The sequence below is a fragment of the Salvelinus sp. IW2-2015 genome, linkage group LG10 (genome assembly GCF_002910315.2).
Source record: "Salvelinus sp. IW2-2015 linkage group LG10, ASM291031v2, whole genome shotgun sequence".
Lineage (NCBI taxonomy): Eukaryota > Metazoa > Chordata > Actinopteri > Salmoniformes > Salmonidae > Salvelinus > Salvelinus sp. IW2-2015.
In genome coordinates this window covers 18,182,048-18,254,136 of record NC_036850.1, presented here as the reverse complement: position 1 = coordinate 18,254,136, position 72,089 = coordinate 18,182,048, and the positions used below count along the sequence as shown (strand labels likewise).

General features: G+C 41.6%; 3 protein-coding genes and 1 long non-coding RNA gene across 6 annotated transcripts; 1 reads left to right on the top strand and 3 right to left on the bottom strand.

The window, feature by feature from the left end:
• Positions 1–3,337: 3,337 nt before the first annotated feature.
• On the bottom strand, positions 3,338–19,726 carry LOC111969449 (uncharacterized). The gene is made up of 3 exons (XR_002877984.2): positions 19,483–19,726; positions 6,376–6,483; positions 3,338–3,804 (listed from the first exon to the last, which is right to left on the bottom strand). It is a non-coding gene; the product is annotated as an uncharacterized lncRNA (long non-coding RNA).
• A 630-nt stretch (positions 19,727–20,356) lies between these two features.
• On the top strand, positions 20,357–23,978 carry foxf1 (forkhead box F1). Its single transcript, XM_023995608.2, has 2 exons — positions 20,357–21,730; positions 23,580–23,978. Exons 1-2 carry the CDS (start codon positions 20,758–20,760, stop codon positions 23,741–23,743), a joined length of 1,137 nt encoding a protein of 378 aa, XP_023851376.1. The 5' UTR covers positions 20,357–20,757; the 3' UTR covers positions 23,744–23,978.
• Positions 23,979–27,437: 3,459 nt separating this feature from the next.
• On the bottom strand, positions 27,438–40,090 carry LOC111969447 (methenyltetrahydrofolate synthase domain-containing protein). 2 transcript variants are annotated; one of them, XM_023995606.2, is made up of 8 exons: positions 39,885–40,090; positions 39,628–39,731; positions 31,624–31,737; positions 31,358–31,471; positions 30,218–30,308; positions 29,999–30,111; positions 29,741–29,866; positions 27,438–28,737 (listed from the first exon to the last, which is right to left on the bottom strand). In XM_023995606.2, the coding sequence occupies exons 1-8, from the start codon at positions 39,910–39,912 to the stop codon at positions 27,823–27,825; spliced, it is 1,605 nt and encodes a 534-aa protein (XP_023851374.1). In that variant the 5' UTR covers positions 39,913–40,090; the 3' UTR covers positions 27,438–27,822. The 2 variants fall into 2 exon arrangements, with proteins under 2 accessions (XP_023851374.1, XP_023851375.1); XM_023995607.2 differs by lacking the exon at positions 31,624–31,737 and adding an exon at positions 31,794–31,907 and having other exon boundaries at positions 39,885–40,054.
• A 924-nt stretch (positions 40,091–41,014) lies between these two features.
• Positions 41,015–67,369, bottom strand: LOC111969446 (fatty acyl-CoA hydrolase precursor, medium chain). 2 transcript variants are annotated; one of them, XM_023995602.2, is made up of 14 exons: positions 66,879–67,369; positions 50,289–50,394; positions 49,635–49,839; positions 49,329–49,467; positions 49,101–49,234; positions 48,814–48,967; positions 48,600–48,704; positions 48,318–48,422; positions 48,011–48,151; positions 47,824–47,904; positions 44,779–44,926; positions 44,436–44,585; positions 44,094–44,166; positions 41,015–42,095 (listed from the first exon to the last, which is right to left on the bottom strand). In XM_023995602.2, the coding sequence occupies exons 2-14, from the start codon at positions 50,386–50,388 to the stop codon at positions 41,912–41,914; spliced, it is 1,719 nt and encodes a 572-aa protein (XP_023851370.1). In that variant the 5' UTR covers positions 50,389–50,394; positions 66,879–67,369; the 3' UTR covers positions 41,015–41,911. The 2 variants fall into 2 exon arrangements, with proteins under 2 accessions (XP_023851370.1, XP_023851372.1); XM_023995604.3 differs by lacking the exon at positions 66,879–67,369 and adding an exon at positions 59,333–60,044.
• Between the last annotated feature and the right edge of the window lie 4,720 nt (positions 67,370–72,089).

Genomic DNA, 72,089 nt, shown 5'->3' with positions numbered 1-72,089 from the left:
ACCACCCATACTGGAGATTCACTTCAACAAGGTCTTTCATCAGGCTTCATCAGATCAGCTCTCAACATTCATCCACACAAGACTATGTGAGAGGTGTAGACTGTTATGTATGGCTGTGTTGTTGTTGTGGTATTTTAACTAGCTGTCATTAACTGGGTTCTAACACAGACAGCACAAAGCAACTGGAGCCTTCTGTATTTCTACATCCTTGAGCGTTAGTAGGCTACTATTTATTCAGTATTAGAGGCCAGAATGATAAATTAAGCAAAAAGGGAACTCCACTCATATCTGATTCGAGATAYCGGCCTGAAGGGGCTCCTGTGTTTATCCCAACTCTAATTATTTCTCCTGATGCTAAAACGTTTTCTAATGAAGCGTATCCACTTAACCAAGACGAGCAAACAGTTCAGGTCTCCACTATAGACCTTGTTCAGGTTCTATTTTCCCCCTACACGCTACAAAACCAATAAATGTCCAAATCCTGCCATAATAAATAACTACAGTGTAAACACTGATCCGCTCTACGTTCTCCTCTCCTGAGGAGAAATTCACCAGAAGCAGACGTTTAAAGTGTGTTTGAATTCCTGTGCTTTCCGTGACCTTTTTGGACTGCGAAAAAAMGWGTTATACCAAGGTAGTYGAATCCAACCCCTCACTGATCACATGTCCTGAGATGTTRGCAGCCACAGGTCGTTTATGATCATCGTACATCACACTGCATTAATGTGGGAACAGGATGCACAGCCAAGTCTTCATACTGTTTAAAAGGAGGGAAGGGTTTGTAGTTCTACTCCGTTCAGTAAGATACGTATTAGGGACTATAGGCTGCAGATGTCTACTGGTGTGAGAGGGCAGAAGGTCAATACCTTAGACAGGTCCTAGTGGTAATAGAGTTAAWGTAAACATGGGACCACCAGAATGTTTCATTAGTGTTGAATTTATTCCAGCCTATGTTTATCTTATAGCCCAAACACATTTGCYGAAAGACAGGGAATTTATCGTCAGATCCCTAAGTGTCTCTTTCCCCCAGTTAGACAAAAATACTAGAGAACGAGGAGGAAGCCAGGGACCACTGACGTGCAATTCATTAAATTAGACACGTAAACAAATACACACTTTGCACGCACACACAACCAGGGAAAAGCCCATGGTGGTATTTTAAAACATATGCATGTACTGTATGTTGTCTTATTCACATATTTTCAGTTATTTTGTTTTGCTTGTTCGGAGTTCACAAAATACAAACCTAAATTGAAATGAACAATAATTTTTGTTCAAATGAGTAATTACCTGTAAATTATTCACTTTATTTAGTACACAGTGTACATTAAAAAAAGGCCAGTACTTTTCTAAGGAGGGAATGCATTAATGACGTTATCTACAATTCCGTATCACCAAATCTCTTTTTATGAAACCAACTCCTAGTCTGCCTGCCCACCTGCACTCTTCCCCACCTGTGGTACTTCAACATATCACTCATTATAGTGGTTCGGAATTAGCAAGAATATTCTTTACCTCTTATCCCAGATGTTCATCCTCAACACCCTCCTCTCTCATTGGCTCGTTAAAAGCCATGTGTAGCCGTGCTTAAGCAGTGTGTTGCACCTACACCGARGATCCTACATGAAACATCTGCCACTTGACTGATTCCTGAATCAAATCGGCCATAGCAACAGAATGAGCTGGGGCTTTTAAAAGAGCCATTTTGTCCTAATACATGGCCCATTGCCAAATGGCCAATCATCAAATGAACCCTGCCTCCAGAAGAGAAACCTGGCAGGGACCTCCTGAATAGTGCCACAGTGCTCTCTCTGCTTTCTCACTYTCTCCAGTCAGGACACACTCAGCATGTCCGCTGTGGCACCACTGTGTTTACCTCTGGGGTATACAGACAGATGCAGGCCAGCCGGACAGGCAGAGCTTCAGGCCATAGCTGCCAACCTGGGTGAGAACAGGAGACCCAGGCTGCTGCCTCACAGAATTTGGAGGGGGTTTTCCTACATAATATGTTGTAAACATTCCCTTGGGGGAAATAAAGTTGTAAGATTTCTAAGATAGAAGATTAAAATAGGCTTGGGCTTCGTTTTAAGAAATGACTAGTGAAATAAAGAGCTACCATTATGGGGGAGTATTCCATGTTGTTACTGTATGGATATAATATGTCATCGTYGTTGCATTTGTCTTCTCTCACAGAGACCCAAGTGTAGCCATAAACTCAGTGSTGGACAGACACACAGATTCTCCTGGTCACTAAGGTCCACTGTGGAAAAGAATACAAATATAAACACACTGTCTCACACACATTCAAAAAACACAAAACTATGTTTTTTTACAGGACTCAAAAAATAAACACTTATCCCAAGTCTTTAATTATAATGAACTGTGGTGAGCCTGATTACTTAATAATATGGTGATAAACACAACTATCAATCAAACCGCCTGACAGTCCTTAGAATTCAGGAGAGACTGTCCAAAATAAGAGCTGCTGACTCTCTCATTGTGGCTGTGTGTGTATGTGTGTGTGTGTGTGTGTGTGTGTGTGTGTGTGTGTGTGTGTGTGTGTGTGTGTGTGTGTGTGTGTGTGTGTTGTGTGTGTGTGTGTGTGTGTGTGTGTGTGTGTGTGTGTGTGTGTGGTGTGTGTGTTGTGTGTGTGTGGTGTAGTGTGGGAGAGAGAGAGAGAGAGGTGGAGACACTGGTCAGTGATGATGTTCTCCTCTCCAATATAAGGATGAAAGAAAGTAACAGAGGATGAATTGTCAGCTCGGAGCACATATTTATTTACAGAGTAAAACTAACAAGGGCACATGCTCAAAAACAACAATTGTGCAATCACACAAGCCCACGGTGTGGAAGGCTACAGCATGATGGTAGGCCAGGACATTGTATTTTAATCACAGGCGTTGGCCACAGTTGCATACTCATTTCAGTTTCAACAGTTTCAAGAGCTCAATGTAAGTTCAAGATTAAAACAATGTATTTGGGAGTGCAGAGATTTCTCCTTCAAAGCATATTGCAAGGCATCTTCCAGATATAATCTATATCTTGGAGTCAGAAATATATTGCAATAAATTATTATTAAATAGAAAAATCACATACACATAATTTATGATTGTTGCATGAGACAAAGGAAAATACTAAATCTCTCCAAATTTCATTGGGCATAGCAAAAAAACAAAAATGCCTGCAACAAACAACAGAAAATGATGACAAAAACAATACATGTTCGGTCTATTAGCAACATATTACACAGTGATAGCAAAAATAAGTTGTATCCACATACTGCAGTACATGGATCATTTCACTCAATGAGTTGGGGTACGGATCAGACTTCAATTACAGAATTACACTATTAATCTCATACCTTATATTTTCATACAGTACGCTATATTGTAGACTTACTCCCTGTTTTGGCTGATCTGTAGCTAGTCTCCCTACAGTAGTGAATAGGTTAAATAAACCCAGTGTAACGGTACAAGAGGCCAGTCACAGTGAGATGAATCAGGGCTCTGCTCTAATACRGCTGCTATTCTCTCTCACTTTGCCACTTTTAGAAGACCGTGCCTAATTTCCTTCCTTGCGTGACTCCAGAAGGTAAACACACTGCTGGAGTGACTCATTGCGATTTCTCACGTCGATGACCTGATACAAACACAGGCCGGGGTCAGGGGTCAACTAGGAGGATTATGAGACGTTACAAGGTACAGTATGCCCCCCCCCAAGTCGTGTTCTGGGCCCTGACACCCTCTGTTCTCCGAGGAATTCACGGCTTCCTGTGGCCAAACCCGCACGCCTGCCCACTCCAGCCTACAGAGAGATAGAGAGGAAAACAGAACATTAGAAAAAAATTGACATTTGAGGTGATGGATCACCCTCTTCGCCAGGCCACTGTTCGGTGAAACAGAAAGAATGCTGTCCTGATGAGCATGTATCTCTTTTCTGCCCAGAGCCCCGGGGCCTGCCGAGAGAGAGGGAGCAGCCGGAGGCGAGGTAAGGCGTCTCTGGGCTCGGGTTCGACCGTCTGCGTGGTGTAAATGAGCTTCATCCTGTTTCATGTAGTGGTGAATTGATTTACGAGTAGTGAAAAGCCTGTTTACCACCGCCTGCCAAGTTGCCTTTTCGGGCGATTGGCACTTTTGTAAAAAAGGGATCTGGGAGAAAGGCCTGATCAGCACTTTGCCCTCTGCTAAGCCCAGTGTTAGAGGGAGAGGAGGTGGAGATGGTAGTGGAGGGGTTGTAGTGTTGGGGGGGGGGGGGGGGGGGCAACTTCCCTTCAAAGGCCTCTATCTGAAAAAGGGCCAAACACAATCTAGCATCAATCTCTGTGCTGTCACCCTGCACTCTGCTGCCTTTCCAGCACCATTGTTATAGAGCAGACCAACGGAAAGAGGCCGGGAGCAGGTGGAAATAAAAAGCCCTTTGACGACTGGAGGGGAAAGATTCCTCCTGAGATCCTCACGACATTTACACAAGCCCCAGGGAGCAGGGACTGGCTGTCCACGCCAGTCTGGATACACACACACCGATTCATAGGTCTGGACAAACACACACACACACACTGACAGATATACTTGTACTGTCCAATTTCAGCCGCAAAWCCTGTCTGCTTCACACTTTTCAACACCGTCTGGTCTACTGCTCTCAACCAAAGTATTCATCACTGTTACCGTTGCAGGGTGTTGCTTAGTATCACGTGTTACTAAGCAAAGTTATATTTCAGACCTTCAGTTAACTGGATATACTCAGAATCATTCTGACATGCCTGTGCTGTGGCAAAAGTATTCACTACATTGTCTTTGCTGTGGTGAGAAGGTACAGTCTTTTAGAATGTATTTAGGATACCCCACACTGCTGCACAGATTCTTGCAGGTTTTCAGTAGCAGTGGTCTAGGAACTCCCAGTCTTCCACGTGGTCTCAGTGACCTCTCTGGAGACCTTGACAGTATATACTGTTTATTCCTCACAGATACAGTGGAAGGCACTTTGTTGTGGGCAGAAATTAGAGACTGTGAAGTCCTCTTCATGAAAGTCGTGGTATAACACACTCAGACACTCATCCAAACCCAGCCAGCCAGCCAGCCAGCCAGCCAGCCAGCCAGTCCAGACTGCATTACTTCACTCAGGGGAAAATAAAGATGTATGTTTTAGCAGAATGTGCCTCTCCCCCTGACTCCCCTTTTCTGCCTCCAACCTCATCCCTCTCTCATCCCAATGCTTCCCTCTCACCTCACCCCTCTGTCTTTCTTGCGTATCCACCTCTCTTCTGTTCCAGCTTCACCCTCCTCTCCTCTCCCCTAGCACATCCCTCTCCTCCAATCGGGATCATGGGCTCAGGCCTGGCGGGATCCCCYTCACATGATGCCAGTGAAGTGTGATGCTTCGCTGGGACCCCCCTCTGTTCAGGAAATGCTCTTGGCCTTTTTCCCCACCCTAGCCTTCCGCTGTGTTACCATTCCAAAGCATTCCTGACTGATTCCGACCACTGCTGGGCTATGGGTTCCCACAGACAAGGAGGATCTGCTCCCCAACTCAAACAGTGGAGTGGAGGCAGGGGTATCATGTTGTGGGCTGCCAAGCCTGTTTATGGRAGAATAGCYAGGCCTAAGCTRCWCAATAGGCAATTACCATCCCCACTTAGCCCACACCCCACAAACCACCTCCCCATAGTTTCAATTTGTGGTTTGTATGTAGGTMGGTTCTGCTCTCWGGGCGGATTAAATATAGCCGGGGACCGTTTCAGAGGAACACCGTAAGGGACTGACTTGGATTRGGYACTTGCATTGCAGAACGACGTCTCCTATTGTTGTGCACTGTTGGGAATTCTTAATAGCTTTTTCCAAAGCGGCTCGCCACAGGAAAATCCCCCTTCAGAATGGGAGAGAGAGAGATGGTGGGCTGTGAGTGAACATGCATATAAACATGCTTACGCTCCAATCAAAGTCCCATCAGCAACTATCAAAGCCTCTGTAACTAACCTGTATCAGAGCTGGCTGTGGCCTGACTTCCCTCCCTCTCTCTGTTATGTCCTACTCTGACCATTTCTTCTGGTTGAGTTCTCCCTGTTGATATATTCCCTGGCATCTGTAACAAACTGCCCTGGACTGGCCCTGTGTTGTGTGTGAGGCTGAGGGAAGGGGGACACCAAAGGAGGTTGCGCACACACAGTGACATTACCCATTCACTCTCTGCCCTGTGTGGGGCAGGCTGGGAGGCCTCCAGCAGCAATATAGTATAGAGCAGAGTAGAAGCATGCAGTGTAGAACAGTGCAGGACTAAGCAGGGCGGTGGTGAGAGGGGAACATGGTCATCTCATAGCGGTTTCTCTGGTTTTCCGCTGGAGGAGAGATTACAGCCATACTCAATCTTTTCGATCCGTACCTCTCAATTATCATTAGCACTGTCTGACAGACGCAATCCCCCGGTGGAGGTCTGGTTGTCATAGGAACTGTTGCCATCACTGGAAGACCTTCTCTCCCTCACAGAGGGCTGAAATGGGAAAAAGAAGAGTTGTGTTGGTTATATGAGCAAACTTTCATTAAACTGTACATGATATAGATATGATAAGAAGCAGGGTTGTGAATTATTAAAAGAAACAATAACATGACCGTATGGGAAAATGAAAAGGAACACCTGATCATTGAGTAGGTCTATTGCAATTCAATCCATATTTCAAATGTATTGAAAGTCCATTTAATTTCAAGCTTTTATCAGGAGTTAGGTTGTATAATTTGCTTTCATTTAAATTAACTAGTATAGGATAAGGGACGCTTGATAAATCCCAGTGTCGTTTCATACAGTCGAACTGTTCCGTGGTTCATCAAAGACATTAAAGAAAGGTGTCTATTACAGTAGCTTGAGGGCTATTGAAGATTATTATAATTTAGTTCAATGACTTGATGTGCTTTTAGACTGATTTTAAATGATCAAAATGGTCTGTTATAGTGGATGAGTCAGAAGAGATGCAGCTCTGGTTGAAAACATGGGCATCAATAGGGGGGTATAGCTGAGAGGTAATCAGACATTAGGCAGCACTCTGGTTCGGTTCAGCGCTATTTAGCTCTAGGAATGGCACACTAAGTTAATAATAGTGTGCAGAAAATAATAAATGCCTTGTCAGATGTCTCACTGTTAAACGATCTTGATTAAAGCATGCAGCTACTGTCCTGACTTGGCAATATTGTAAGGCAGACATAAGTAGAAAATAAACATTTGAAAAAATATATATGAAAAACGTTAAACATCTAGAGGGACTATTGTACTTTAATTACTTAAGCGACTATATCAGGTATAGTTTACAGATCGAGAAACTGGAGATAAACAAGAGTTGACAAAAGCACTTGAAAATAAGTGCAATAATATACAAAACCCTGCCACAATGGAAACAAAATCCACAATCACAAAAACGAAACGTTTCTGGTGTTTTTCTTTATCACAATGAGCTTCAAAAAGTCTCAAATTATAAAAGAATAAGGACTAAAAGAATAAGGACTAAATTGTTGTTTTAGTGACCATCTTCTTCCTTATGACGATTACAAATTAGTTTAGTCTTCTTTTGTCCTATAAACATGCTGTCAGTCAGTGGCTAAAACGTCAATCGCAGATATTTGACATGTTGGAACATTTTCCTTCTCGCAATGACCACATTTGGACAGTTTTGAGTTTGTAAAACTTCTGGAACTGACAACTCTTCAACACTCGTGTCCTTCAGTCATGTCAAATAATGTTGTGGTAGTGTAAACCGAGCTTGTGTGATCACAAAATAAGACAGAAGGAATWTTACATATGCCTTTATTCATATTTTTATTCCATGAAAGCCGTATTTCCCTCTGAAAATACGGCTGTCAAAAATGATTCAAAGTTCAGAGAACATGAGGACTATGTTACGAATAAAATACGCAGTTGAAGCCTATTGAGAGGAATAAGTGGAGCGGTTTACGGATTGACAATACCTCAGGGACGGTTGGGTGAGGGTTGTTGTTTGGTTGGCGCGCCAAACTTTCCTGGGAAGCCCGGGGTTCTCACACAGCATAATCGCTGCGCGCACAAAATGACTCATCTCGTGTATTTGGGGTTTGCGGGTTCTCTATATTTAAGGATAACAATACAGAGTTTATTGTAGCTTAACGAGCATAAAAACGAAATAATTTGCCAGTCTCAAATGAACCAAAACTTTAAGGATATAAACAAACTGTGCAACTGAGTTCCAGGGGCTATGTAYAGAACGCATAGGGTGGTATATATTCATGTAGCCTATTTTTAAATGTAAGAGTTCTTGTTTTGGTTTTGGTTTCTGGGTGATAATTAATCGAAAGCCYGCTAATATTCTCTCTCATATTGATAATCATACGAATTGGCCTACCTAACTCACTCACACAAAACATAGGCTATAAACAAATACAGTTCACATGATTAGCTATCAATGTCGTGCAGAACAAACAAAATGTCAACCAGCTATAAAATAAAAAATAAAAAAATAAAGATGATGAACTTTTCAGGTTAACCTGCATTGAATAGGAATTATTTTGTTTGATAAAATGTAATATGACAATGCATATTTAATTATTGCATTATAAATAGTTAGTTATCCAAGAGACACTTCAGGTGAATGCAGCTGAAACTGCGAAATATACCTTGATAAGGGAAATGTCAGCACTGAACAGCGCATGAGGGCGAACGAGTGTCCAAAGCGAAATCCAAAATCCAATGTCTCTCAATCATCAACAACAAATTACCATGCCAACAGAATATAAGGCCTACAAATATTGAATGAATGTATTTTCCATCTCTCGAATAATGCAGTTTCAATTACATTTTGACTTCTAAAACGGGTCACACATTCTCCATTTCATGCGTCTGATCATAAAAACAATCACTTGCATTTACTGATCAGTTAATTAAAGGCCCATTATTCCAAGTTAATTATAATTCATGTCAGTAGCCTCATTCAATGGTTCAAATAAATTGACAAATAGAGCTTTCATATAAATCTGTAAATGCAAGATTTTTCAATAGGAGAATTTGCCCACACACCGAACACACAACACAGTGCAACATGAGATTCCTGTTTTAGTTCGAGACATGAATGATCAATGGACATGTCACACGCTGTAGTAGGCCACCATGGAGAATCATCGTCTTGGACTCTTTTTGCATGTTAAGCCTTCTAAACAAAGAGATGGAGAGCAAGGCGAGGTGATAGGAATATGACTGAAGTGTGTCAGATACCAGATGAATATGTGCCCAAGAGCGGAAACTGACCATTGAACTGAAAGGGTCTGTTGTGTGCCATGTGCTTATTGGCTCCCTAATTCTAAATCAGAAAAAGGTGTAGGGCCTTCTATCAACCAATCCCCATCTGGATGAACCAGTAACATCTTACTGTGGGATGCATTGCAAATAAAATAGGTCCTGCTCATAGGCTAAACGGCAAGCGTATCAGCAACGATATCTGAATACCTTTATCACCGACAACTTCACTAAGATAATGCTATGGAATTAACAGAAAGCTGGAATGGCCTGAAACATCCCACTGGCCACACCACGTTATTTCAAAGTGGAAATGTGGGTAATTTATCGTTGAGATGTTGATCAATGAGATTTCAAACATTATTCGCCCAAAAAGACAGGCAGAAGTTTGTTGATTTCCCAATGTGTTATCACTATGCTTTAACCTATCTAAAAGCACAACCACATTCTAAACGTCAAAACAATGTATGATTTTTTTTATTTTAGTTGCCATCTAAATGTCGAGAGTTTGGGGCTATAAGGTTATATGTTCAGTAATATGACTCAGAGATAGAGATAGATAGATAGAGTTCTGAAACCTCATTGGTTTGAATGGTGTCAGCAATATTTTTTTTATCTAGTATTCTTTTGAACTTGACATGCATTGGGGGTATTTAAAGTACTCTATAGGTAGAGAACATTGAACAGAACAAGGCTATGACAATAATTACATTTAGACAAAAATGCAGATAGAACCTTATAGTCCCAAGCTCTCCATGTGTTATCATTGCACTTTCAACCATTTAAAAGCACAACAATTCAAATGGGAATACAATGTCATTTTTATATTTATACAACTGCTTAAATCGTTATCATTGTGCTTCATCTAATAGCACAACAGAATGACCTGGATTGTATTTGTATTACATTAAAAGTGCATAGTGCAAGTGATCAATGCTGTTTGAGATTTTTCACAGATATTTATATTGTGAAGTTCTCCACAGAGCTGGGATCTTGAACATGCTATGAACATGCACTCTTTCTATGATGACATAATGAGACTTTTAGAGTTACAGTAACCTCAACATGTGGCCATGGATGTGTTACTCATTTTAAGGTTGAATAAAAACTGTTAAATTAGTTTGTAAGATGGCCTTCATTTTAGGCTATTTACTATCTTACACAAGTCATATTGAATTGTATTAGGTTGGCAAGCAACCAAATATCAACATTTATAGGAGACATATCTAATGCTGGGATAGCTTCAATTGAGCCACTGGCTTAATCATATTCTTTCACTTTTATTTTAGTTGGAGATGTGAATTCAACATATTTGTTAAGTTAATATACTATTTACTATATTGCAAAAGTGATATTGAATTGTGTTCGGTTGTCAACACAACCAAATTACATTTGAAGGAGATGTATATTTTGTGCCACTGACTTAGTCTGACTAATTCCAGTTTTTCTACAAATTAATAATTTATATGTTGGATTCATGTCTCCATCTCTACCAAAAATCTAAGTTAAAGAATATAACTAAATCAAATCCAACTTTAAATGCACTTTAAAACAGTTTGATTTGATTTACTCCTATTCTTTAACTTAGATTTTTGGTTGAAATGGAGAAGTGAATCCAACATATTCATTATTAACTTGAAGATTAAATTTGACATCAACCAAAGCTTGAAATCCTAGGCCTATGTATTGTCTATTTTTAGTTGAACCCTGTGTTGAATTGAAACAATAGCTGTTGATGGCTTCACAAATGCTATATAGGCCTAAATAGTCTCATTGATGATGTAAGACTTATAGAGAGAGTATGGTTACATTTCATTTGCTCTAATTACACATCAGAATGACTTCAATAGCAACAGTTTATATATTTAGTTAAGATATCTCTCAATAGTCATTATCACTATAGCACATTGGTAGTAGTCAGTGGAAAATATCAAAGCTAAGCTGGGCTTGGTTAAAACACTGGATGGGAGATCTAATAGATAGCTGTAGACAGATCAACTCTCCTGTAGGAGGTGCTGCCCAGCCTATTGTTTTATGTTTTTTCTGATAGTGGATATAATGTTGAAGATCTGATGTTGTTCCAAAAGGTACAAATTCAACATAGACAAACCTTGTTGAAAATTGGTTACCATTATGACAATTATAGTAACCTGGTACACCCTGTAAATAGCCTCGTTATTGTTATGTTATTGTGTTACTTTTAATTATTTTTTACTTTACTTTATTTAGTACATATTTTCTTAACTCTTCATGAACTGGTTGGTTAAGGGCTTGTAAGTAAGCATTTCACAGTAAGGTCTACACTTGTTGTATTTGGGGCATGTGACAAATAAAGTTCGATTTTTTATTTGATTTGAATTATGTGGTTGAAATTTCACTTTCAAATCAACTGTTTATGTTCATGACTTTTTGCAAATCCAATGTATTTTCCAGGTCGATTCAACGTCACAATATGTTGACAAATTACTTTGAAACAAAGTTGACTCAACCAGTTTGTGCCCAGTGGGATATGGTGWATTCGTTTTCTTCATGGTAGATGTGTGTGCGTCCTGTTTTAGCCTATATACCGTGGGTAGTGTCCTCGGTATAGTGGAAAACTGAAGTTACAGCACCAAAAGGACTCCCGTCTCCCTCGCCTTTACGCACACCGGCGCGCGCCTTGGAGGTCCAGCAGCGAGATCTTGCCAAGTAAATTAAAAAGTCGTAGAACGCGATTCTATAGTTCTGTTGATTGCATGAAAGGGTGGGGCCCCTCAACTATACCGTTCAGATCAATGTAGCGGCCCAATGAGCGCAATCAGCGGTCTGCTAGCAATCCAGTCCTTTCTCATTCACATAAACACCACTTGAACAAAAATATACACGGCCACCTACCGCGCCAGAGAAAGTGATGAGGGGGGTGCACACACCTCGACATTATACTGTTTTCAATTATAACGACAACGCTAGATAGCCTAAGCGACGCATGAGACAGAGATATCTAGTTTCAGACCATTGGAAATGGAAATCTGCAGTAATGTATATACTGATGATGCATTGTTCCGAAAATAGCCACGAGTGTAAAAGGGAATCAACATTGTTTGTGTTCTTGGGACAATGACAGGTGAAATGTCGCCCAAAATTGCTTAAAATTCAACTTTACATTCATGTGTATATTTTATATTGTGCTTTGTCCATGAAAGTAAATCAGAATATTACTGAAAGGACAAATTGTTGTTGATATTACAACGATTTTCTTAAATGTGGCTAGTCATAAAACAAAAGGAAAAAAACAAATTATGCATACCTTTGTTGATTTCGTTGTTGGATTTCAAATTGTACATTAACAAATAGGCTACACATGTGGCCACGGAAAGTATGAATGAGTATTTTCATTGTAATGTATCAAGATATCTGCACTCGTTCTTGAAAAACGAAATACTTATAGGCCTTGGCCAAATGATGCATTGTATAATGATTGTTTTAAAAGGCATGTGCTGGGAACAAAGACAACATTTTCAATTGTTGAACTGTTTTCCATAAAGTGCATTACAGCAACATAATGTGCATGTTATATGTACCCTCCACGTATCCTGCTGGTATTGTACACTGGATGCTTCTGTACGTAATTAGGCTACATAACGGCATTACCTGACTGAGCGCATGTGCATATTTTTCCTCTCTTTGTTACCATGTTTCCCTTTAACTACTCATTAAGAAATATATCACATGTAAATATTGGACAAAAGTATATATACCCATAGGCCTACATATTTGGCAATATGGATAGCCAGGTTTAAAACATGTATTTGCCTTGGCATTCTCACCTGACGCCCTGAGTTACATAACATGCACAATATGTGTTTTATTACAAATATGCGTATTATTTCATGTAAGATATAATATGTTGGTTTCAGGATTTCAGAATACAATTTTACCAAACTATTACTTCCATTGTTGTTCAAATTGAGATCTTGTATTCATTTAATAACCTTTATTTACTCAGAACCATTTTGAGAATGATATATCTACATTTAGCAGCGGCTACAGAAAGAATTCACACCTTCCCTTTTTCCACATTTTGTTGTGTTACAGACTGAATTTAAATTGATTAAATCGAGATTTTTGGTTTGTTACTGGCGTATACACACAATACCCCATAACATCAAAGTGGAATTATGTTTTTGGACATTTTTTTTAAATTATCCAAACATGAAAATGTAATGTCTTGAGTCTAAGTATTCAACCCCTTTGTTATGGCAAGCCTAAATAAGTTCAACAGTAAAAATGTGCTTAACAAGTCACATAAGTTGCATGGACTCTGTGTGCAATAATAGTGTTTAACATGATTTTGACTACCTCATCGCTGCACCCCACAGATACAAATATCTATAAGGCCCCTCAGACGAGCAGTGAATTTCAAACACAGATTCAACCACAAAGACCAGGGAGGTTTTCCATTGACTTACAAAGAAGGGCACCTATTGGTAGATGGGTAAAAATATATGGTGAAGTTAATAATTACACGTTGAATGGTGTATTAATACACCCAGTCACTACAAAGATACAGGTGTCCTTTCTAACTCAGTTGCCGGAGAGGAAGGAAACCAGTCAGGGATTTCACCATGAGGCCAATGGGGATTTTAAAACAGTTACAGAGTTTAATGTCTGTGACAGGAGAAAACTGAGGATGGATCAACAACATTGTAGCTACTCTACAATATTAACCTAATTGACAGAGTGAAAAGAAGGAAGTCTGTACAGAATAAAAATATTCCAAAACATGCACCCTGTTTGACACAAGGCACTAAAGTAATACTGCAAAAAATGTGGCTAAGCAATTAACTTTATGTCTGGAATACAGTGTTATGTTCAGGGAAAATCCAATACAACACATTACTGAGTACCACTCTCCATATTTGCAAGCATATTGGTGGCAGAATCATGGTATGGTTGTCATTGTTAAGGACTGGGCAGTTTTTCAGGATAACAAAAGAAACGGAATGGAGCTAAGCACAGGACAATAACCTAAATCACAAGGCCAAATCTACACTGGAGTTGCTTACCAAGACAGTGAATGTTCCTAAGTGGCCAAGTTACAGTTTTGACATAGGGTTTTTCTTTATTTTTTACTATTTTCTACGTTGTCAAATAATAGTAAAAGTTTAGACACACCTACTCTTTCAAGGGTTTTTCTTTATTTTACTACTTTTCTACATTGTAGAATAATAAAAGACATCAAAACGATGAAATAACACCTATGGAATCATGTAGTAACAAATAAAAATATATTTTATATTTGAGATTCTTCAAAGTAGCCACCCTTTGCCTTGATGACAGCTTTGCACACTCTTGGCATTCTCTCAACCAGCTTCATGAGGTAGTCACCTGGAATGCATTTCAATTAACAGATGTGCCTTGTTAAAAGTTAATTTGTGGAATTTTGTTCCTTCTTAATGCGTTTGAGCCAATCAGTTGTGTTGTGACAAGGTAGGGGTGGTATACAGAAGATTTCCTTATTTGGTAAAAGACCAAGTCCATATTATGGCAAGAACAGCTCAAATAAGCAAAGAGAAATTACACTCCATCATTACTTTAAGACAAGGTCAGTCAATTTGGAACACTTCAAGAACTTTGTGCAGATGCAAAAACCATCAAGCGCTATGATGAAACTGGCTCTCACGAGGACCGCCACAGGAAAGGAAGATCCAGAGTTAACTCTGCTGCAGAGGATAAATACACTAGAGTTAACTGCACCTCAGATTGCAGCCCAAATAAATGCTTCACAGAGTTCAAGTAACAGACACATCTCAACATCAACTGTTCAGAGGAGACTGTGTGAATCAGGCCTTCATGGTCGAATTGCTGAAAAGAAACCACTACTAAAGGAAAGTGATGGAGTGCTGCATCAGATGACCTGGCCTCCACACTCACCCAACCTCAACCCAATTGAGATGGTTTGGGATGAGTTGGACAGCAGAGTGAAGGAAAAGCAGCCAACAAGTGCTCAGCATATGTGGGAACTCCTTCAAGACTGTTGAAAAAGCATTCCAGGTAAAGCTGTTTGAGAGAATGCCAAGAGTGTGCAAAGCTGTCATCAAGGCAAAGGGTGGCTACTTTGAAGAATCTAAAATATATTTTGTTATATTTAACACTTTTTGGGGGTACTACATGACTCCATATGTGTTATTTCATAGTTTTGATGTCTTCACTATTACTCTACAATGTAGAAAATAGTACAAATAAAGAAAAACCCTTGAATGAGTAGGTGTCCAAAATTTTGACTGGTACTGTATATAAATATTTGTTTTTACAAATGTTTGAATTTTTCTTCCACTTTGACAGAGTATTTTGTGTAGATCGTTGACAAAAAATGACAATTACATACATTTTTATCTAACTTCGTAACAAAATGTGGAAAAAGTCAAGGGGTGTGAATACTTTCTGTAATGACATTTGCATAGTACTAGCATTATGGGCTTTACAATAGGTTATTTTGTGTGATCACGTTGGTTAATTGACCAAGATGCAAGAGCCCATAGCCCGGCCCAGAAATGGGTCAAATAAGAGAAAGGTCAGAACTGCAAAGCGTAATTGATATTCTGCAGTAAATCATTGAATAATAATATTTAGGCATGGCACAACTATACCCTAATATTTTTTTTCAACATTATCCTATATTTAGCATCAAAACAAATGCATCTCTTGACTTTTAGAAAATGCTTTAATAAGTAAACAAGCATAATTCCAAATCATGCACTCAAGGTTCTCTTCTAAAATCCTGAGGCGTGCAAAGAAGCGACTTCAAGTGCATCCAGATCCAATGAACTTGCGGCTCTAAGGTGCAGCTATACATTTGATCGATCAATTGTCACAAAGCTCTCCAAACAACTCTGCTGCAGCCTTTTGGTGACCCTCCCCATCTCCACTCCAACACTAAAGCTGTAACACACTGATTTCTCAGTGTCGAGACCGTCATTTCAGTTTCTAAACAAACTCAGGACTAATTTTGTTTATCAATTATATATTCCCAAATGGCCTATAAGACTAATTACAACAGTAGTTTGTTAAACGTCCAGTAGCCTATACAGTTTTTTTTTTTTTTTTAATGACCCCTTCATCAATAACAATTAATTTCTGTTCTGGAGTCTCGTTTTCCCATCACCAAGTTTTCTGAATGGTTATGGCAGCTGCAAAAAAAACAAAAAATAAAGTTTAAATAAATAATCTTTATATCTAAAAATATTTTTATCAGATTTGGCACAGTGGTTGTGTTGGGTAAAACAGTATGTGACATGCTGAGGTTTCTCTCTTATAGCATTGTCGAGGAATCACCTCACAGTCACATTAACTACAGACAGTAGCAGTTCTAATGTATAACTGGGTGAGTCTTGGACAAGCTATGATAGGCTATATGATATAAAGTAAGTAGGCTAATTCAAGGTTTAGGCTGAATTACAATCTCCCTAGCAGTGACTGCAAGATAAATAGACTCCGAGTGTATCACCGTACGATGCACAGCTTCAGCAGTGTGCCGATCACCGTTGATTGAAATGTCCAGGCACAGAGTGCTGTAGTTGTACAACAAAAGTTGCTCAAATAAAGGCCATGTGTTTAAATGTGTGTTTGGGTAGGTGTATGCTTACAAGACGGGGAAAGACGATCTTGGGATGGTATATCCTCGTCTTCGCTGAGAACTGTTGCAAAGGGGATATCTAATGTATCTAATCTATATTCATGGTCATTTCAACATACAGACAAAAACTCAATACCACTCTCAACAATATAATGCATCATTACGTCCATGTAAAAGAAAAAAGAAAATAGGCCTTTGGGTCAAATTTCGTCGATTGGATAACAATAAGACCATTTGGAGAGGCTRTCTGTTGAGACAAAAACGCATACTGCTGGGCTGGCCGAATGATGTGGAATTCCTCCACCTAAGTGGTCGAACATTCCTGAGGATGCAACGCTGTCAAATATTTCATTSGAGGACGTCATGGAAAAAGTACATGAAATAAACTAGGAGGGGCAAGTGGGAAGTGGTGACCTCGGATTGCCGTAAAATGACGACAAACACAATCCTGCAACAGTGACATTACCAGAGTAAATCTATACCATTGGAGTTAACCCTTTCCTCAATATGTCCATGTAAGATTTAGGCTGCCTAACATGGGTAAGGCGGTAAAGCATGTTAACTAAGAAACATATATTCCATAGAAGATAAATATGGGCAATGTGACTTCAGCCAATGTTAATTATGCAATGCACTATGTAAATAAATCAATAGAATTTAGAGGACACCATAACTTAACCATAACTCGTTTAAAACCACGRAGTAACAATAATTTGACTGACGGAAAATCGTCTATAATATCAACTGAGAGTCCAGAGGGACCATTAATAATTATGCGTAGCTGTCAACGGCTTTTTGCGGAGGGGTTTAACAACTCGCCAGTCATCGGCGCGTCCCACTTCAAAGATCAATGGAGCAACTCGCGTCCCACTAGTTTGGGTAAACATTTAGGGATCAATTAGCCGTGGACATTAGTTTTTCAAAGTGCATGTCAAAGARGAGTGGCGGGGTTAAAGTGTATAAGAGGGCCATTCGGCGTGGGACGGGCACGACGTGTTGAAACAAGGCGTGATTCTCAGAATGAAGTCATCAACGTAATTAAATGCAGGGGGAAAGAGAGAATGCAAGCGCGCCTGCCCCCTCTCTCTGCGCGCTGGGTGGTCCGCTCCCCTGATAAATGCGTGGGCCTCATTCCAAGCGAGCGCCCTGTGTAGGGACCGGTTAAAACAATACTACTACCTATATACATTTCTTTACTTAGGTTTCAAACTCAGCCGCAACAGCAAATCCCACCATTGTAACTCTCGCATGCCCCGTGTAGTTGACAACGGAGATTTGTATATTTTCTTATTTGCTTTACCCTTTGGCAAAAACGTCACAAAGGAGCCAAGCCAACAACGGCATTTACGGGGTTTTGTTGCAACACAGGCTGTCCTTCAAATACATGTAGGTCTATACAGCTTCAGAACATCATCTTGCGGTTTAATAAATAAATCATGTCATTTTGATGTGGCCTTAGTTTTCGAAGTTTGATAAAAATGAGTAGGCCTAAATAGCCTACAATATCCTCCTGTAGACGCATATTTGTAGGACCACTACATTTATTTGTAGAATATAATTCCAAAGACATACAAAATCTTAGTCAAGAAAAAACAGTAGCCAGTATAGACTACTTTTATGACACCCAAAATGTATTATATTTTGTATTTACAATTTGACAAAGTATCTGTGACTGATTTGCGTTGTTGCATATCCAATATGGGCATTAATTACAGGATTGCAAAAGCATATAATAAAATTGTCTAACAACCCGGCAAACCAAAACAGCAGAACCACCGCGAGCCAGCCCGGAGAGTGAACCCGCGCACCAGGAGCGCCTGAGTGAGGGTTGGGGGGTTGAGGGGCTGAAGGCTTGTGCGCTCTCCGGGGAACAATGAACAGTCTACTGTCAACAGATTTAGTCTATGGACCGGCGGCTCTCCACTACACACATACATATATCCTAGCGGTTCAAGGCTTAAATTAATAACTAGAAACTGGTTACATTTAGAATGGTGGAAGAGGTGCAATGAAGCGCTTGAAAACCTAATGTAAAAAGTGCTGCTCAAAAACAATACATTTTCTAAATGTAGCCTAATTACTTATTTTCTTATTCTAATTTTCCAAACGATAAGCCTGAAAAGTATGAGCCTAAGACAGTTCTTTGTTAATAAGGAATGCGCTTCGACCTTTTCAAAAAGGAAAATAAAGTAGACCTATGTGCTACATCGCTTAACTTTGTAACTCAGATGATATTTGTTACTATTTTTCTGTGACACTATAGTCTGGTTAGGCTGCCCACCACATTACAATCAAATTGTATCTTTATTTAAATAGGCAAGTCAGTTAAGAAAAAAAACGTATTTTCAATGACGCCTAGGAACAGTGGCTGGTTCAGGGTTAGAACAAGATTTTTACCTTGTCAGCTCCGGGATTCGATCTTGCAACCTTTCAACAAGTCCAACGCTCTAACCACTAGGCTACCTGTCGAAATGACTAATGAGACCATCATATGGCGTCCTATCTAATTCGCACTTCTAACTGCACAACAGGTCTAGTAAATCTTGATTGGAACTAAATTGAGAAGAAGTCCCGCAGCCATATCGCTGTCTTGTTTTAACTGACAAAAGTTMAAAGTGACTTACCTTGATTCGAGCACCATTCTGAGGAGAGAGTGTTTGGTGGGCGTCGATCTAAAGTCCTCAGCCGAGTTTCAGTGCTCAGTGTTCGGCTAGGCTCAGAGCGCTCTTCCCCTCAGTTCTCCTGTGTGAACATAATAATTATACATGATTGAAATCCCTTTCTGCATTTACGTTGAAGAGTCCTATCCATACACAAGGAGCTGTCTAAAACGGACATAATGCATCAGATTGAGTATGAGCTGATCTAGCGGGGCTTTTTGCTTGATTTTTTATTTAAAGAAGGCCAGGGAAAATGTTTACATTTTGCWGTATAAACATCCTGCCCATGTTCCTGTCTATCGTTTAAAGAAATCAGCTGCGTGGTCTTGAAGAGGCATTTTCTTTCAAATAAGCGTATTTTAAGCAACATTTTAAACATACTTCACACTTTAATAYGTCAAAGTCAGTGAAATGTGCTATGGTGAGGTTGGCCTGCTGTATCTGWCAAGTGGAAAACCAGTTTTATATATCACGGTAGTTGTGCATACAAGCTTACTAAAAACATACATTTTCAAAAACACTGTTTGGAAGAAATATTGTCGTTGCGAAAATAAAGACTATTCAACGTTGCAAAGTTCAAGCATAGGCCTCTGTAGCCTGTTGTATTAGGCTACCATTTACATTCTGAAAACAGATATTCTAGTWGGCTATGTCCTATATTTGAAAATAAGTCCTGTTTCACGCCATTCAATTAAAAAAAATGATAATTTTCTGTTCAATAAAATGTCATTTTGAGTGTTAAGAAAGACCCACTTCACTGATTCTGAGTTGGAAAAAAACTGCTCCCAGACAAACTAAAGCCAGGCAGATGTGTGTGAGTGGGAGGGGACTGGGCGGGCCCGGTGCGCCAATGACGTCCTGATGGTCAAGKGCTCGAGCTAGCAAGGCGCTGATGGCAACGGATAAGTAAAAGGCGAGCTCCTCCGGACGCACGAGAACACACCGACTGAAGTTGAAGTAGCTCCCGTTTCTCCACGATTTCAATTTGGACAATCGCTACGGATTTCAGGGTTCACATTGGCTAAGGAATTTAGGCACCAAAAGGAAGAGCGCAACAACGCACGGTTTACAGAAATTCAGCTTTGCATTTGACCGTGCGTAGTTCCACAGCATCGAGATTATTGGTAACCATCTTAAACTTTTCTTTGATTATTTATACGAAGTTTCTAGTACTACTTCAAAACGAGGACGTGGATATTTTTGTCAAACTTTTTTGCCATTGCGCTGATAGTCTAACTAATGACGGCAGAGGTCCAGCAGCCCCCAGCGCAGACTCCTGCCCAGAGCAGCCCGATGTCTGCCCCAGAGAAGCCCCACGGACAGACCACTGTGATGGAGACCGCCTCCTCCACCACCAAAACCAAAAAGACCAACGCGGGGATCCGCCGCCCAGAGAAYCCCCCCTACTCTTACATTGCGCTGATAGTCATGGCTATCCAGAGCTCTCCCACCAAACGCCTGACGCTCAGTGAAATTTACCAGTTCCTACAGAGCCGCTTCCCGTTTTTCAGAGGCTCTTACCAAGGATGGAAGAATTCCGTGCGTCACAACTTGTCCCTGAATGAGTGCTTCATAAAGCTGCCCAAGGGGCTCGGYCGGCCCGGGAAGGGCCACTACTGGACTATCGACCCAGCCAGTGAGTTCATGTTCGAGGAGGGATCCTTCCGCAGGAGGCCGCGGGGCTTCAGGCGTAAATGCCAGGCGRTGAAGCCCATGTACAGCATGATGAACGGCCTGGGATTCAACCACCTCCCCGAGTCCTATAACTTCCAGGGGAGCGGCGGGGGCCTGTCCTGTCCGCCCAACGGCTTGTCTCTGGACAGCGGGATTGGMATGATGAATGGACACTTGGCAGGCAACATGGAGGGGATGGGTCTGGCCGGGCACTCCATGTCCCACTTGTCYGCCAACAGRGGACATTCCTACATGGGYAGCTGCACAGGATCCACGGGGGGCGAGTACCCCCACCACGACAATTCAGGCTCGCCCCTCCTCACCAGCGGGGGAGTGATGGAGCCGCATCCCGTCTACTCAAGCTCGGCCTGGGCTCAAGCGCCTTCATCCTCTCTGAATAACGGAGGTTCTTACATCAAGCAGCAGCCACTGTCTCCCTGCAACCCCGGGGCGAACCCGCTGCAGCCCAGTTTACCCACGCACTCTCTAGACCAGTATAATCTTCATCAGAACGGACACAGTAACACGGATTTGCAAGGTAAACTAACATCGCATGCCTTTTACAGTCAGTCATACCCAATAGCCTAAAATGTGTGCGAAATAAACACTAGGCCTAGGCTATAGCCCACTAATTGCTTTGAACCAAATCCACAACTTCTAAAGTAAATTATAAACGAGTAAGAAAAATGAAAATATCTAGGCATATAGAGCATTGTTTCGCAGACAGTAGATACAAACGAAGATTACATTACTGCTATTGGCCAGCTATATGCAAAGGTCTTTAGGCAGCCGTCGCCTACTGCAATCAGTGCAGTGGGCAAAGATAGGGACTGGGCACTGGGCATGCTCAGTGCATTTGTTTTTACATAGGCCTACAACAACTCCAATATGCCACAGTTTTTGGCGGACAATATTGGTAGAAATTATAGTTCTGTTATCTTGGAAATAAGGAAATGGACGCAAGAAACCATCGTCTAATTATCTAGCTAGGAAGTTAAGTAATTCGGTTTCCTGTCCTCATTTAACTGGCCAAGGAGTGGGACAACAGCGGGTTTAAACCTCACTCTGTTTTCCTAATAAATTCCTGGAGGTGGTTTAAGGAAGCACGCGGACAGCACGTCTTCTGGGACAAGTGTTTAGAACGGTGCCAATCTAGAGACAAGAACAAGCGCGAGCCGGAGCCAGCCAGCTCAAGCCCTCGAGGCACCCGGTCCTCCGGGATTTGCGTGCGAGCAGGCCACTGCCAATTAGAACTATACCGCCCTCGAGCTCTCCAGACGGTTCTCTGCCTCAACAGTTCCCTACGACAGCCCCAATCAGACAGACCGGGGTTTTCCCAAATTAAATGAAAGATTATCTACCCAAATTACAATTAATTCTTCTTGAACGGCAATTTAGGATGAATTTATCCTCTTTAACAATATTCTGAAAAGATTTAGGCAATACTAGTCCTACTTCAATCGACTTTTATAATATTACAATATAGGCTAAATAATGCAATGCACAATATAACAATTCACCCTATAAATAACAAATTAGGCCAACATCAAAAAGGTCAGTAGTCACTTTTGAAAATACTTTTATTTTATTTTTTTACATTTTCTTTCTATAGACAATGGTAAATGTGTATTATTTTGATGATGGATAATTTAGGGCTATATGCAATCACCCAGTGGCAATACTAGTTTCTTAATTTTCCTTGTACCCATAAATATGTATTTAAGTAATTTGTTACCACCTTTTCTTTATTCAAAAGGCACTCGCACATCTGAGCAATATTTTTTGCAGGTGGATGGTAACAGTTGGACAAGATGAGGGGAAAAGGACACTGCTCTTGATAGTATTACTGATCTTTAATAAGTTTACGTATCGGCCTCACAGCCTTCGTCAGAGCTTATGAGTTTACTTTTTTTTTTAGCACCCTTATGTAGACCTAGCCCCACCCACATCCGTTCCACGCATCGAAAGGGGTTGGCGGCGAAGGAAAAACAAATAAGTGCTAACAAATATAACAATATGAATTTCATAAATATTCGAATAAAGTGTGTAAATAAGACGTATTAAACACGTCTTTAAAACCACAATGAGGACATAGACCTACCGAGCAAGTTTTCATAAATCATTGGGTACCTGTGAGGCCGATACGTAAGCTTATTAAAGATCAGTAATACTATCAAGAGCAGTGTGCGGTGTCCTTTTCCCCTCATCTACCACCTTTTCTTTAAAATGCTGGCCTATATCCTTCTCGACTTGTGGTTCTTACTAGCCTATTCAGAAAGACAACCATACTGTTTTCCAATTGACAGCAACACATTCATATTGGGTTGGCATGCTATATGGCATAATGTGAATTGAAATATTATGTACTCTTGTATCTGTATTCTTAGGTATTCCACGGTACCATTCTCAGTCTCCCAGTATGTGTGACCGGAAGGAGTTCGTCTTCTCCTTCAACGCGATGACGTCTTCAACGATGCATTCGCCCAGCAGCAGTTCCTACTATCACCACCAACAGGTCGCCTACCAGGACATCAAGCCCTGCGTCATGTGACAGCCCTTACAGTGAATAACGGACATCACTGACTTGAGCCACTAAAGCCAAAGCGGCTGCAGGGCTGAGACGAGGAAGCAACCCAACCCTTGGAGGCAGGAGAGAAGGCAGGCCCTGGAGCGCGCTGTAAGAGAAGCAACAGTCACGCCAGAGAACCCATAAACTAAACAACTTTTCACACAAAAAAGGATTTGGTACAGAAAAATAAATACGTGCAAATGCAGATTTAGTTCAACTTCAATGTTTATCTCTCTCAGAAACCAAAAAGGGTGTGGGAATATCACAGAACAACCTTGTGGTGTAGAGGCCTAAGCTGTAGGCTATTTTCAAGAAATGTCTGTGTGCCACACAAGAGGTAAAGCAGAGACCGGTTGACACTCACCTCATGCATCTCAACCCCAGCTGCCGCTTGGTACTATAACTCTGCGGGCGGATGACTACCACTTGAGAATATTTTACAATGTACAARAATGTGTATTATTTTTGTTATGCATTCAAAAMATATACTGCGGGGACAATTTCATTGSTCATTTAWCCSGGSTWYMSRWKRRSGSMRCKWRSYAAWMYWWYRTWSYWTTTTWWTTMYWWTTRRMYYYAYMTTMYAKRWAYSRWWTAGGCTACACCATYCATTAAKAWWWMMWAATCAACAACAAGACGATCTGAATTAAGGAAAGATGAAGGCACTTTTTAAATAGRAAAGCGCAACTTCTTATTTATTCTGTGCATATTTTTAATTGTACACTTATAGCCACAATATTGAAGTKTGCTTTATTGGCAATATTTGCCATGACGCGTTCTTATTTGTTTTAAAACGGAAATTGAAGATATAGATGTAAGCACTYTTAGTTACATGTCTATTTAGGTGTATATATCCGTGTAGACACCCGTTATTTTTCAGCACTGTATAAATTGTAAATGATGTTATGCTGAGTATTGGCATACTCGAGTGTCTTTAGATTAGTCTGTATATTACTACACACYATTTGTATAAAATTAAACGTATTGGCATGCAGTTTAACTGGCTGAAACACCTATACAATTATTTCTGTTTCCATTATTTTGACACTTCTCGAATGTTCTTTTTTCCCTTTTTTTTAGGGACAATTACACATGCAGATACAGTTCAGTCTATTCCACTGTGTGGTGCAACGGGAAGGCCTTTAAATATTTTTGGGGGTGTTCTATTTTAGTTGTCTTCAAACTCAAAACTATTCGTCATAAATCCTTAATATTCAGATAATCAACCAAATATTTTCATGTGAAAATAGGCCACGTATTTAGGAATTGATTCAGGTTTAGACAAGAARAGGCCTATAGGTGAACACAATMCATTAGTATAMGCTACATCCATTAGCCTATTGACGCTCATGTTAAAGAAATTAGCTAAAAACACAATAGCCTATGGTTGGATATAAAATAAGACAAATATCTGTTGGAGGTCGAAAACTCCTGTCCAATGTATAACTGTGTAATCGGAGTGTATGTTGCAATTAACCCGTAACAAATCAGAGCCAGCAGTTACGGGGAGAGGGCGAATTCGCCTCGGARACGGTTTCAAAGAGAGGGAGGAAAACGCGTGTCCACCGCCGAGAAACATTTATCCTACTCTGATAAAGGCACAACGGGCTCACAGACCGCCTTTTCTCAAATACGGCAATCTGGATGTGAGGTTGTTTTTACTGGAATATATAGGCTGTAGCAAGTATAGCCATAGCTAAATAACATTTAAACGGGAGTTTTTATTATTTTGTGTGGGTTATGTATTTTTTCAACCTTGAGATTATGGAAAACGTTGCATTATCTGGTTTATTTGTTGCTGTAGATGCTTATATGGCTTTCCTACTTAGCGCTACATTGCATGACATCTGCCCCCCCAAAATACATAGCAAATCACACAGGGCTTAAATCAGTATAAAGACTTCTAAAATAATATAGGCCTAAGCATTTCTCGTGCAGTATAAGACACCGTGGTTTTATTTCCATTGTATGAATCTAAAGGCTGGACTGCAGAAGACATTTACAATCTGAAATGCCATTTTCACATAAACATGTCGATGCAATCTTTACATTTGTTACTTTGGAAATGTCATATTGGACAGAACGCAGACTTGTTTCAGCACCGAATCTAACTTGAAATCTGTACGCTTAATTTGACTTAAATACGTCATTTATGCACAAATCCAATTGCACTGAATTCCCAAATAACTTCCTTAAGTGTCACAAGCTATAAAGAACACTTCAACACTATACTAGAACTAGTTAAGTAAAATATATATTCGAATCAAACAATACAACAAATGTTGCATTCACTATCAAAACGTTGACTAATACGGAAATACTGCCTGTTCAAATGTACTGTTTAAACCATTAGTGTAAGAAAAAATATTTGGGCATGCATTCTAGAAGTAGCCCTATTATATCAGTGTCTGAAAAAATGCTTAAAATCGCAAAGGAACAAATTAAATCACACACATTATATTCTGCATTTCAATAGTCACTTCAACTTGATGTTAGTGTTTTTATTATATTAAACACTTTAGTTGCACTATAACGTTACCTACAAGGACAAATACAGTAATAACAAAACTTAAGTGTTTTGAAAGTGAAGTATTGTTATAATAGCTTATTCTCACATTGGGCCCCATGCCCTGCTGTGTATATGTTGGAGTTTCTGTGTGTGACTATGTATGTATGGAGCTGTGTTATCTCACGAGGAGGTGACCACTCTCTGAACTCCAGTGAAATTCCCTTGTATGAGCAGAGCACACAGGGGCAGCAGGCCCAGTCGCTCCACACTGCAGCGGAGGGACCACACATTAGCATGCTGATGACGTGAGCCGGGGCGCAGCACCTCTACAGGGCTGAGATTCCTGCTGGGGCTCCACAGCTGTTCCCCGGCCTGGGCTGGATGATAACTCCATAAAAAGCCTGCCTAGGTTCTGGTCTGGAGAAGCAGACATGCTATGTGCTCGTCCCTCAGCCTGTCTAAACTACTCTGAACTGTAGGACACCTCTTTGGCCAAGCCGAGCATTAGCACAGCAGCTATAAGTCACTGTTAGGCCAACCAAATACACACAGGTTGTCACAGGGTTAGGGCACTGCAGGTAGCTACAGATAGAACCTCAAGCGTTAGCCAAAGTAGGTTCAAATAAGCCATCAGACATGTCATGCCAGCCATAATGTTTACCTGCTGGTTATACAACATATCACTTCCAGAGGTACTGTATCTTTAGCAATAGACAGCTCAGAGAGGTTAGCACATCCAGTATACTACAGCTAGTCCTCTTAACGCCTGCTCCCCACATACCACCCTCAGACTAATTGGTCAGGCCCTCTGATAGGCCCTCTGATAGCCCTCTGATAGGCTATACCATGTGTTATGCCATTAGCAAGAGGAGTGCTGGAAAACAGCCCAATACTGCCAAAAGACATAAACAAGGTCCCATGAGAGGATAGGACACTTGATGAAGGGTTAACACACCAGCTCACCATCCATCTTGCTATACTATTTCCCTCATCTGTTTTAGATTTAGGTTCATATTTTCCTCAGATTGTTCGTCAGTAGGATAACTTGCAACAATAGCAACACACAGTACTGACAGACCAGCGGTGTATGGTGTGTACACAGATCATCATTTGACAGTCATAGGTTGATCAGTCCTGGGTTTTGAGATATAAAGAAGACAAAAATGGTTAAAACTATGAACTCAAAGTATGGTTTATTTAGTACAGAAAATATCCTGTGAATTCCAATGGCATTACATGTAGGACATTAAACATTGCCCCTGCACAAAGAGACTAACAGGGAAAACCTCTCCTTCCTTTGTGACTGACAGACAGGCCTGCCAGTGTGGATGAAACTTCTGTATAAGAACATTTCAAAAGTAAATGGGGTTACGTGTTATCAATACCAACACTAAAAACCAGAACGACAAACCAAACTCTGCTTAAGGCATTAAACATATTTTCACACTTCACATTGGTACAGTGAAYGTAGCATCCTTCCCTTTCATGAAACACAGCCTTTTCTTTCTGCTGGCTTGGCTTCTGTTACYGAGATGGACAGAGAAGCAGGCAGTTACTCGRTATGGTTGAGCTCCTGCTTGGGGGAATCTGCCTCTGSTTCACTCGTACTCTCTCTACTTTCTCTAGCTGTATTTTTGGGACCTGTATTTGGTCTGGGCCTCCGGTTGCTTGGACCTGGCCTCCTGCCTCCCCTCTGGCTCTTGGCCAGCTCAGCCTGCAGGTCGTGGCCGTTCAGGGAGAGCCCCTCCAGGGCGGCCAGGGCCTGGTCTGCAGCCTGGGGGTCTAAGTAGTCCAGGAAGGCCCGGTGCTGAGCACCCTGCCATGTGAGACGGATGGGGGCTGCCTCCCTCTCCCGGAGAGCAGTCTTCAGCTCGCTGACACGCAGCCCGGCAGGGATGCCCCCCAGGTACACTGTGGTCACGGTCAGGGGGGGCCTGCGCTCACGGGGCTCACCACCTTCCTCCCTGCCCTCTTGCCTGACCCCATCCCTGTCCACCTCTCTTCCCCTCCCCCTGGCCCCCTCACGGCCTCCTCTGCCTCTCCCCCTGCTTCCATCTCTGCCCCCCTCACGGAAGCCCCCATTGCGGAATCCCCTGACCCTCCTACCCCCCTCTCTGCCTCCCTCCTGGCCTCCCTCCCCGTCACCATCCCTAKCCCCCTCTCTGTCCCCCTCCCTCCTCACTCTTGGTGGGCGTCGTCTGGGTTTCTGCTCAGTCTCCTCCCTGGACTCCCCGTTGGGGTCCCTCTCAGAGTCCTCTTGGGTGTTCCGTCTAGGCCTGCGCCTGGGCTCACGCCGGGGTCTATCACCCTCTGACCTGGGCTCTCTGTCCCTCCGGGGCTCCCTCCTGGCCCTTTCCCTGGGCTGCTGGGGAGGGTGGGTCCCCAGGGTCACGTCCTTCCCTTGCTCCTCCTCCAAGGCCCGGAGCTTCTTCAGCACAGGGATCTTCTCCAGCATCTCAGCGTTCAGCTGCAGGTATACAACAGGACAGGCTCAGGACCACTAAGGTCATTTCACAGCAGGGCTGCTCAAGGTCAGCAAAGGCACTGGGTTAAGGGCAGCCCAGCTCTGGGTCATGCCAAGAAGAATGGGGTTTAGTAAAGTGATGGGGTATAAACACAATCAAGAAAGCTGATGTTTGGTGCCTGCTCATGCCGTTCTAGGTGACCATGCAAATGTTCAGTGCATGCTAGATTGCTTATGAACTACACCAAAACCCATGCATGACTAGACTACTCGACAAACCTCAAAGGGCACAACAACCAACACAACAGTACTCCATAACACATCCATGCTTACAGTACATGAACGCAGAGGAAACAGACTGACAGAGTCTTCAGGAGCGCTGATAACCTCTGACCGTATCATCTTTATTCTGGGGGGATATTCCACTTCCCTGGTAAGCTATATAAAGACCGCTCTCTGATTTCCCAGGGCAGAGTGGGTCTGCTAAGGCTGTGATGGCGGCTGCTCCTGTACAGGATATAATGGGCTATTGTTTTTACCTTGGCCCCGGTGCCCTCTCTTTAACTGGGCCCTGCACAGCCAGGCTGGCCCGGTGGAGAGGCCTTTGATGATCAGACATGGCCTTCCTGTCTACGAGGTCAGCATGGGTCCTCAGGACGGGCATGGTGGTCTTAAGGGACCCCAGAGGTAGCGTGTGTGTGTGTAATGGGTATACTTCTACGGGAAGGTGAGCAAACAAAGCTCAAGCAACACGGTTTGAGGTGCAGCCAAAAGTCACTGGAAAACTACAGAAGARGGGTGCAARTTTYGCCTCATTTTSAAAGCTGTTTTCTAGCTCAAATCATTGAGGTTTCAGCCACTCAGCAACATACAGCAACTAAMAGCAGTCGTARMWGTAAAACCAGCAGCTGTAGCTAGCAGCAGCAACAGTAGTTAGAACAACTGCATAAGCAATGGAATGAATCATATTGAYCGACAMTAAKCTGGGTGAGATTTAGTGCTGTACCTTAGTCCAGATGACGCCCTGGGGCTTGGGGCGTTGGCAGTCTGTCTTGATGACTCTGGTCGGGGTGAGGATGTAGTCCACAGTGATGTCATGGCTCTCAATCAGATCCTCTGGGATGTCAACAACCTGCAGAAATACAGAGACATCAAGCACAAACACACATTGCAAAATAATAGGAATCTGGAGCATGAAGCAACACTTATCCAGGTTAAGACCAAACACAGTGTGTGACTTCATGTTGTGGGATAACAGGCTAACCTGGCAGTCATGGACGATYGTAACCACCACAGTGGATTCCGTCACAGCCCCCATGCAGAGCATCATGGCATACTCCATGTCAGCAAAGCCCTCTCCTTTACCTATCCGGTAACCTGAGGAGAAAGGAGAGATGAGATTAATCCTAACAGTATGGGTGTTGGTGCTGAGCCAGAACTTTCCTGGACCAGGGTAGGTGTCCACTGCCCACAGAGCTCTCACCTTTCTCAGAAACGGCCACAGAGCCAACCACCAGAAGATCCACCTGAACCTTGGAATCCAGACCCACAGGGACACTGAACTCCTTCACTCCCTGGTGAAGAAACAAAGAAAAGAAAGAAAGAAAGTAAGAAAGAAAAAGGTGAGAACAGGTGCACCAGATCACAAGAAACATTGGATTCAAACATTTTACATTTGAAACCCGACACCCCAACTAGTCTGGGAACAAAGCATTTGGTCTTCTATGGTGGATTCACCAAGTTGTACAGAGTGACAGCATGTTTATGGGGATAATGGATGGGAAGTGGTGAATGAAGGAGGTAAAGTGTGATGTTGAATCCATGTGCACTGGGGCTGGATGGAGAGGGATAGGTAATGCGGCGTCGGGGTGGGTGTTGGGGGAGAAGTAGTGTTGAGCGATTAGTGCTTCTTGGGGTTGGTTCAGTTTATTACTACAAAATTACCACAATTTTGGATTTAGGTTTTGATCATTTAAAAAACAAAACATGAAATGCACTATGCATTATGTGCGGTGAATGCTGTAACAGAACACAACTAATAAAAGTCCCATGATGGTAGTGACTGCTTATCACTTATTAACCAGCAGTTCACATGACTTTACTAAAAATATTTCAGTTGTGTATATTACATTTGTTTTATTTGATGACTTTATTATTTAATTCCAAGTCATCCTCTCATCTCTATAGAGCTGTTGGCTATGCTGTCTGACAAAATCACTATCTCAGTAGGTCTTCAAAGGAAATAAAGCACGAAGCAACTGCTCTCTATGTATCCCCTCTTGATCGCTCATTCTTCTAGAATGCTTCTACGTAGCAGGCGTAAAAGAAACAGACCGGACAAGTAGCCGCACAATGGATTATGTTCATTGTATTTAATTATCAAGTTTTCTGTACTAAACTATGTAGAACTTTGGCCTGTTGGAAACTACAACATCGCACAGTTCGGGCATGATCTGATTTATCTCTAGAGAAACTACAGCGCAATGAGCTCACAGAAGAAGAAAAAAAAGAACAAAATAGAATTCAAATAATTTAACTGAAGTCAATTAGTTGTTTAAAAAAATGAAAAAATAACTGACATTTCATTTAATTGCTCAACACTAGTGAGAAGGGACTGACTCACCTGCGAGGTGGAACACACTCTCAGTTCTTCTTTGCTTGCTCCCTCAGGCGGGACAATCTTATTGAAGAGTCCTGTACGAAGGCGAGGGGTCGGCACCAGCAGGGTTTTCCTCGCCTAGAAGCAAGAGGCCAGAGTTTAGTAAGCTAAGAGAATAAAACCATAGACAGATGAGTAAAGGGCATCTAATACAAATAACATAAATCCAGCACTCCATGGTTATGATCTGGTGATGAGACAACACTACTGAACCAGTGGCCCAGGGCTACCTGCAGCACGGCCAGCCTCGCCSCCTCCAGCGGSTTGTCAGGGTCCACCTTCACCTCGTCAGTCTCACTGAATACCTGCAGCTCCGACACCTTGGCGCAGGCAGTGTGGGCACCCTGGMGGCAGAGASGGGGAGAGGGGGTAAGGAGAGAGGATGTGAGTGCACACTTACATCCAGGGTGATGTAGCGGGCCTGCTGCTGGGGTCGGTCCGGGTTCACTTTGACCGTCTGGCTGGACTTGAACTCCTGCAGGGCTGAGAGACGGTCACAGGCCGGGACCGCACCCTGACCGCATAGACAACCACATACAGCAAGACAAGCACGCACCCACACACACACACACACACACACACACACACACACACACACACACACACACACAAAGGACAAGGGGTTCAAAAGCATGTGTGTGCCACTGTTAACCTATTTTGTCCAGTAGACTTGACTAAAATAGAGATTTTACCACAGGTCAAAGACAAAGGAACTATGATAGCTACTAGCATACAATATGACATATCTAAGGTAGTTAGGCTAGCTATAGCCTGAAGAACCCAAGTTAAATTGCATAGAATTCTACTTTGGCAGAAATTAGCATTTGGATCAGGAAAGCTTCCTCTCCAACTCTACATACCGGTTGTCTGTCTGGTTGGTCCTTTTCAGGTAGGAATGTGAGATAAAACATCTACAGAGTAGCGTTATCAACCTGACCTTCCGTGTGCTAGTCGTCTGTATATCGTTTGTATTTCCAATACTGATGCAATTTGCACGTGACAAAACACTTGTACAATATGGCCGAGCGTAACCAAACGACAAACACTTACAGATAATTGTGAGAAAACATGCTTGAGTTGACTGAAGGTATGGCAAATAGGTCTGGCAGCACAACCGATTAGCAAACATACTGAAAATTTAGAAAGTATGTGACTAAAAAGGAGGAACTACACTATGAAACAAAAGAATGATAGTAAAAAGCTTTGGAGCACGTTAAATGAAAATTTGGGCAGAAAGACACACTCGGCTCCATCATTCATTGAATCACATTGCTCATTCATCACAAAACCCACTGATATTGACAACTTTTTTTTTTCAGTGGCAAGATTAGCGAATGCTACACATCCAAGTATAACTGACCAAATTATGAAAGACAAGCATTGGCGCCGGAGGACAAAGAGCCGGATGCCTGTTCAGGACCCGGAAAAGGCGAGTGGGAAAGCTGCCATTACCGTCAATACTACTTGCCAACGTGCAATCATTGGACAATAAACTAGACGAGGTACGATCACGAATATCCTACCAACGGGACATCAAAAACTGTAATATCCTATGTTTCACAGAATCGTGGCAGAATGACGACATGGATATTCAGCTAGCGGGATACACGCTGCACCGGCAAGATAGAACAGCACACTCCGGTAAGACGAGGGGGTCTGTGTATATTTGTAAACAATAGCTGGTGCACAAAATCTAAGGAAGTCTCTAGATTTTGCTCGCCTGAAGTAGAGTATATTGTGATAAATTGCAGGCCACACTACTAGTTTTCAGCTATACTTTTCGTGGCTGTTTAATTACCACCACAGACAGATGCTGGCACTAAGACTGCATTCAGTCAGCTGTATAAGGAAATAAGCAAACAGGAAACCACTCACCCAGAGGCGGCGCTCCTAGTGGCCGGAGACTTTAACGCAGGGAAATTTAAATCAGTTCTACCTCATTTCCATCAACATGTTAAATGTGCAACCAGAGGGAAAAACAAATTCTACATCACCTGTACTCCACACACAGAGATGCGTACAAAGCTCTCCCTCCATTCGGTAAATCCGACCACAACTCTATCCTCCTGATTCCTGCTTACAAGCAAAAATTAAAAGCAGGAAGCACCAGTGACTCGGTCTATAAAAAAGTGGTCAGATGAAGCAGATGCTAAACTACAGGACTGTTTTGCTATCACAGACTGGAACATGTTCCGAGATTCTTCCGATGGCATTGAGGAGTACACCACATCAGTCACTGGCTTTATCAATAAGTGCATAGAGCACGTCGTCCCCACAGTGACTGTACGTACATACCCCAACCAGAAGCCATGGATTACAGGCAACATTCGCACTGAGCTAAAGAGTAGAGCTGCCGCTTTCAAGGTGCGGGACTCTAACCCGGAAGCTTACAAGAAATCCTGCTATGCCCTGCGACAAACCAACAAACAGGCAAAGTGTCAATACAGGGCTAAGATTGAATCATACTACACCGGCTCCGACACTCGTCTTATGTGGCAGGGCTTGCAAACTATTACAGACTACAAAAGGGATGCACAGCCGCGAGCTGCCCAGTGACACGAGCCTACCAGACGAGCTAAATCACTTCTATGCTCGCTTCGAGGCAAGCAACACTGAGGCATGCATGAGAGCATCAGCTGTTCCAGGCGACTGTGTGATCACGCTCTCCGTAGCCGACGTGAGTACGACCTTTAAACAGGTCAACATTCACAAGGCTGCAGGGCTACCAGGACGTGTGCTCCAGGCATGTGCTGACCAACTGGCAGGTGTCTTCACTGACATTTTCAACATGTCCCTGATTAAGTCTGTAATACCAACATGTTTCAAGCAGACCACCATAGTCCCTGTGCCCAAGAGCACAAAGGCAACCTGCCTAAATGACTACAGACCCGTAGCACTCACGTCTGTAGCCATGAAGTGCTTTGAAAGGTTGGTAATGGCTCACATCAACACCATTATCCCAGAAACCCTAGACCCACTCCAATTCGCATACAGCCCAAACAGATCCACAGATGATGCAATCTCTATTGCACTCCACACTTCCCTTTCCCACCTTGACTAAAGGAACACTTAAGTGAGAATGCTATTCATTGACTACAGCTCAGCGTTCAACACCATAGTACCCTCAAAACTCATCACTAAGCTAAGGATCCTGGGACTAAACACCTCCCTCTGCAACTGGATCCTGGACTTCCTGACGGGCCGCCCCCAGGTGGTGAGGGTAGGTAGCAACATCTGCCACGCTGATCCTCAACACTGGCGCTCCCCAGGGGTGCGTGCTCAGTCCCCTCCTGTACTCCCTGTTCACCCACGACTGCATGGCCAGGGACGATTCCAACATCATCATTAAGTTTGCAGATGACACAACAATGGTAGGCCTGATCACCGACAACGACGAGAAAGCCTATAGGGAGGAAGTCAGTGACCTGGCCGGGTGGTGCCAGAATAACAACTTATCCCTCAACGTAACCAAGACTAAAGAGATTATTGTTGACTACAGGAAAAGGAGGCCCGAGCACTCCCCCATTCTCATCAACGAGGCTGTAGTGGAGCAGGTTGAGAGCTTCAAGTTCCTTGGTGTCCACATCAACAACAAACTAGAACGATCCAAACACCATTTTCCCCCCCAAAGTTTACTAAGGGTTGGTAACAGGCTGATTGGTTGGCTATTTGAGCCAGTAAAGGGGCTTTACTATTCTTGGGTAGCTGAATTAGTTTTGCTTCTGTTCAGGAGGAGTGGCAATAGTGTCCGCTATTATCCTCAGTCATTTTCCATCCAAGTTGTCAGACCCCGGTGGCTTGTCATTGTTGATAGACAACAATATGTTTTTCACCTCTTCCACACTCACTTTACAGAATTGAAAATTACAAATCAAAGTGTATTTGTCACGTGCGCTGAATACAACAGGTGTGTACAACCTTACAGTGAAATGCTTACTTACAGGCTCTAACCAATAGTGCAAAAAAGGTATTAGGTGAACAATAGGTAGGTAAAGAAATAAAACAACAGTAAAAAGACAGGTTATATACAGTAGCGAGGCTATAAAAGTAGCGCGGCTACTTACAGACACTGGTTAGTCAGGCTGATTGAGGTACTATGTACATGTAGATATGGTTAAAGTGACTATGCATATATGATGAACAGAGAGTAGCAGTAGCGTAAAAGAGGGGTTGGCGGGTGGTGGGTGGGACACAGTGCAGATAGCCCGGTTAGCTAATGTGCGGGAGCATTGATTGGTCGGCCCAATTTAGGTAGTATGTACATGAATGTATAGTTAAAGTGAATATGCATATATGATAAACAGAGTAGCAGCAGCGTAAAAAGAGGCGTTGGGGGGGGGGGACACACAATGCAAATAGTCCGGGTAGCCATTTGATTACCTGTTCAGGAGTCTTATGGCTTGGGGGTAAAAACTGTTGAGAAGCCTTTTTGTCCTAGACTTGGCACTCCGGTACCACTTTTGCAATGCGGTAGTAGAGAGAACATTCTATGACTGGGGTGGCTGGGGTCTTTAACAATTTTTATGGCCTTCCTCTGACACCGCCTGGTGTAGAGGTCCTGGATGCCAGGCAGCTTAGTCCCAGTGATGTACTGGGCCGTATGCACTACCCTCTGTAGTAGAGGTCGACCGATTATGATTTTTCAACGCCGATACCGATTATTGGAGGACCAAAAAAAGCTGATACCGATTAATCGGCCGATTTAAAAATTAATTAATAATACATTTTAAAAAATGTATTTGTAATAATGACAATTACAACAATACTGAATGAACACTTATTTTAACTTAATATAGTACATCAATAAAATCAATTTAGCCTCAAATAAATAATGAAACATATTTAATTTGGTTTAAATAATGCAAAAACAAAGTGTGGAGAAGAAAGTAAAAGTGCAATATGTGCCATGTAAGAAAGCTAATTTTTAAGTTCCTTGCTCAGAACATGAGAACATATGAAAGCTGGTGGTTCCTTTTAAGATGAGTCTTCAATATTTCCAGGCAAGAAGTTTTAGGTTGTAGTTATTATAGGACTATTTCTCTCTAAACGATTTGTATTTCATATACCTTTGACTATTGGATGTTCTTATAGGCACTTTAGTATTGCCAGTGTAACAGTATAGCTTCCATCCCTCTCCTCGCCGCTACCTGGGCTCGAACCAGGAACACATCGACAACAGCCACCCTCGAAGCAGCGTTACCCATGCAGAGCAAGGGGAACTACTACTCCAAGTCTCAGAGCGAGTGACGTTTGAAGCGCTATTAGCGTGCACCCCGCTAACTAGCTAGCCATTTCACATCAGTTACACAAGCCTAATCTCGGGAGTTGATAGGCTTGAAGTCATAAACAGCGCAATGCTTCAAGCACAAAAGTGCTGTTTGAATGAATGCTTACGAGCATGCTGGTGCCTACCATCGCTCAGTCAGACTGCTCTATCAAATCATAGACTTAATTATAACATAATAACACACAGAAATAGCCTTTAGGTCATTAATATGGTCGAATCCGTAAACTATCATCTCGAAAACAAAACGTTTATTCTTTCAGTGAAATACGGAACCGTTCCGTATTTTATTTAATGGGTGGCATCCATAAGTCTAAATATTCCTGTTACATTGCACAACCTTCAATGTTATGTCATAATTACGTAAAATTCTGGCGAAATAGTTCGCAACGAGCCAGGCGGCCCAAACTGTTGCATATACCCTGACTCTGCGTGCAATGAACGCAAGAGAAGTAACACAATTTCACCTGGTTAATATTGCCTGCTAACCTGGATTTCTTTTAGCTAAATATGCAGGTTTAAAAATATATACTTCTGTGTATTGATTTTAAGAAAGGCATTGATGTTTATGGTTAGGTACAGTCGTGCAACGATTGTGCTTTTTTTCACAAATGCACTTTTGTTAAATCATCCCCCGTTTGGCGAAGTTGGCTGTCTTTGTTAAGAAGAAATAGTCTTCACACAGTTCGCAACGAGCCAGGCGGCCCAAACTGCTGCATATACCCTGACACTGTTGCAAGAGAAGTGACACCATTTCCCTAGTTAAAAGAAATTAATGTTAGCAGGCAATATTAACTAAATATGCAGGTTTAAAAATATATACTTGTGTTTTGATTTTAAGAAAGGCATGGATGTTTATGGTTTGGTACACATTGGAGCAACAACAGTCCTTTTTCGCGAATGCGCACCGCATCGATTATATGCAACGCAGGACACGCTAGATAAATTAGTAATATCATCAACCATGTGTAGTTAACAAGTGATTATGATTGATTGATTGTTTTTCATAAGTTAAGTTTAAATGCTAGCTAGCAACTTACCTTGGCTTCTTACTGCATTCGCGTAACAGTCAGGCTCCTCGTGGAGTGCAATGTAAGGCAGGTGGTTAGAGCGTTGGACTAGTTAACTGTAAGGTTGCAAGATTGAATCCCCGAGCTGATAAGGTAAAAATCTGTCATTCTGCCCCTGAACAAGGCAGTTAACCCACCGTCATTGAAAATAAGAATGTGTTCTTAACTGACTTGCCTAGTCAAATATATATATTTAAAATAAATAAATAAGAAAAATAGCCCAAATCGGTGTCCAAAAATACCGATTTCCAATTGTTCTGAAACTTGAAATCGGCCCAAATTAAAATCGGCCATTCCGATTAATCGGTCGACCTCTAATGTCAATCTCTCCTGGCTCAAAGTGGAGGAGAGATTGGCTTCATCACTACTTGTTTTTATAAGCATTGACAAGCTGAATGCACCGAGCTGTCTGTTTAAACTACTAGCACACAGCTCGGACACCAATGCATACCCCACAAGACATGCCACCAGAAGACTCTTCACAATCCCCAAGTCCAGAACAGACTAATGGGAGGCACACAGTACTACATAGAGCCATGACTACATGCAAGCAGCAGAATCGGATTTAAAAAAACATAAAAATACCCCTTATGAAACAGCGGGTACTGTGAAGAGACTCACAGGTACAGACATGCATACACACACAAATGCTAGCACACGCACTCTACACACACATTGTAATATGGTGGTATTATAAATGTTGTATTGTAGATATGTAGTGGTGTAATAATGTTATATAAAACCCTCTTAGGCCTCACCCCCCCCTCCCATCTGAGATATCTACTGCAGCCCTCATCCAACACCTGTTCTGCCAGTCACATTCTGTTAAATGTCCCCAAAACACACACATCCCTGGGTCGCTCCTCTTTTCAGTTCGCTGCAGCTAGCGACTGGAACGAGCTGCAACAAACACTCAAACTGGACCGTTTTATCTCAATCTCTTCATTCAAAGACTCAATCACGGACACTCTTACTGGCAGTTGTGGCTGCTTTGCGTGATGTATTGTTGACTCTACCTTCTTGCCCTTTGTGCTGTTGTCTGTGCCCAATAATGTTTGTACCCTTTTTTGAACTGCTACCATGTTGTGTTGTCATGTGTTACTGCCATGCTATGTTGTCGGCTTAGGTCTCTCTTTATGTAGTGTTGTGTTCTCTCTTGTCTTGATGTGTGTTTGGTCCTATATTTTTAATCCCAGCCGCCGTCCCCGCAGGAGGCCTTTTGTCTTTTGGTAGGCCGTCATTGTAAATAAGAACTTGTTCTTAACTGACTTGCCTAGTTTAAAAAAAGTTTTAAAATAATGTACTGTTTTATCTTTTGTTTTGTGTGAGATGTAAGTGCCTTAATGTGCTTGGACCCCAGGAAGAGTAACTGTTGCCTTGGCAGAAGCGAATGGGGATCCCTAATAAATACAAATGGTTACATTCGGCTATTGTTAACATATTGTGCAAAAAGTCGGGTAAACACTTTTCCTGTTGATACCTTCTCAACATCCTACAGCCAAAAGGATAAACAGCATGTACAACCTGTAGAGTGTAAATATTATTTTCTTCAACATTCTGTCTTGTAGAGACTGAGTCTTTTTTACAGCTACTTCTTTCAGACTGGTGTCATGGAGTAACCATGGTAGCAGTCTGATGTTTAGGTAAGGCTAGCTAGCTAAATGTATTAGTGCAGACCAATGGCTGTGCAGAGCGCACAATGAACATTTGACAATACTTTTCAAAATGGCTATTTGGGACCTTTACCAGCAGCACATGCAAAATACAAATTGAAACTACTGACAAGGGGGTTCAAACATATTTTGACAAATACTAATAGGGTTAGGTTTAGGAATAGTTTAATCAAATTGCAATACACTGAACCTCCAGAAATGCCCTACCTTGAAATTGGGGATTCTGTTGTGCACAGGCCTTGGAAAGTTTGCAAGATTCTTAGCTTCAATGTAATCCCAAACTTTCTCTCGGATGTCCCATTTCGTGGCCCCTAAACAAAAAACAATTCACATGCTTGATGAAATGACAGTTTTGAAGAAAGGGTCATGTAAATCGCAACTTCATAACGGCAACTGCTAGGCTACCATCCATTGGCATGCGTTAGCATTAGTGAATTTACACTAAACACGCAGCAATCATTTACCGGGATTAATCGTAATAACGGCCTCCATTGTCCTCTAGTCGAAGATGCAGAAAATTCTCACAATTTCACTGACGATTAGTCAAACTATCACAAAGGGACCACAGATTGATTTGCGCACGTGGGAGTTCTTTAACATTGTAGCAACAGCTGCTTGTCAGGGTTGTTTTTTTTCTGTATGGTAGCTCGGAAAGGCCAAACCTTACACGGTCAAAAGCAAACATGGGATGCATTCATTAAGCCGATTGTTACAAAACGTTTAACGCAAGCAACCGTAACTAACGGGGAAGGGCATTCCTAAATTTGTCCAATAGAAACTCGTTTTAGAACGTTTTGCAACTGTTTGGACTAATGATTACACGTCGACTCTCAATTGACAAATCGCACACAGCACACAGTGCTCGAGACATTTATTTAGCATATCAGATAAGTGTCTAAATGTTTTATTACTAAGCAGAAGGACAATCATCAAATCAGTCACACTTGATGATTGTATGGCTTTAATGGACATATGAACACAGCAAGATAAAAATAGGCTACATAATATCAAAAAACATTTAATATATAAAATAAAAATAGAAGAGCAAACCATTACAGAAAATCTAGAATATTAAAATGGTCAAATTATGATACAAAATAAGGAAAAGGCTAAGAAAGCCTCATATACTGTAACCTAATACCAGACTGGCATCACTGGAGTTGTCATGTTAGTTAGAATAAATGTCGGACAAAGGCGCAGCGGATGTTGAGTTCCACATTATTTATTAAAAAGTGTAACTTAGTTTATTTGTTTTTGTCTTTGCTAACAACAAACCGTGACTACATAGATGCTACGTGCACTAACTCAAAACAATATCCCATAAACACAGGTGGAAAAAAGCTACCTAAATATGATCCCCAATTAGAGACAAAGATATCAGCTGCCTCTATTTGGGAATCATACACAATCACCAACATAGTAAAACAAACCTAGAACTCACATAGAAATAATAAACTAGACTAACCCCCCAGTCACACCCTGACCTACTCTACCATAGAAAATAAGGACTCTCTATGGTCAGGACGTGACAGTACACCCCCCCCCCCCTCTCCCTCAAGGCGCACTTGAGGGAGAGTGCGAAGAGCAGGCACAGGACGTACCGGACTGGGGACACGCACTTCAGGGAGAGTTGAGGAGGAGACACATGACGTACCGGACTGGGGACACGCACTTCAGGGAGAGTTGAGGAGGAGACACATGACGTACCGGACTGGAGAGGCGCACTTGAGGCAAGAAGCGTGGAACCGGCACAGGTTGCACCAGACTGCTAACCGGATCCTCTGGTCGGATGTTGAGAAGAACACACTTGCACAACATCTCTCTCATCTCATTCTCTCCCAACTTCCCCATTGCCTCCCTGACAGTCTCTGGCTCTTCTCTCTGCTCAGTCGCCAGCTCCATGTGCCCCCCTCCCCCAAAAAACTTGGGGTTGTCCTTGGGCTTTCTGTAGCCGCGAACCCTGTCGTCGTCGCTGTCCTCCATTATCTCCTTCCAATGTCCAGAAATCCTTCACCTGGTGAACACGCTGCTTGGTTCTGGTTTGATGGGATATTCTGTCACGTTCGTTCGAATAAATGTCGGACCAAGGCGCAGCAGATGTTGAGTTCCACATTATTTATTAGAAAGTGAAACTTAGCAAAGACAAAACAAATAAACAATAAATTAACAACGAACCGTGACTACAGAGATGCTACATGCACTAACTCAAAACAATATCCCATAAACACAGGTGGAAAAAAGCTACCTAAATATGATCCCCAATTAGAGACAAAGATACCAGCTGCCTCTATTTGGGAATCATACACAATCACCAACATAGAAAAACAAACCTAGAACCCCACATAGAAATAATAAACTAGACTAACCCCCCAGTCACGCCCTGACCTATACCATAGAAAATAAGGACTCTCTATGGTCAGGACGTGACAGGAGTGGAGGGAAACAACATGGACACTCCTAGAACAGCATTTGACACAGTGAACATTCAGCTCTAAAGGTCATTGTGTGCATCTTTGTGTCCAGCAGTCTGCAGTCCTTTGGGGAAGTCTTCTGTCCAGAACTGGGCTCTCTTCTTCTCTGAGACACTGCCCAGCCTGAGGTTTGCCTGGATCAGTAGACACTCTTCTTCTGTGGTGAATGTCGGCCAATCAAACATATTCTCTCCGTTAGGGTTACTACAGGGACAGAGGGAGAGACAGGGACACACCCATTGGCATCATATGAGCGGCTGCACTTATGACTACTTCATTTTACATACAATGCATTCAGAAAGTATTCAGACCGCTTGACTTTTTCCACAATTGTTACATTACAGCCTTATTCTAAATAGATTTAAGAAAACAAAACCTCAATCTACACACAATACCCCATGATGGCAAAGCGAAAACAGAAGTAGACATTTTTGCAAATGTATTAAAAATAAACAGAAATACCTTATTTACATAACTATTCAGACCCTTTGCTATGAGACTGAAATTTAGCTCAGGTGCATCCTGTTTCCATTGATCAGCCTCAAAATGTTTCTACAACTTGGAGTCCACCTGTGGTAAATTCAATTGATTGGACATGATTTGGAAAGGCACACACCTGTCTATATAAAAGGTCCCACAGTTGACAGTGTATGTCAGAGCAAAAACCAAGCCATGAGGTTGAAGGAATTGTCCGCAGATCTCCGAGACAGGTACAGATCGAGGGAAGGGTACCAAAAAGTCTGCAGCATTGAAGGTCCCCAAGAACACAGTGGCTTCCAGCATTCTTAAATGGAAGTTTGGAACCACCAAGACTCTTCCTAGAGCTGGCCGCCCGGCCAAACTGAGCAATCTGGGGAGAAGGGCCTTGGTCAGGGAGATGACCAAGAACCCGATGGTCACTGACAGAGCTCCAGAGTTCCTCTGTGGATATGGGAGAACCTTCCAGAAGGCCAACCATCTCTGCAGCACCACCAGTCAGTCTTTTATGGTAGTGGCCAGACGGAAGCCACTCCTCAGTAAAAGGCACATTTCAGCCCGCTTGGAGTTTGCCAAAAGGCACATAAAAGGATTTAGACCATGAGAAAAAAATATTCTCTGGTCTGATGAAACCAAGATTGACCTATTTGGCCTGAATGTCAAGCATCACGTCTGGAGAAAACCTGGCACCATCCTTACGGTGAAGCATGGTGGTGGCAGCATCATGCTGTGGGGATGTTCTTCAGCGGCAGGGACTGGGAGACTAGTCAGGATCGAGGAAAAGACAAATGGAGCAAAGTGCTGAGAGATCCTTGATGAAAACCTGCTCCAGAGCACTCAGGACCTCAGACTGGGGTGAAGGTTCACCTTGCAACAGGACAACAACCCGAAGCACACAGCCAAGACAACGCAGGAGTCGCTTTGGGACAAGTCTCTGAATGATCTTGAGTAGCCCAGCCAGAGGCCGGACTTGACCCGATCGGTCATCTCTGGAGAGAAATGAAAATAGCTGTGCAGCGATGCTCCCCTCAAACCTACAGAGCTTAAGAGGATCTGCAGAGAAGGATGGTAGAAACTCCAAGTACAGGTGTGCCAAGCTTGTAGCGTCAAACCCAAAAAGACTCAAGGCTGTAATCGCTGCCAAACATGCTTCAACAAAGTACTGAGTAAAGGGTCTGAATACTTATGCAAATGTAATATTTCTTTTTTATATACATTTGCAAAAATATCTATAAACCGGTTTTTGCTTTGTCATTATGGGGTATTGTGTGTAGATTGATGAGGGAAAAAAAGATGTAATACATTTTATTATAAGGCTGTAACGTAACCAAATGTGGAAAAAGTCAAGGGGTCTGAATACTTTCCGAATGCACTGTATGTACAGTGCTACTATGACCCAATGCAATTGGTGGTTGATCTACTATAATGTACTATATTGAGTAACCACTAAGTAGATATGAAAAGCATACTTGGTATATAGTAGCAAATATTTTTTTTGCATACAGTAGGGAGTCTTAAACTGTCCTTTGTCTAGTATGAACTATCTCCTGTATCTTATTTAGAAATCAATTTACTCAGAAAAAAACTAAAAACTTCTGGCGGTATGAAAACTTGACTACATCATGACAGAAATCTGGTTCTTGTTACATGTCATATCTGTGCTGAAGCTTCTCCAACTGAATGCAGAGAGAGAGAGCGAGCGAGAGAACAAAAAAGGGATCTCACCCTGTTCTGGCAAAGTTAGTCCAGTATTTCATCATGGTCCTGCTAAGCTGTCGTTCCTCGTCTGTCGTGTTATCTATGAGTGGAAAACTTTTTTAGTTTCTGTCGTTTCCAAGAAAAGCTGCAGAGATACAGTACAGGCTCAACAGAATGAGCTTGTCCAAAATATAATCTCCCTCAGTCTTTTGTCACTTAACAGTATTAACATCTGATTATGTTGACTTCACAGTAACTTGTTACTCATGTTATTGTTATGGACAGTTCCTCCAGAATTTGATATAAAAACAAGGTTTTCAAATATATTTAGCCTACAATATCTCCAGAATATTTTTTATTTATTTTTACCTAACATCACTATGTCATCTGTCCAAAAGGGGGCGCCAAACACAAAGCCAACCTCATCAAAGTGGTCTGCTTTCACAAAGCCTGGCCTGCTGGACTCGAACATGGAGGGGCGCTGCTGGAACTCATAGTAGTAGATCAAGCAACCAGAATCTTGTAGACAGACAGATACATTACACACAACTGTGAATACCAACATAACATGTCTTTCAACTACAAAATGTCTCAATCAATTAGATAAACTGTTTTAAAATAATTTATTCATAATAATTATTAAATAATGTCTTCCAGGTTTCTAAAGAAAAATCAGGCATCTGATTGGTATAGTTCCCAGTGTATTCTTCACCTCTACACCCTCTGGCTCCCTGGATCCCAGGGATCACAATCAGTAGATCTCCCATAAGCTCCAAGAAGGCATCTCTGATCCCCACGGGGTCCTTCGTGTCACCAAAGTACTCCCCTACGATGATCCCCAGGGCAGAGTCTGGCATACGCTACCAGGGAGATACAGAGTTTAAAATGCAGCTCATGGACCAGACTGCTAGATGTTTTATTATAAAGCTGCCATCAGGGTTGGGGAGTAACTGATTACAAAAAAAAACTGTATTAAGTGTCAGAAGTGGATTTTTAATATAATATACCATGTATGTATGTATGTATGTATGTATGTATGTATGTATGTATGTATGTATGTAAATATAGTGTATATACAGTACCAGTCAAAAGTTTGGAACATTCTACTCATTCAAGGGTGTTTATTTTTACTATTTTCTACATTGTAGGATAATAGCGGACATCAAAACGATGAAATAACATATGGAATCATGTAGTAACCAACAAAGTTGTCACGCCCTGACCTTAGAGATCCCTGTTTATTCTCTATATTTTGGTTAGGTCAGGGTGTGAATAGGGTGGGTACTCTAGTTTTTGTATATGTATGTTTTCTTTTTCTTTCTTGGCCTAGTATGGTTCCCAATCAGAGGCAGCTGTCTATCGTTGTCTCGGATTGGGGATCATACTTAGGCAGCCCTTTTTCCCACCTTCAGTGGTGGGATCTTGTCTGTTTGGTTGCATGTATTTTACACGACAAAGCTTTTCATTCGTTGTATTGTTTATTGTTTTTTTGCTGGTTCACATTTTAATAAAATATGATGAACCCAAATCACGCTGCACCTTGGTCTACCCTTAATGACGAACGTTACAAAAGTGTTAAACAAATCAAAATATATTTTATATTCTTCAAAGTAGACACCCCTTTGCCTTGATGACAGCTCTGCACACTTTTGGCATTTTCTCAACCAGCTTCACGAGGAATGCTTTTCCAACAGTCTTGAAGGAGTTCCCACATATGCTGAGCACTTGCTGGCTGCTTTTCCTTCACTCTGCTGTCCAATCATCCTAAACCATCTCAATTGGGTTGAGGTCGGGTGATTGGGAGGCCAGGTCATCTGATGCAGCACTCCATCACTCTCTTTCCTGGTCAAATAGCCCTTACACAGCCTAGAGGTGTGTTTTGGGTCATATTCCTATTGAAAAACAAAATAATAGTCCCACTAAGCACAAACCAGATGGTATGGTGTATCGCTGCAGAATGCTGTGGTAGCCATGCTGGTTAAGTGTGCCTTGAATTCTAAATAAATCACAGACAATGTCACCAGCAAAGCACCCCCACACATCCTCCTCCATGCTTCACGGTGGGAACCACACATGTGGAGATCATCCGTTCACCTACTCTGCGTCTCACAAAGACACGGCGGTTGGAATCAAATCTCACATTTGGACTCATCAGACCAAAGGACAGATTTCCACCAGTCTAATGTCCATTGCTCGTGTTTCTTGGCCCAAGCAAGTCTTCTTATTATTGTGTCCTTTAGTAGTGATTTCTTTACAGAAACTCAACCATGAAAGCCTGATTCACACAGTCTCCTCTGAAAAGGTGTGGCAGGTAGCCTAGTGGTTAGAGCGTTGGACACACCTAACCGAAAGGTTGCAAGATCAAATCCCGGGTCTGACAAGTTAAAAATCTGTCGTTCTGCCCCTGAACTGTTCCTAGGCCGTCATTGAAAATAAGAATTTGTTCTTAATTGACTTGCCTAGTTAAATGAAGGTAAAATAAAAAACAGTTGATGTTGAGATGTGTCTGTTACTTGAACTCTACAGCAGAGGTAACTCTGGGTCTTCCTTTCCTGTGGCGGTCCTCATGAGACTCATAATAACTCTTAATGTTTTTTGCGACTGCACTTGAAGAAACGTTCAAAGTTCTTGAAATGTTCCGGATTGACTGACCTTCATGTCTTAAAGTAATAATGGACTGTCGTTTCTCGTTGCTCATTTGAGCTGTTCTTGCCATAATATGTTAATTGATATGCATTCCAGGTGACTACCTCATGAAGCTAATTGAGAGAATGCCAAGAGTGTGCAAAGCTGTCATCAAGGCAAAGAGTGGCTACTATGAACAATCTCAAATATAACATATATTTTGATTTGTTTAACACTTTTTTGATTACTACATGATTCCATGTGTGTTATTTCATAGTTTTGATCTCTTCACTATTATTATTCAATGTTGAAAATAGTAAAAAATAAAGAAAAACCCTTGAATGGGTAGGTGTCCAATCTTTTGACTGGTACTGTATATTTCCCAGAGCGTACAGACTTGTTTTGTCGATCATTTAGAATACTCTATATTTCATTTTCAAGCAGCTGCAAAACTTGTTTTCGTCTTAAATCGACAAATCCCAGTCTTTCGCCTGCATATTATCAGATAAACGTTGTTCATATTTTGCATAAAGCCTACCCACCATTCTATATTAACCAATCAACTAGCAGTTGTGTGTGACAATCTAAGGAGAAACTCTAGGATCTCCTCTTAAATCTACAGGTTGATAATACTCTGTTATTATCATCCCAGTGTGTATTTTCCTGCATACATCATGAAATTGAAGTGAAGTTCTGATTGTTCTTTCACCAGCAAAAATATACTTTTTAAAAGCTAGATGATTACTTTGTTGAATACTTTTAAATTCAGAAAGGATGTTTGCGAAAAAAATACATTATGACATTTCTGATTTCTCAATGAAAAATTCAATTCAGCATTGCAAAAAGGCGCAAGTTTAAGTTTGTTCCACCCGAGCGAGTCTGACCACAAAGTCAGAGACCACTATGACACACCAAATGCATTTGATGGATCCTTTTCGTCTTCTTCTAATGCCTCTTAAGGAGAAAGTAATCAAAAAGCAACTGAAAGTAATCCGATTACATTACTGAGTTTGTGTAATACAAAAGTTACGTTACTGATTACAATTTTGGACAGAAAAGTAACTAGTAACTCTAAAAAATTACATTTAGAAAGTAACCTACCCAACCCTGGCTGCCACCGTAGTTCACTAACCAGTTTCGGAAGCATAAACGCCAGGATCATCATCATGTTTTCATGGGTCATTCCAAGATCCCATCCAGGAAACAGGAAAAACTGGTGGAACACACAAGGTCTTACAAAAAAAAATAAGATAAAAGTACATTTACCTGTAAAATATATAACAGACAGTTTTCATATCTTCATGCAAGGACATACATACATGTGGGAGCATCCATCCATACTCATGGTTGTTGACCCCCATGATGCTGGGGAAGCCCAGGAAGCTCTTGGTCTGCAGGACTTCCTCCAGGTTGGTAGGGATGACTGTCCCATCCCTGTGCACAGACAGAACCATCTCCCCCTGTGGAGAGAGAGGATGGGCCCCAGAATGGAAGTCAAACAACAGCCATGTTGCTGCATTCAACAGTGGTATATAGTATAAGTTAGCTAAAGCAGAAATAGCCTGGCATTCGGATACATACACCCCACACACTGTAAGGTGAGTGTGAGGCTCAGAACAAACCTACCAGTGCAGGTGTAGCCACCTCTATGTCCTGTGGGCTGAGGGTACTGAGGCAGGTCATGAGCTCTGCAGAGTCATCACTGGGACATCCTGCTCTCTGTGCCACCAGCTGGAGGAGGGAGAGATTGAAACCAGAGCATTTGAATGACGGTAATTACAACACGCTACATTGTACCAGAATAATAACGAGTTATAAGACCACTGAAGGTTTTATTGCATATGAATCAATGTATGGGATCCTTGAGACTTGCTGTTATGATCAGCACACAGTGAAACAGCAGATCACCTGTGCAGCAGGTTTGGGGTCATCCTGGATGAACAGAGAAATGAGGGGTACTCCACTCTGACTGATGGCCTTGTGGAACAGTCCTGATGACAGAGGGGACATCATCTGTACAGACAGAACCATGGATCAGTGCCCAAAGTAAGCCTACATACAGACAGCCAGTGCATCTTTCTGTATCAACAAGTATCTGTTTTCCTAGATCTACAGTACACACATGTAAATAGACGGCAACACCACCAGCAGACTCTCCAAAAATGGTGACAGATCCTGGGTCTCCCCCGAAACTGCTGATGGTCTCCTGCACCCAGCGCAGGGCACACACCTGGTCCAGAATACCCACATTCCCAGGGTACTGGCCATCCCCAGTGCTGGACAATCACACAGACATTAGATCAGATATGCCAGGGTTGTGTTCAGTAGACACCAAACAGGAGAAAATGTTACTGACCCAAATTTGTGCATTGATCATATTGACCAAAATCAGTACCAATAGAAGTGTACCTGAGGAACCCTGGGATACCCAGACGGTATTGAAGGATGACCACCACAACGTCCCCGAAGGCAGCCAATGAGGAGCCATCATAGAGTGAAGCCCCTCCCATGAGGAAGCCACCACCATGGATCCAAATCATCACCTACAGACACTTTTTTTTAGACAAGACCACCAAACAAAAGACATCTAACTCAGAGTAGACAAGCATATGAGTACATTCTCATGTCTCTCCTCACTGGTAGTTTCCTTGGGTACCCAGGTTTGACTGGTGTGTAGATGTTCAGGTAAAGGCAGTCCTCTGAGGTGGTTAGGACAGGGAACCGACCTCTGTACAGGTCCCCCATTCGTCTAGTGTGGTTCATGTTCTGCAGACACCTGTGTGTTAATAGGACAAGAAAGGTGACATTTTCTTACACTATCAATAAAAACATGGCAGAATGTTAATGTTCATTAGAATAAGCATGATTCAGAGTTCCCCATAAAACAGTATAGGCTGTTTGTCTCCCTGCCTGTCTCTCTGAGACATTACTGCTTAGGCTCACAGTGGGGGGTAAGCCTTGGCGTCTCTCAGTCCCTGCCACACCCGGGGAGGTTTGGGGGCCTGGAACCTCAGGGGCCCGACAGGGGGCTCAGCGAAGGGGATCCCCAGGTAGGCAGCCACCTTCGTCTGGCTCTCTCTCACTCTGACCAGTCTGCCCTCCAGCTTACCATACCTAGTATTAAGCTGGAAGAGGCTCTCTCTGTCGCCTGGAAAAGATTTTAAAGTTATAGAAAAGGCATTGTAGTACTCTGTCAAAGGACGCATTAATTGGGAAAGGAGCGATTTACAACCATACCAAACTAAAGTATATATAGCTGCTTGTTAACAGCTAATAGTGAATTAAACATTACAAACAGATGAGCAGGGACCCTGGGCATCTTTCTTTTGGTGTTTTTCAGAGTCAGTAGAAAGGCCTCTTTAGTGTCCTAAGTTTTTATAACTGTGACCTTAACTGCCTACCGTCTAAGCTGTTTGTGTCGTAACGACCGTTCCATGTTCATAAATGTTTTATGGTTCATTGAACAAGCAAGGGAAACAGTGTTAAAACCCTTTACAATGAAGATCTGTGAAGTTACTTGGATTTTTACGAATGATCTTTGAAAGACAGGGTCCTAAAAAAGGGACGTTTCTTTTTTTGCTGAGTTTACATTCTTACCTTCGACTGTATGAAAACTCACAAACAGGCTCAGACTTATCCATGCGAGCAGGACTCTTCTGCCCTGACACATCATAGTGGTGCCAGATAGATTATCCATTCACGTCTGTAGAATATCAAACCACATGAAGATCTATTTCAGCAGTTGCCGATTTACATAATCTCTATACATTAAATGCACATTACATCTATATCCAGTGAGTAACCAAATATCAATACATTAGAGAGAAAAGTATGACCTCCAGCTAAAGGAATATGGAGCCCCAATTCAGTTAAATGCCTTCAGTAAATCTGTGGGAGATTGAGGATTGAGCTGCTCTTCATATCACAGGCTGGCATTGGAAATTCCAATGCAACCTGTTATGGATTTTCTAAAAAGCCAGCCGAGTTGATTCAGTCCTGATCGAATGTCAAACAGCAGTTTGAAAAGGGGGAGTCCTCTGAAAGAACATCCTGGTTTGTTTTAATCTGCTATAGCTGCCTGGACATACACTATGAAATTAGATGTCATGCTACCAACTCCACTTGTTTATCTTGGGTCTACATTTCTGCCAAGTTCAGTGTGCAGAACACCAACAATGACATGATATCAGGCAATTAACTATGAGTAAATTACCTACAGCTTGGCTCAGGACAGGAGTAGACTAGACCTTGAGCTAACCTGGATAGAGATTACATTGGACTAACAGCAACATCATTGGCCATACAGTAAACTAAACTTCTGAAGTAACAGCAGGCTGTAACATCAAAAGTCCCTGATGTCACGTATGCTCCCTCTCCGACGCTCTAGGTCACCAGGCTGCTCATTATTACACACACCTATCACCATCGTACACCGAACCCAAACCCAAACATTTATTTCCCCCCCACACCAAACGCGATACGCAGGTTAAAATATCAAAACAAACTGAACCAATTACATTAATTTGGGGACAGGTCAAAAAGCATTAAACCTTTATGGAAATTTAGCTAGCTAGTTTACACTTGCTAACTAATTTGTCCCATTTAGCTAGCTTGCTGTTGCTAGCTAATTTGTCCTATTTAGCTAGCTTGCTGTTGCTAGCTAATTTGTACTATTTAGCGAGCTTGCGAGTTTGCTATAATCCCCCTCAATTGCGATCCCTTCGGCAACTGCCGTGAGAATAACTACTGCCTGTAATCTATCAAGTATTCGCCGGCTGTTATAAATTGGGAAAGAGATTAATGAGTTGGAAGAATATTCAACCTACATATCCTTCCATCTAACCAATAACACACATGTCACTACTCCTAATTTACTACCACAGTTAGAAACATACTAAAACATTCTCAAATCAATTTAGTCAATATACATCAATCCCTCCTTTGGAACAAAGATCACTTATGTTTCACAAAACCTAAAAACATATTGACCTAACAAGAAAAGAGAAAAATAAATGTTAAAATAAATACATGTTTAATAACTTCCCACTACTCGTAATGTAACTAAAACTGGGGGAAAACGTCCATCCGTTACGTGCCCATGTTATGCTGGTCTCCATGCTGTCTCCATCTCCATCGTTGGGTGTTATTACAAAACAGACTAATAACCTTATATGCAATTACTTGTATTCTATCACCCAGACACCTCTTTTTATCAATACAATGTAACATTATAATGACATAATAAAACAAAAGAAACAAGAACCAAACAAAAAACAAAAACCTTTATGTTAACCAAAGCATTCATCCAATAAATTCTAACCCCCCTAGCAAAGGATACTTACAGATAAGGTTTCCAGGGCTTCCATAGACCTAATAAACTAAACAGTTCTATATCCAAAACATAACTAAAACATTTTATAAATGATCCAACCCAAATTTAGAATAACAGTCCTTAGTGCTTACTATAACTCACATTCAAACTTCTCAATTTAGCACACATCATCCCTATTAAAATGTACATTTATAAAAATAAAACAAGTAATAACTTATCACAGCCCCCTCACAGCCCCCCCCTGTTTTCCTGTCATAAGTGGCCTAGTAATGAAACATCAGTAACTCAATGCATACTTTAGTCCAAAATGTTGGCAGTGTGTAGACTCAGAAGTGCCAAAAAGTCACTGTTGAATTGCACACCCTTATTGCCCTTTTTCCAGCCYGTTAGGGAGGGCTTTGAGGTTCACACACACTGTTTGTGGTCATTTTTCCTACCATGCATTAAGACACAATCTGATGTCACCTTCCATGATAACTTGTTTATTCTACTGGTGACCTCTCAGGACGAGTTACAGATCATGAAGTTATCAACATAACCCCTCGCAGAAACCCACACTCCAGTATCCCAATCCTGCYAATTTTGTATCGAAACATAAACAAAAAATGTAATCATCAATACATATATCACAATCCATTTGGAGTAACTGTCATCCCTTGTTAACATATATTTTCCCTTCTATATGCAGACTGAACAAAGTACATTTGTATATTTACCCAAAGACCATAACCCCAGGGAACTGGTAATTTTCCCTTTGAACACGTGATTCAAAAACATGTTAAATCAAACATATTTGACTTACTAGTCAGCTTAGATTACAACTCCTTATAATTTCCTAATGAAATAATAGAATTTCAAAGTAATGGTACGATTTGAATAGAGACTGGTGTTTTTCATTCATTTTATAATTTAATCCCACCTGTTTTGATCACTTTCCAATGAGATTGATCAGGTCTCATGGGAAAGTAATCAACACCTATTAAAATATTTCCTCTCCCTCTTCTTTCCCAGACCTTCTGAAATCATTTAAAACCTTTCAAAAACATTTCCATCCATCTGTATACCCAGTTTAAAAATGAATTGAAGACTCCAAAAAGAAAAACTCACAGTATCAATACCACTAACCCATATTCATAACCAGTAAATGGTGTGTGCGTGCTGGTGTATGTGTGTGTTAAACCATATGTCAAAAAGAAACAGAAACAGAAATGGCCAGGCATTACCATGCTTTATTTAGCATGCACTAGTCACAATACACACCCATATTATATTACATGATTGGTCTCTTACTGTCATAATCATGTACAAATATTCTGGTATTGCTAATAGAACAATTTCCAATCAACGCATTTAATAGCTGTTTCACCTTTAGATTGTTCCTGTTAACCATTCTAAATGTAATACTTTTTCCTGTCGCAAATGTAGTAAATTTCTCAGCTGAAGAAATCTGTGATATTTGATCCTAGGCATCAAATAGAAAGGTGTTTTAGACATGGTCTCTATGTCTACCTTAATTAACGTATTGGACTTCCATTTTTCCTGGAAGCAAGAATTCTATTCAAGACCCATCAGATAATACAGTGTTCCATTAAGTGGAATTGACCCCATTTTAAAATAAACAATCCCAGAACCCCTGTCCAGTAATCCTATCAGTTTAACCTGTTGCATTAGTTTAGTCAAATACAAAACTGTTGTTTAACAAATGTAGAACCTTCAAAGAGTTGGTGCTGTCTTATCAGCTTGGCAGTCAATACTTATTTCATTCTGCTTGTATTGCTGGACACTGCTCCACGTAATGGACACAGATTATAATTTTATAATACATTAGCTTCCTGCTCAAATTCACTGGAGTTACCTAACTATAAAACCAAGCAACAATAATCAAAAACTGTCAAAGAATGTTTCTCATACTTCTACTTCAAATGTCCCACTACCTGCTTGCTTTCAACRGTAGCAAGGTTCGATCCCTCTACTTATCCTTTAACCTTGTARTGAATCCTRAGCTTTTCAAATTACTAAAATATTGCATCGTTAGAGTGCTATAAAAAAGGTACTAATAACAWATTACCATTCACATACTGTCAATACATCAAGTAAAGATCACACCATACCGCTTCACATGAACCTGGCCTCGCTTCACCTCTATGGGGTCGAAGTAATCTATGCCCACATGGGTGAAAGGCGGCAAATCAGGTGACACTCGATCTTGTGGAAGGTCGGCCATCTTCTGTCCTCCAGCTCTAGCTTGCATCCGCCTGCAGAAGACACAGCTCTTAAGGATCTTCCTTGCTAAGGAGTTGGCACAGGGTATCCAATATCGCTGGCGAAGTCTAGAAAGCATGTGACCTCTCCCAGTGGCCAACCTGCTCATGGATGTGGAGTAAGATAAGTCTGGAGATGTAGGAGTCTTTGGGCAGGATCATAGGATTATTTAGTTCCGTAGGCATAGCAGCTTTGCTTAACCTTCCTCCCACTCTCAGAATGCCATTGTCAACAATTGGATCAAGCTTACAGATTGAGCCGCTTCTCTTGGCACATTGTTTTCCTTTCACAACTAGTGAAATTTCTTGTTTAAAAAGTACTGTCTTTGCTCAAATCGAATGATGACCTTTTCTGCTTCATCTAGGTCATCTACAGACAGACTTTCTTTTCCAAACGTCAGTTTGAACTTGTCAATTTGTTCCTTCAGTGAGTTTGTCAGARTCMGATCTGATCSTGGATCAGTTTGMGTGAGAACTTRCCTTTTCTGGSTTAACTGTAGWAGAAGTCTCTTCAGTTTCAGCATCCAGGCAACTGCTTTCTTCAACCTGTTCCATGTTGAATAGTACTCAATCAGTTTGCTGGTCGGACTCTTTTCTTCCACACATGTACTGTTTACGATGACGTCTTTTCTCACCTCTGGATCATCCGGAGGGATGGAGCCAAGCTCCTCGGGGACTTTCGGCCATTGTGTTTCTGTTCTCTCCAGGAATTCTGGTCCTTTGCACCCTCTCTTTGAGTTCAGGAAAGTTTCAACATGTAATCCTCTTGAGGCATCATCAGCTGGGTTGTGTTTGGAGTTCAAATACCTCCACTGTTTTGCTTTCGAAAGGTCACGGATCATAGCAACCCTATTAGCCACAAAGGTATGGAATTTCTTGGTATCGTTGCAGATGTATTTTAGCACAGACTGGCTGTCTGTCCAGAAAGTTGACTCCTCAAGTTCAATCTGGAGCTCCAACCTTAACATCCTGTCCACTCGCACTGCCAATGTTGCTGCGGCAAGTTCCAGTTTGGGGATCGTAATCTGCTTGAGTGGATTCACCCTTGATTTCCCCAGTATGAATGCGATGTGGACCTTTTCCATACCGTTTGTGAACCTAAGGTAGCTTGCCGTGCCATAACCTTGTTCACTTGCGTCACCGAAGTGATGCAGCTGTGCGGTCTTGACTTGACCAAAGTTCTCAGGCATTATACCCCTGTCTATCTGGAATCTGGAGAGCTGGTCCAGCTCAGAGCCATCTCTTCCATGAAATAGAGTGTTCTTCAGGGATGACTTCATCCCATCCACACTTTAGCTTGCAGAGCACTTGAAGAATTTGCTTTGCCTTTAATACGAATGATGATGACCAATTCACCCCTTTTACCAAAGAGCACCTTCTATCTACCAAAATGTACTATTGTGTACCTTAGTAGCGCTTCCCTTCCTCCTCTTTCTACTAATTACCAATATCCCACTGTATCTTCAACAGGAGCTGAGTTGAAAATTGACCAACCTCAGATTTCCCATTTCCTGGTTGGATTTTTTCTCAGTTTTTTGCCTGCCATATGAGTTCTGTTATACTCACAGACATCATTCAAACAGTTTTAGAAACTTCAGAGTGTTTTCTATCCAACTCTACTAATAATATGCATATTCTAGCTTTTATGGCTTTGTAGCAGGCCGTTTACTCTGAGCATGCTTTTCATCCAGATGTGAAAATACTGCCCCCTACCCCAAAGAAGTTAACACAGACTTGCTTCCATTTGCCACCTTTACTTGAAATGGCAAATTGCAAGTGCACAATCTGTACCGGCCCCGGTATCTTCACCAGCTTCCAGTGAAACAAGAGCACTGCTGACAGTCTCCTCCCGCTTTACTGCTACACCACTCATATCTGCCTTTTGAGATTTAAATCTCTCTCTTCCTTCAATGTGCAGGATAGTAGGGTGCTTTCTTTGACAGCTCTGACAGGTCATCCTTCTTTTACATTCTCTGCTTAAGTGTCCTCTCATCAACCAGCCAAAACGAAGGCCTTTTGATCTCAGAAACTCAACCTTGAATTCATGTGGCTGTGCCTTCACCTGTTGGTAGTCAACCAATAAATGCTCACCAGCACAAAATATACATGAGATACTGGGAGCATCAGAAGGGTAGGTGCCTGGTCTCTTTACTTTGAATGTTTGTTCTTTTAAAGGTTTTTCAGGGTCACAATCTGCCACTACAGCTACTGCAGTGGCAAAGCTGCTTCCCCTACTCTTGGACTTGAACTGCTGTTTAAAGTCAGCTTCTGTTTTGGTTTTTAAAAACGCTTTGTTGGACAGGGGATCTTGAATATCTCCATACAACAGATCCTGCAGTATTTTGGACTGTTTTTCCATGAACGTCACCAGGACACTGAACTGGGCTCTCAGGTGGCTTCTCTCTAAAATATCACATGCTGTAGACCTCCATTTTTCCCTTAGTTTGTAGGGAAGTTTTGACATTATCAACTTTATGTTGGAGGGAAGATTAAGCTCTTCCATGTTCTGTAGGTCTTGCATAGCGTTACAGCAACCTCATAGATAGAGTGCATAACCACCCAGTCCCTTTCCATCATCTGGTTTGATGTTTGTCCAGTTCCAAGCCTTTTCCATGTAAGCAGTGGTGACTGATTTCATTGCCAAAGTGTTCCTTTAACAACCTCTTAGCCTCTGCATAGCCTCTTCTGGCTTCCATATGCAGACAACTACGGACCAGATCCTTGGGCTGACCAGAGGTGTACTGTTCCAGGTAATAGAGCCTATCCTGGTGACTGCTTGTCTTATCTTCTATACCATGCTCAAATGCACGCATGAATGGCCTAAAGTTTAGAGGATCACCGTCAAACATAGGTATCTCTCTAACAGGGAGTGTGGCCTGTTTGTGCTGTAGTACAAGGAGGTCAGCAATTTCATTCTGCCTTTGCATGACAGTAGAGAGGTTATCATGGCTGCTATTATGGCTGATACCCGCAGTGTTGATTCTATGTTGATTGCTAGACCTTGCTGTTGGCTGCTGAAGGGTGTGGTTTATGACTGTTTTCTGAATAGGTTTTGATGGCTTTGTGGTCGGTTGTTGTAAAACTCTTTGTAGTGAGGTCTTTGGAACTGCAGCTAATGCAGCAAACTCAACAGGTGATGGATCAGGTTCCTCATAGACCTCTGGTTCCTGTTTCTCAAAATAAGACTTAATTTCATCTTCTTGGCTTAGTAAGTGGGCTGCCACAGCATGGGATTGAGAAGTTGACTCAACACTCTCCAGGACCTTCAGTTTGGCAATATACACTGCTCCAAAAAATAAAGGGAACACTTAAACAACACAATGTAACTCCAAGTCAATCACACTTCTGTGAAATCAAACTGTCCACTTAGGAAGCAACACTGATTGACAATACATTTCACATGCTGTTGTGCAAATGGAATAGACAAAAGGTGGAAATTATAGGCAATTAGCAAGACACTCCCAATAAAGGAGTGGTTCTGCAGGTGGTGACCACAGACCACTTCTCAGTTCCTCTGCTTCCTGGCTGATGTTTTGGTCACTTTTGAATGCTGGCGGGCGGTGCTTTCACTCTAGTGGTAGCATGAGACGGAGTCTACAACCCACACAAGTGGCTCAGGTAGTGCAGCTCATCCAGGATGGCACATCAATGCGAGCTGTGGCAAGAAAGTTTGCTGTGTCTGTCAGCATAGTGTCCAGAGCATGGAGGCGCTACCAGGAGACAGGCCAGTACATCAGGAGACGTGGAGGAGGCCGTAGGAGGGCAACAACCCAGCAGCAGGACCGCTACCTCCGCCTTTGTGCAAGGAGTAGCACTGCCAGAGCCCTGCAAAATGACCTCCAGCAGGCCACAAATGTGCATGTGTCAGCATATGGTCTCACAAGGGGTCTGAGGATCTCAGAAATCTATAATTTCCACCTTTTGTCTATTCCATTTGCACAACAGAATGTGAAATGTATTGTCAATCAGTGTTGCTTCCTAAGTGGACAGTTTGATTTCACAGAAGTGTGATTGACTTGGAGTTACATTGTGTTGTTTAAGTGTTCCCTTTATTTTTTTGAGCAGTGTATGTTGCTATGTCCGTTTGGCGAGCTAGTAGAGCTGCTCGTTCTGCCTCAGCTTTTAGGCATGCAGAGGACACTGAGAAAGTAGTCTTAGAATACTTTGTTTTACTTGATGTTTTTGACACATTGGAAATGTTGTCGTGTGGTTCAATGAGCGTTTGTGGCTCAACTTCAGCCTTTTTCCATATTTCCACCTTGTTCAGGAAATGTTCATAAGTTCTCATTCTTGGTTGATAATAGTTAATGTTCTCCTGTTCCTGTTCCTCCTCTGTGACCAGATCTAGCACAGATTCATGAGCATTCTTAAAGTCATTGAGAACAGCATCAAATGCTTCAAGACTCTCCTTCACAGTTTCAATGTTTCCTCCATCAACAAGAAGGATTTTTATTTCATTAATTTTGCGTGTACACACCAAGTTTCTCTCCGGGCTGCATAGAGTGAATTTAGATGTTCCTCTGCCCTCTCCAGTGGAGTCTTATTTGGGATTTCATCCTCCATCATTCACTTTTAGTTCACTCAATTTACAATGACACAGTTGTTGGTTTGATTGTTAAACGTAATGCCCCTTTAGACCTCCTTTAATGCTTTAAAAACACAGTCATCCATTTCAGCAAATTGACCCATTTTGAATTGAACATGTGCAAGTTCGTCATTTTAGATGCGTTTTAAACATTTCATCCCATTATACGTTTTGTCCCTTTAATGAAGTTTAAACACGCAGTATCTTTAGATCCTTAAGTTGCATTCGTTGCGTTGATGTATTGCATTTCCACGTTAGGCCAAATATTAGACATGTGATTAGGCTACATTGTGCATTGGATCTCAGTGCTTCCCAAACTTAAACTTCTTAATTGTTTTCACAGCGCTGTGTTTTGAATTCCATTCCCAGGTTTATCAAACAAGTATATTTGCGCTTCCATAATATGCATGATCAAACGATCGCATTGAACAGGGCAACTCATTCATTCACAGTGGTTACTCACGGCTGGCGAATTCTAGGAGTTCAAGTCCTTCCAAGTGAGCTGTCCTTGTGGTCCGAATGCAATTACAAATAGAACAATATCCAGCATGTGTCCGAACCGGAGACTTCCTTCCGATAGTAATCCTTCAGAGTTTTTTTACTTGATTGTAGTGGCTTCCTTTCCTCTAGCCACTGCCCAAGCCTGAATGAAGCGGGGTTGTTTCGTACGCATACAGTCCACACTCAAGGTTTCCAAACGGCCAAACATTCAATGACATCCAGGGATATAGTGCAACAAAAATGTTTATTCTTATATCTAACAAAAAAATTATTCTCCAACCAACTTAAAGCATAGATTACTTGATATGGAAAATACATAATATGACCTGTTTGTAATATGTATGTCTGTATGGTCAAAAAACTATACCGCTCCCGCGTCTAGCAAGGACTCCCTCCCCCGAAGGCCCAACTTCCTGCCTGTATCCTAACACATTTAACACAGTACAATGAATGGGCAAGAGGGGGGGCCAAAAACTAAGTTACACTAACAACAAATGAATATATCTCAATCAGGTAAATATAAATCATAAAGGTACGTACCTAATATTTCATCATATACATTAATATTTAATATATTTACACAAATGTACATGGAGCTCTGTATGTTCTGTCTTTCATACAAATATGTCCAAATCGGCTCTAACATCCATGTTTCCCTGTACTGCATATTCCTTTACCTCACACCCCAGTATACATTTTCTATAAACCTTACTGGACACTCGCCTATGATGTTTATACACCTTTATATAGTATTTCTTCCTAACTTCTAGTATTGTGCAATTCCACTAGTCTTCATATATCATTTACACTCCTCTCTCCTAGTGCAGGATCAAATGCGCCCCTCCTGCCAGGTCACATTTAAGTGACGTCAAAGGATGGTTGGCAATCCCCCTCACTCACAGGCTTAGGAAGGAAGTAGGGTGTTAAAGTGTGTGAGTTGCCTGTCCTGAGTGAGGGGGATTGCCAACCATCCTGTGACGTCACTTAAATGTGACCTGGCAGGAGGGGCGCATTTGATCAAATTGATAAATCGACAAGTTCAAACTGATGTTTGGAAAAGAAAGTCTGTCTGTAGATGACCTAGATGAAGCAGAAAAGGTCATCATTCGATTTGAGCAAAGACAGTACTTTAAACAAGAAATTTCACTAGTTGTGAAAGGAAAACAATGTGCCAAGAGAAGCGGCTCAATCTGTAAGCWTGATCCAATTGTTGACAATGGCATTCTGAGAGTGGGAGGAAGGTTAAGCAAAGCTGCTATGCCTACGGAACTAAATAATCCTATGATCCTGCCCAAAGACTCCTACATCTCCAGACTGATCTTACTCCACATCCATGAGCAGGTTGGCCACTCTGGGAGAGGTCACATGCTTTCTAGACTTCGCCAGCGATATTGGATACCCTGTGCCAACTCCTTAGCAAGGAAGATCCTTAAGAGCTGTGTCTTTTGCAGGCGGTTGCAAGCTAGAGCTGGAGGACAGAAGATGGCCGACCTTCCACAAGATCGAGTGTCACCTGATTTGCCGCCTTTCACCCATGTGGGCATAGATTACTTCGACCCCATAGAGGTGAAGCGAGGCCAGGTTCATGTGAAGCGGTATGGTGTGATCTTTACTTGATGTATTGACAGTATGTGAATGGTAATWTGTTATTAGTACCTTTTTTATAGCACTCTAACGATGCAATATTTTAGTAATTTGAAAAGCTYAGGATTCAYTACAAGGTTAAAGGATAAGTAGAGGGATCGAACCTTGCTACYGTTGAAAGCAAGCAGGTAGTGGGACATTTGAAGTAGAAGTATGAGAAACATTCTTTGACAGTTTTTGATTATTGTTGCTTGGTTTTATAGTTAGGTAACTCCAGTGAATTTGAGCAGGAAGCTAATGTATTATAAAATTATAATCTGTGTCCATTACGTGGAGCAGTGTCCAGCAATACAAGCAGAATGAAATAAGTATTGACTGCCAAGCTGATAAGACAGCACCAACTCTTTGAAGGTTCTACATTTGTTAAACAACAGTTTTGTATTTGACTAAACTAATGCAACAGGTTAAACTGATAGGATTACTGGACAGGGGTTCTGGGATTGTTTATTTTAAAATGGGGTCAATTCCACTTAATGGAACACTGTATTATCTGATGGGTCTTGAATAGAATTCTTGCTTCCAGGAAAAATGGAAGTCCAATACGTTAATTAAGGTAGACATAGAGACCATGTCTAAAACACCTTTCTATTTGATGCCTAGGATCAAATATCACAGATTTCTTCAGCTGAGAAATTGACTACATTTGCGACAGGAAAAAGTATTACATTTAGAATGGTTAACAGGAACAATCTAAAGGTGAAACAGCTATTAAATGCGTTGATTGGAAATTGTTCTATTAGCAATACCAGAATATTTGTACATGATTATGACAGTAAGAGACCAATCATGTAATATAATATGGGTGTGTATTGTGACTAGTGCATGCTAAATAAAGCATGGTAATGCCTGGCCATTTCTGTTTCTGTTTCTTTTTGACATATGGTTTAACACACACATACACCAGCACGCACACACCATTTACTGGTTATGAATATGGGTTAGTGGTATTGATACTGTGAGTTTTTCTTTTTGGAGTCTTCAATTCATTTTTAAACTGGGTATACAGATGGATGGAAATGTTTTTGAAAGGTTTTAAATGATTTCAGAAGGTCTGGGAAAGAAGAGGGAGAGGAAATATTTTAATAGGTGTTGATTACTTTCCCATGAGACCTGATCAATCTCATTGGAAAGTGATCAAAACAGGTGGGATTAAATTATAAAATGAATGAAAAACACCAGTCTCTATTCAAATCGTACCATTACTTTGAAATTCTATTATTTCATTAGGAAATTATAAGGAGTTGTAATCTAAGCTGACTAGTAAGTCAAATATGTTTGATTTAACATGTTGTTTTTGAATCACGTGTTCAAAGGGAAAATTACCAGTTCCCTGGGGTTATGGTCTTTGGGTAAATATACAAATGTACTTTGTTCAGTCTGCATATAGAAGGGAAAATATATGTTAACAAGGGATGACAGTTACTCCAAATGGATTGTGATATATGTATTGATGATTACATTTTTTGTTTATGTTTCGATACAAAATTRGCAGGATTGGGATACTGGAGTGTGGGTTTCTGCGAGGGGTTATGTTGATAACTTCATGATCTGTAACTCGTCCTGAGAGGTCACCAGTAGAATAAACAAGTTATCATGGAAGGTGACATCAGATTGTGTCTTAATGCATGGTAGGAAAAATGACCACAAACAGTGTGTGTGAACCTCAAAGCCCTCCCTAACRGGCTGGAAAAAGGGCAATAAGGGTGTGCAATTCAACAGTGACTTTTTGGCACTTCTGAGTCTACACACTGCCAACATTTTGGACTAAAGTATGCATTGAGTTACTGATGTTTCATTACTAGGCCACTTATGACAGGAAAACAGGGGGGGGCTGTGAGGGGGCTGTGATAAGTTATTACTTGTTTTATTTTTATAAATGTACATTTTAATAGGGATGATGTGTGCTAAATTGAGAAGTTTGAATGTGAGTTATAGTAAGCACTAAGGACTGTTATTCTAAATTTGGGTTGGATCATTTATAAAATGTTTTAGTTATGTTTTGGATATAGAACTGTTTAGTTTATTAGGTCTATGGAAGCCCTGGAAACCTTATCTGTAAGTATCCTTTGCTAGGGGGGTTAGAATTTATTGGATGAATGCTTTGGTTAACATAAAGGTTTTTGTTTTTTGTTTGGTTCTTGTTTCTTTTGTTTTATTATGTCATTATAATGTTACATTGTATTGATAAAAAGAGGTGTCTGGGTGATAGAATACAAGTAATTGCATATAAGGTTATTAGTCTGTGTTTTGTAATAACACCCAACGATGGAGATGGAGACAGCATGGAGACCAGCATAACATGGGCACGTAACGGATGGACGTTTTTCCCCAGTTTTAGTTACATTACGAGTAGTGGGAAGTTATTAAACATGTATTTATTTTAACATTTATTTTTCTCTTTTCTTGTTAGGTCAATATGTTTTTAGGTTTTGTGAAACATAAGTGATCTTTGTTCCAAAGGAGGGATTGATGTATATTGACTAAATTGATTTGAGAATGTTTTAGTATGTTTCTAACTGTGGTAGTAAAATAGGAGTAATGACATGTGTGTTATTGGTTAGATGGAAGGATATGTAGGTTGAATATTCTTCCAACTCATTAATCTCTTTCCCAATTTCTAACAGCCGGCGAATACTTGATAGATTACAGGCAGTAGTTATTCTCACGGAAGTTGCCGAAGGGATCGCAATTGAGGGGGATTATAGGCATGGGCCATGTTAGTAGTAGCAGGGGTCACTTTAGTAGCATTGTTGGGATATCAATATATGAAGATTCATGCCACATGGATTGGTAACTGGTAACTGGGAGACTGATGGGAGTACAGGGGATGCGGTTATTCAAAAGTCACAAATGATGTTGTCAGAAAATAACCCATGTGTTGCAGTGTGTATTCTCAGGTGAAAACAGAGATAACCAAAGGCTGAATTCCGGAGATTGAGTGAACATCCAGATACACCAGGAGGGGGTGTTGGGATAGATTTGGTCTGGTCCACACATACGGTACTCCTTACAGCAGTGGTAAAGATCGTCATGTCTCTCTTCGGTGGGTGCATAATTCTCACAAGAAGTAAGGTCCAGCTACATAATGGGTGAGCTTAAAAACACCATGACAGAGGAAGCGGAGCTGAAGAGAGAGAGAGACTAGAGTCCACTGTAGACATACATGCAGATGGATTAAGTCTAGGAGATACTTGTTCTATTGGTTAATGCATCATATGAAAAGGATAGATGTTAGGGTAATTGTACTCTAAACAACATGTTGAAGGGATTAATGTGAAAGCATATACAGTGCTGAGTTACCTCAAGAGGATGTAACGTTGATAAGGGATACGCACTTGCCTATCAGGTGATGTGCCTATTAAGTGGCAATAAAAAAGTTTAAAATGACATGGCTTGGGAACACCTCTCAGAACCTGGGGCCGAAAGGGGAAGACTGGGCGAAAGCATGAGGAAGCTTGTTTAGGGCTTTTATTTTTGTGGAGTCCAGCAGAAAAGTATCCTGGATGCATAGAATTGTCATGGTCTCAGACTTCGGGTTTCATGAATATACTTATGCATAAATTACTGTTATGTTTTGTGTTTTTCGTTGCTTTGCAAGTCTTATGCTCTTTCACTCTCTTAGGAACCAGCAGGAGAAAGTGGAAAAACTAAAAGCACCTCAGCTGAAGTGAAGGAAGTCACCAGCTTCAGCTGGAATAGCATTTTGTTGTGTGATTTCGAGATAGAAATAAGATGGTGTAATCATAGAACAGAGGCCATAAGTCTCTGAGTTTGAAAACCTCATGGAAACAGCCTGAACCAGGACCAGAGGTTCCACGTCCGGTGATCCCAGGGGACCAGGACTACATCCGAGTGTTCCGGAGGAAGTGGAACAAGCCAAGGCGAGAGGGTCCCTACGGAGCGGGGAGGAGGCGGCTATCACCGAGCCATGAGGATGCTGATACACCAGGCGGGTGTCCGAAGGGAACGGGAGCAGAGGAGGTCGACGAGCCAGGAAGGAGCTAGGAAGAAGCCGAAGGAGAGGCGGATAAAGGAGCATCTTCTGAATATCCAGAGTCCAGGGATAGGGAGGAGTGACATGCCTGTTGCTCCTGATGACATATCTACTCTGGCAGATACCCCTGATGGAGGCACTGTCCAAGGGGACGAAGAAACAACGACAGGAGAATGGGAAGGAGACTTTCTTACCATCGACTTCTCTGCCATCACATGGTCTTTCTAACAGAGTGAAAACCAGGACAGATGAAGAACGGTAGAATGGCCTTGACAGCAACATCGACCAACCTAAAAGAAATTGTAAACTCACCTCCCACATGCACTAGTACACCAACTAAGACAATGACAAAACCACAAGAAAGTGGGTTGATGCAGAAAATCTGGACATCTTTTACCAACTGGTGTAGCCATAATGAAAACTACCCCAGAACCAAACATTGACCAAACAACATTTAGAAAAGCAATAACAAATGGCTGGTATAAGGGGGCTCAGCGGGGCCAGAAAAAAGTATACACATAGTATAACCATGTACTCAATGTAACAGTTGCTGAATGATAAATGCTGTTAGACCTTCTGAATATCGTTTCACCTAGACATGTATGTGACATAGGGTTTGTTCTCAATCTTCTAACAGGTTTTTCACTGTCAAAAATAGATATTAGAGAGGTGTCTGTGAGGAAGGGCAATATGTTTAGGTATCATATTGAGAATGACAATATAAGGGTTTAGGATGTTTATTGATTTTGTTTACTATTTTTCTTGTATTCAACTGAGATAATCTTAGGTAAGGCTAAGAAATGCACATGCTTTAACACTATATGTTCTGACTCACCAGTGTATATGGGAAAGTGGAGCTCAGATTGTTAAAATGGATGTGAGGTTGATTATCTCCATAGAGTTTCATTAGGTGCTCCCATTCTCATCTATACTGGAAAATGTAATTGTGTGAAACTCTGTGAGTTTCAAAGGGGGGATTATGTTGGAGATTTTCCAGTCATCTGATGATTTTCAGTAACCTATACTGTTCTCTTTGAAGTAGAAAGAATAATCAATATAAGCTTAAATATTAGACATATGTAAGCAGAATGAAGGCTAAACCTATGTGAGTGTCCAAGCTAGATCAACATCGAATTGACCATTGGACATGTAAAGAACAGAACGTAAGCAGAATCTGTATAGATGAGGCAAGGTAAACTAACAAGACGTGACTGGTCTGGGCCATATCTGGTCTTATGATGGCTACTGGACACGCACACAAGTTAAGCAATCATTGATAATGTAGGTCTGAACTTGTAAAGACCTTTGGACAGGAACATTAGCTAAGGGGTATGCATGTCATGTCACCAATAGCGAGCGGTGTAGTCAGCCTGTAATACACCTAATTTATGAAAGTTGCCAATCGCAATATAAAGTCAAGAGAAGAAAAAGCCTAGGAGGAGAGATGACTAGCCGGTTTGGGTTCCGTGTAAAGACTCACCTGGACTTCATCACCTTCCTTATATCTGTCACTCCCTTTGGTTCCTTCCCCATGCGTTATTGTTTCACGTTTGTACTCTACTCGTGTTTCTTGTTCTGTTCTACGTTCATTTATTAATTAAATACACTCCCTGAACTTTCTTCCCGACACTCAGCGTACACATTACACCTGGTTTTAATGTAATGTGGAATAAGCAATGCATCAAATACATTATGGGATTATAGTAAACTAGTTGAATGCAATCAACCCACAATAAAATACAGTTTATAGGCTAGGCTATAAGTATTATAAGTCAATGTACATTTTCAACTATCATGCATTACAGTAAAAGCAGGACGAGAGGCAGCTACTTCAAATAATTTGCAAAAAAAAATAAGTATCTTGGCTCACCAGTGAAAGCTGCTCTCCAATTGATAACTCGGTGCAATTTCAGGGATTGGCTTTAAAGTCTGCTGTTTAGAAATGCCATAACCTGACAATCTTTCAATACGAAGGAACCAGAAATCAGTTTTAGTGTACTGGAATTTTGTGCAGTTTGGTTGTTTTCAGAAAGAAAGAAAAAACGCGCCTGTCCAATGAGGCAACGGAGCAGGATCAATTTGACTGATTTGAAGTAAATCCCTGACTGGCTCCTAGCGATAGTCACTTGTGTTCACTAGTGTTCCTGTACCCAGATGCCGTTACCATGGAGGTAGGAAAGCTTGCGGCAGTTGTACTGAGTGCCGACAAAGGCATAAAAGACAGAGGCAGCCTCAGTCTCGGGCTAGCAGGCTCGTGTAAAATGGATGTCTCTATTCCATTTAAGGAAATCAAGTTACAGCACGAAAAACACACCACGAAACTTCTACCCCCAAGCCATGAGACTGCTAAATGGTTAACCAAATAGCTACCCGGACTATCTGCTTTGACCCTTTTCCCACTAACTCATCACATATGCTGCTGCATCTGCTTGTATTCAGTCCTGTTAATTATATGTACATATCCACCTCACTTACCTCTTAACCCTGCACATATGTTATGTATTTTTTTATTCAACCTTTATTTTATCACGGAGTCATACTGCGACCAAGGTCTCTTTTACAGATGAGCCCTGAATTACATAAAATACACTAAATATAAATACAAAAAGCAAGCAGAAAGAAAAAAAGTCAAAATAACACAGCAATCAGTAAAGAGGCAGCAAAACATCACATTTAAGAGCATTTTGAATATTTTTTGCACCTTATCTGTGGAACAAACTCAAGCTAATTTATCTAACTCATTAAAGACCAAAGGAATTTCCAGAGTTAGCCATCCTTGAGCTCAGGTGTGGTAACTCATGTGTCAAAAGTTTAGTAATGTTACGTACAATGGGACTTTTTATAAAAGGGCTTTATAAATTGGAAAAACTTGTCAATAATCAACCGACTGGCTTTCTTGATGTCAATAGTAATCTCTCTGGTACACAATCTGGTTTTCGCTCAGGTTATGGATGCGTCACTGCAACCTTAAAAGGTCCTCAATGATGTCACCATTGCCCTTGATTCTAAGCAATGTTGTGCTGATATTTTTGACTTGGCCAAAGCTCTTGATACTTTAGACCATTCCATTCTTGTGGGCCAGCTAAGGAGTATTGGTGTCTGAGGGGACTTTGGCCTAGTTTGCTAACTACCTCTCTCAAAGAGTGCAGTGTATAAAGTCAGAAATTCTGCTGTCTCAGCCACTGCCTGCCACCAAGGGAGTACCCAAAGACTCAAGCCTAGGCCCCACGCTCTTCTCAATTTACATCAACAACATAGCTCAGGCAGTAGGAAGCTCTCTCATCCATTTATATGCAGATGATACAGTCTTATACTCAGCTGGCCCCTCCCRGGAYTMTGTGTWAAATGCTCTACAACAAAGCTTTCTTAGTGTCCAACAAACTTTCTCTACCCTTAACCTTGTTCTGAACACCTCCAAAACAAAGGTCATGTGGTTTGGTAAGAAGAATGCCCCTCTTCCCACATGTGTGATTACTACCTCTGAGGGTTTAGAGCTTGAGGTAGTCACCTCATACAAGTACTTGGGAGTATGGCTAGACGATACACTGTCCTTCTCTCAGCACATATCAAAGCTGCAGGCTAAAGTTAAATCTAGACTTGGTTGCTCCTCTTTCACCCCAGCTGCAAAACTAACCCTGATTCAGATGACCATCCTACCCATGCTAGATTACGGAGACATAATTTATAGATCGGCAGGTAAGGGTGCTCTCGAGCGGCTAAATGTTGTTTACCATTCGGCCATCAGATTTGCCACCAATGCACGTCACAAAATAGATGGCATCATGAGGGAGGAAAATTATGTGGATATATTGAAGCAACATCTCAAGACAGTCAGGAAGTTAAAGCTTGGTCGCAAATGAGTCTTCCAACTGGACAATGACCCCAAGCATACTTCCAAAGCTGTGGCAAAATGGCTTAAGGACAACAAAGTTAAGGTATTGGAGTGGCCATCACAAAGCCCTGACCTCAATCCTTTCGAAAATGTAGGCCTCCTTTCTCGCGCACACAAACCTGACTCAGTTACACCAGCTCTGTCAGGAGGAATGGGACAAAATTCACCCAACTTATTGTGGGAAGCTTGTGGAAGGCTATCTGAAACGTTTGACCCAAGTTAAACAATTGAAAGGAAATTTTGTTACATTAATCTTAAGCAAGGCATCAAGCACATCACAGATCGTAAATTGTTGAAATGAAAACAAATAATCACTAGAAGTTGACGGGTTAACCATCGAGTCAGCTAGAAGCTGGCAGAGGGAAGAGCAGTTGATTGACCAGGGTCAATTTATTTCACCAGGTAGGCCAGTTGAGAACAAGTTCTCATTTACAACTGCGACCTGGCCAAGATAAAGCAAAGCAGTGCGACACAAACAGAGTTATACATAAACAAACGTACAGTCAATAACACAAGAGAAAGTCTATATACAGTGTGTGCAAATGGCGTGAGGTGGTAAGGCAATAAATAGGCCATAGTAGCAAAGTAATTACAATTTAGCAAATGAACACTGGAGTGATAGATGTGCAGATGACGTGCAAGTAGAAATACTGGTGTGCAAAAGAGCAAAAAAGTAAATAAAAACAATATGGGGATGAGGTAGGTAGATTGGATGGGCTATTTACAGATGGGCTGTGTACAGCTGCAGTGATCAGTAAGCTGCTAAGATAGCTGATGCTTAAAGTTAGTGAGGGAGATATAAGTCTCCAACTTCAGAAATGTTTGCAATTCGTTCCAGTCATTGGCAGCAGAGAACTGGAAGGAAAGGCGGCCAAAGGAGGTATTGGCTTTGGGGGTGACCAGTGAGATATACCTGCTGGAGCGTGTGCTACGGGTGGGTGTTATGGTGACCAGTGAGCTGAGATAAGGTGGAGCTTTACCTAAATAATTTAAAGCACTATTTCTCAAATAAAAAGCTTACTGAGATAAAATGATTAAAAGCGTCACTTATCCTATTCTTCTCGGTTATGATGCCAGTCAGACAGAACTTGCTTAGGCAAGAAAGAAAAGGAATTTGTACGCTTTAGTCCACTTAATGTTTTCCAAAAATGTGGAAAGATCACAGGAGTCGGAGCTTAAAACGTAGCTTGATTTAGCTTTCTTACTTGCATGTGTTACGTACGCCTCCTGGAGGAACACCCTGCTACATCTCAACTCCTCGTGGAGTGAAAAAGTATGTGATCGTAGGTGCAGGGAAGGATGACAGAGGACGAGAAAAATACAATTTACAGGGAATTTATTATTCCTTAACACGGTAAGGTGGGGAAAAGGGGCTGGATGGAACCAAAGCAAAGAAAGTATAAGTTAGAGACCCCTCTCCTACCTTACCACTACTTCCCTAACCTTTAGCACCACCTGGCACGCTAACCAAAATACAGGGGGTGGTCCACCCAGGTCTTACCTAGTGTGCATGGACAGATTCAATACTATGGGTTATGTATTCCTGCAGTCCTCTTGCCTAAACACTCCCAAGGTGCGTTCCCCTTCCCCCCAGGAACAAATGAAACAGAATAATTACTTATACTTAGTGTTTTTGGTTATTGAAATTGTTTACTAAGTCCTATTGGCATACACATACCTCAGAAGGAGCGGCTACAAAATAATATCCACAAAAGTTTTACTGACCGCCACAACAATCAACACAGGACATAAAAAGAAGCTCTCTTCTGACAAAGGAAACCAAGCTGGAGAAGGAGTTGGTAATTGAAGCTGTTTCCCCTAACGAGAGGGAGGGGTCAGAGGTCCAATCAGCGATGGGGCCGACCAATCAGTTGCTTTAGGATTCCAAGAAGCCATTTCCTGAGATACACACACATACAAACCCACAACAACACAGAAACTGGGGAACGTAACACATGAGATAATTGAGCGCTTATACGTTTTGTTCTATGAGATATCAGCCAGTTAACGTGATCTTTATGAATTATGAAGCCTTTGGGTGTCTTTTATTTCATTACATAAACGCTTCATAATTCACAAAAGTAATGTTAGCTGATGAAGATTATCATGTAGAACAAAACATATAAGATCTCCTTAACCTGTGTTAACCACAGACCTTATTTTTGGCGTTCATCCAAAAACCCTACAAAAACTCAATTTTCCCATGAGCTTTGTTCAATGCACCATGCTGGAATTAGTGCGTACAAAAAGACGCCATTCCTATTGATGTCTATAGCAGGCTCCTCAGAAAAATTACTTTGTTGGCAGTAAGACTCAGGAAATCCTGTTTGAGTTGGGGTTTGATAGTCCTGATTATATGCTGATCTACCCTGGTGTCTATATTGCAGGTTTTTGCCTGCCCTTCACATTTAGTGAGATAACTGAACAAACATGGATCTCATCTCGGCATAAAAACATACATATTGTTGTTCATTGACCATGTGTGAGTATATACACACATAGAGCAGCTGAGTTACTTTTTTAAATATTATATTTGGAAATGTTTACAGTGTAGTGGAAAAAGACAAGTTCATCTTCACAAATAGGAAGTTGCTGTTGATCTTCAGTAGTATTTCTATCAAATGTTACAATAAAAAGACTGAGGTAGAAAGAAGAGTCACATTAGCACTGCAGTAAGTGATCGTCTGTGTGGGTCAGGGGAGTGTTTGTGTCTCTGAGCCCAGCCTGGGGGCCTCATGTGGGGGCAGACACCAGGCCTGCAGGGCCCTGGCCCAGGGAGTGTTCAGCCACACTGCTCTACAGGGGCTTGAAGCCTAGCTCCTCCATAGGGATCCCAAAGGCCTGCAGCTTGGCCTCATAGGTTCTCAGTAGGTCATTATGGGCCTACCCATCAGACAGAGATGTTAACATTTTTATTGACAGACGCTATTATCACTTTGCCTTTAAAGATGAGAATGTATTGATTTTAGATTGGTTAGTTATTCTATTACATAGTTATAATCCTGTTGTTTTCCCCTTAATGTACAAAACTAAATAGGGTTCCGAACCAAAAGGCATTGTATTCAGCCAACACCCTCACCTTACAAATCCGCGCCAACTCATACTGCAAGTCTTTGATCGCAATGTTCTTGGAGTCCAAAACTTCCTGCAAGGAAAAAACAAATAGAGTTGTTTGGCTGCAGAATAGTC

Bases quoted from the DNA above. Each gene is read 5' to 3' on its own strand.
- LOC111969446 (XM_023995602.2), bottom strand. From the start codon at position 50,388: ATGGATAATCTATCTGGCACCACTATGATGTGTCAGGGCAGAAGAGTC. The intron at 49,468-49,634 runs GTGAGCCTAAGC...ATTAACACACAG, and splicing joins GCCAAGGCTTACCCCCCACT to GTGTCTGCAGAACATGAACC. The intron at 47,905-48,010 runs GTATGTATGTCC...GTGTTCCACCAG, and splicing joins ATGGATGGATGCTCCCACAT to TTTTTCCTGTTTCCTGGATG.